The 72089-nt window shown below is 28.3% G+C and overlaps 1 protein-coding gene and 1 long non-coding RNA gene across 5 annotated transcripts; one reads left to right on the top strand and one right to left on the bottom strand.

Moving 5' to 3' along the window:
• Positions 1-23196: 23196 nt before the first annotated feature.
• On the bottom strand, positions 23197-25613 carry LOC121128269 (ephrin-B2a). 2 transcript variants are annotated; one of them, XM_040723846.2, is made up of 2 exons: positions 25473-25613; positions 23197-25060 (listed from the first exon to the last, which is right to left on the bottom strand). In XM_040723846.2, the coding sequence occupies exon 2, from the start codon at positions 24999-25001 to the stop codon at positions 24171-24173; it is 831 nt and encodes a 276-aa protein (XP_040579780.1). In that variant the 5' UTR covers positions 25002-25060; positions 25473-25613; the 3' UTR covers positions 23197-24170. The 2 variants fall into 2 exon arrangements, with proteins under 2 accessions (XP_040579780.1, XP_040579781.1); XM_040723847.2 differs by having other exon boundaries at positions 25426-25565.
• On the top strand, positions 25318-47230 carry LOC121128270 (uncharacterized). Of its 3 annotated transcripts, XR_005868121.2 has the most exons (5): positions 25318-25411; positions 25484-26044; positions 39269-39670; positions 46155-46462; positions 46523-47230. It is a non-coding gene; the product is annotated as an uncharacterized lncRNA (long non-coding RNA). The 3 variants fall into 3 exon arrangements; XR_011783238.1 differs by having other exon boundaries at positions 46155-47230; XR_011783239.1 differs by having other exon boundaries at positions 25319-25415; positions 46155-47230.
• The last annotated feature ends 24859 nt before the right edge of the window (positions 47231-72089 follow it).

The following is a 72089-nucleotide window of genomic DNA, read 5'->3' as shown; positions in this document are numbered from 1 at the left end:
AGAAATCATTGTCACAATAATTAATTGTGAACAAAATTAAGTATCATAATACGAATAATGGCTCTTAACTGTAGTTAACATTCTCTTCAGCACAATTCATCCTAGAATTTTTTTATTTTTACAAAGTTTTTTATTGTCTGAAATATTAGACAATGTGATTTATATAAAGTTGTAGTTAAAAGAAATTTATCATCTTTATTGGATTTTTTTTTCCCTTGGTATTTTTCTTATTTTTGCAATCAAAATAGTAAATACATGACGGGTGGGAAACGACAATTTCCATTATTTCATCCCCATTTTCGACTTTTGGTTTACAAAGAGTGGTGATCCTTTAAAATCCAAAATACTGGAACAGAATTGACGAAACCAAAATAGTGAAAATTGTTTGTCACAGTATCAGAACCATGAACACTATTCACATTTTCAGCCTCCGGGCTTGTATTTCACCTTTGAAATATTGCGTATTTTCTTTTTGTTGTTGTCCATCTTTAGCACACGCTCAAAAAATTACAAAACTGTTTAAGTAGTTTTGCTAGTACAAAATCTTATCTTTTAAAAACTATCTAGCGTAAGCCAGTCGCAATTATACAGGGCCACATCCACCCTACGAAACCCACCTATTGGAGAAATAATTTATTTATTTTTACTAAACCTATGTATTATTATTTAAAAAATAATAAGACATTTTTGGTGCGTTTAATTTTTTTTCAAGATTGTTAAAATTATTAGGATCAAGCATAATAGTTTTTAAAACGTTTTATTCAAAATTGTAAGACCACTACACTTTTGAATATTTACTAAATATTATATATGAGCTACTTTTCTGATAATCTAAGATAAATAATTTTTTTTTTTGCCTAAGAATTCTTCTTACTCTTTTCTTAACTGTAATGGAATATTTTTCTTATATTATATTATTATTTTTAATAAAATTATATGTATATTGAATACATATTACAAAATCTAAAATATTAGCTAGTAAGCAAGTTTTCGTACTATTAAATTAATACCGTAATTTATTTATTTTTAATATTACAAAAATATTAATTTCTTCATGGGACTAATATAGATTAAAGAAAAATAATTTGCCCATATTGTAACTCTGTATCTCTCATAAAATATTCGGACAATGAACTTTTTCACTTATCAGCATCTTTACATTTGTTAGAAAAAAAAATTCATGGTATCTTTTTCAACTGTACGAATAAAACATTGTCCCTCGTTCAGTGTTTTTCCATAAATATTTTATGAGAAGGTAAGTATTTGTTATGGTACTATAAATGACCCAATGCCTGCAAAAGTTTAGACTTTTACAATTGAGAGTATAGAATATTTCCTTAACAGAAGTATATTTTCCCTTAAATTGCATATTATTGTGTGTTATAAATTAATATATTTATTTTTATCCATATTTAAAGCTCAATTGCTCATGAGTCAGTATATCAAATGAGTAAATAAGGGATGTAGAATAACTATGAACCCTATATTTATTATTCTTCTGGGGTTTTTCTATCAAATTTGATATAACAGAGGTGAAGTTTATTTTCCAAAATTATTTTGGTTGTTTTTTTATGTAAAAAAGACAAAACCAAGATCCATTTTTCTCATTTTATTATTATTTGATATATTTATGTGTTCTGTACAAGTTACAATTTCTACGTAGAAAAAAGTTTTGTTAAATTAAAATATCCCACATCTTAATGAACAACTATTAATTGATTCTATTAATTCATTTTGATCTACCCATCAAAATTAAGCATATATTTATGGAAAATAGCTTCATAATATGACAAAAAAATGTATCAACTCTTTTCTTTTTTTCATAAAAAAGAGTCTAAAATTACAAAATTTATTCAATTATTGCCTCATTCACAAACACAAGTAATATAATTAATTCTGAGAATGGATCTTTTACAATTTTTTAAATACAAATTACAACTTATACACAACATATACATTGTGGAATATTTTTTTAGGGGCAGACAATTTCATTTTGTTAATTATAACCAAGAGATTAGTCTTAAGTTACCGTCCCAAAAACCTGTAACCTCAAACCTAAAAAATACTTCTTCATAATAGTGGAAGCACTCTCTAATAGTAGAATAAAATCTGTAATAACCGTGCATACGACGGAGGGCCATCTCTTATTGTCAAAAGAAGATTGAAATACTAGACCTAAAATAAATAGTAGAAGGTATTACACCCTTAAACAATATTTAAAAACAACTTAACATATTCCTTTCAAAAATGGTTGAGATACCAATGTGTCACATCCTCTTTTTCTTTTTTTTTTTACAAATAAGTGGAAACAAAATGTTAAGTCTAGACTGTACTTCTTTTTTCAAGAGTAATATCGAGACCTCATTTCATTTGTATTACTTTTGCTCGAAAGTTGTCCTGTTTTTAAAACTGAGATTGTATTCTTTGTGAAAGGTACAGCGAGGAATTTCAGAACCTTGAAATGGCTATCAACAACGTCATCGACATACAAAAAAAAAAAAACCCTCAAAATGGAATTTATATTCTCAAAATCCAATGGTGTTAAAAATAAACTATTCTATCAAGGCTGGAAGAGTATGTAGTCCATTCAATGGATATCCTAGATCAAGTTTCTGACCAATCGGAAATTACAAGTGCATGAATAGGTATTGACTTGATCTTTAAATGTCTTTAAAGTATTTTAATTATTATATTTCTTATTTTTTATACATTTCAGAATTTCAAATTTGAGATGCTGCTAAAATTAATATTTTGTCAATCTCAAACATAAGTTTAAGATTGCAATTTGTACAACTTATTCATAAAAAGTTACAACTTGTACACAACATATACATCCGAGAATATTTGTTTCATATATAAATCTGTATCTACAGATTTGGCCATTCTCTATTGACCATTTAACTTTAAAGTGATTTGTCAAAAGCTTTACAACACCTATTTGTGTACTTCTTAAACTTTCTAATATTTGTTATAGGTAGAGAGCGAGTTCTAAAACCTGACAAATATTAATTCATATATGACAACAATAAGCAAGATTCTTACTGATAAAAACGGGTCAATAAATTATCATCCAAAGTCGTTATGATTAAGGTATAAACATTTTAAGACGGATGCACATCTTCAAGAAGAGGAAAAAAATACAATAGGTACCTTGCAAAGGGAGCAAAGGAAATACCATAATACTCACATACCTCCATCATCTTCAAGCCTTTAATGAAAATAGAATATCACAACATTCAACCATGTTTTAAAGTTCTAAGTTTTCTCTGAAACGAAAACTCATTGAACTTATGCGAAAAACATTTTTTTAAAACAATAAATTATGACGCCGAACTAATAATATTAATCATTTGGAAAATACTTTTTTTCTACATGTGTTTAAATCCAAATCTGTTAGTGTTTTTTAGTCAACGCCCCTGGACCATATAATGTATACTATGAAGAACCAACTTATACTTATAACTTTTATTCGGGGATGGAGCAAGGTTAAATAGTTTTAATGACTCATTAATACTTTGGTTACTAGGAACAAAGGATTATTTTCGTTAGGATGTACTTACAAAAAGTTGTTATTCCTATATACCTTTGTAAATTACGAAGAATATGAAATGATCATTCAAAAATTATGAATACGTCATGTTTTTGTCAACTTGAGCAGTTTGTGATAGATATAAAATCATTAAATCTAATTAATGAAGATAGATCTCTTTGTTCTAAATTATGTATAATTACTATTTGTAACTGAACAATTGGTTACATTACGAATATAGTTTAGAAATAAAAGATCCTTTTTATAAATTTGTCGTGTAACACCATCTTCACAAAATATCATAAATAATTTTTCACTAAATATATCCACTTTTTGTAAAAATATCGAAGACATATACTCAAACAATCATTATCTATGATATTCAGCAATTGATTATATACAACTTTTTTATTACATAAAGAAAAATGAATCTCTCAAATAAATTTATGATAAGTTTTCATAGAGAACTAACTATACAATTGATATTAAGAGAAATCATTTTTATTTTCATTCAGGGTTTGAAGATTATTTTATGTTTGAAAAAATACATGGGTATAGACAATGTGCATTATTTAACTGTAGTTTGTTGTTTTTTTTCTAGAAAAATCAAAGATAAAATACGGTATGTTTAATGATTAATTATTATTAAAAAACGAAAACTATACGACACACCTTATCAACTTAGAATATCACATTCCTTTACAAAGCCCTGAAGCAGAATGTCTACGCAATTATACATACCTTTATTCATTTTTTGACTTATTAGCATGACTAAAAAAACTTTAATGTTCATTGTATTGAAACAAATAGTTTTTAAACATTTAATCTCATATTTTAATATAATTTTATTTAATAATTGGAGGGCCGAACTGATAAATCTGGCCAACATTTGCCTTCATAATAAGAGTATTATGGTCAAGATTTACGACCTTTATCTATCAACATAAGTACAGGCTTTAATGTATAAAGAAGCTAGGACAGATCGTATATAAGCTAGTTGCACAAGGCTTATAAACAAAAAAGTATGGTAAACGCTTTGTAATTTCTATGGGTATTTATGTGAAATATTATTAATTATCCAAAAAAAATAATAAACATTCAAAAGACAAAGTGTCCACTGCGGCCACACATGCCTCAACACAAGTTTGGAAGCCTTTGCAGCTCTGACAATTTTGGCGGAATCAACAGAAGCCGATTAACGGAAAATGGAAGCCCTAAATCAATGAGGTTATCGTTGTGGGTCCACCAGGCCTTGTTCTCGATATCGTCCCAAAAATAATAATCTTGTTGATTGTGAAGACATTCTTATCAAAATTATCTTGATAGTCGACGATTTTTATGCTTGATATCAACATATTTGAACTTTCCTTGTGTGGCTTCATATAGACCTTAAACCAAGTTCAATAATGTGACGAAATTTTGTCATCGCTGTAACTCCTAACTCTTCTACCATTAGATGCATTAGAGATGCTGGAAAGTATTTTCCCCATTCCTTTAGGATTTTGTTGAGATAATTCAGTTTAGTTGATCCTCCTGATTGCTTTTGTCTTTTGACTAGATCATTCCAATATTTTGCAGCCTCCAAATCTGCTGTGATTCTCGAAATTGACTGTTCAGAAATGCTGACCATCGTTTTTATTTCAGAAGAACGAATTTGGGTGGGATAATTCTTATACTAGTTGCCTTTAGTGTTATCTCTTTTACATTTCTACATTTGTAAGTCAAATGACCTTAAAATAACCCTAATTGATGCGTTGTTGAATTCAACATCGAATTTCAATTGTATAAAGGCCCCTCTTTAGAGATAATGTTTGTGTAAAGAACCCGGGCTTTTTGCTTATAAACCCTGTATATTATACTTGTACCATTATTTATAGGCGTAAATTTGTTATTTTATTAATTTAATCAAACATTTACCAATCAATATATGTGTGCTTATATAGATATATAGACACCTATATTGATGTATTATAAGAGTTTATGAATTATTTATTAGTTTGAGATTTTCTGACGTATTGATATGTTTACTCTAATCATTAATACATACATATTTTCAAAACACGAAGGCGTTATGATAATTTACACCTTGATGTTTTTTTAACTTGGGAATTTAATTTGAAGTTATTCAGATGTAAGCTCAAATCATTAGACTGTACATAATTTAATTTGATGGTTGTACTTTTTTTTTGTTAATTGAGCACAAGTCGTTAAAAATATATCAATGCCAAAAATGCTGTTCTATTGGAAGTTTATATTTTACATGTTCATTGTTGTTATTGCAATTTTGTTAGAAGCCGGTCTTTAATATGAACTTGATATAAATATACCTAATGGTAGATATGAAGAACATTTTTTAGACATTTTTAAACCTATTTCACATAAACTAAAAAATTTGGATCAATCAAAAGTTCATATTGCTTATATATTAAGTAAAATTTAAAGGTCGGACAATTTGTAGTTTTAATGGCCCATATAATCCTAATTGGTTTTAGCATCAGCCACATTATTTTATAATTTATCATTTCATGGGATTCAATTAAACTTGTTTTGTTTCACTTTCTAAAAAACACAATAGACTGATATCTACGCATTTTAGGAAATTGTTACAGAAAGGGAATTAATGTAACGTTAATTGATTGAAAATAAACCTAATAATATATCAAAAAAGCCCTTTATTTTTTTGGGGGAAATATGAAATGGTCAAATCTCATTTTTGAATATATCTCACCTCATATGAAGGAAACAGTGTTAGAAATAATAAAATGGCAAAAACCTGCTGCCGAAAACAATAGATTGACACAACTATCAGACACGACAATTAAAAGAAAGATATATTTTGTAGGCGAAATATTTAATAAAGAAATTGTTTTTTAGCAAAATGAGATTTTGGAAAGAGTGATAATTTTGAGAAGAATAGCTTAAAAAAAGACAAACACGACACAGTGACTTTTTTTATAATTTTTGGAGCATGGGTAAGAAAAAATAACTTTGGGTTCGATGATTTTGTTCAAGTTGAAGTGAAGGACTGTAGAACCTTTAATTAGAACATTTACAATTTTGGATAAAACACAAAATAGTTGCCGACATCATGTCTCTGGGTATTTTGTATGTAAATACTAAAGAAGAAATAGTTACTTTTTTTTAAGGTATTAAGGGAAATGGCTTATAACTTATAAAATTCCTATTACAATTATTTAAAAAAACTTTATTTTCTTTTTAACTTTGTACATCTTTTTTAAGTATTACAAGAACTAAAATGTACATCAATGTTCACATTAAGAATAAATTCTTGGAATCAAAAAGCTTATGTTGAGGTGATTGATAGGTTTTTTTTTTGGAAGTCATAATTTATTCACACATGCTCACAATAGTGAACGAAGTATAATAACACTTAGCTTCATAATATAATCTAAGTAAAAATTATAGCGTAAATTTAATTTTTGTTTTTGGGACATCAAAAATCTGGTGGATAATAATCAACAACACCTCAACAGCAATAGGCAAACATGGTTCATATGATAAATAAACAACAAAATGATTGTTAAAAGGCCTTCTACTGAGATAGGGAAATATAAAATCATTACTTTTCAACCTGCGATATCCTTACAGTGTCTGTTTTACTTAGTAAAAGTGGCCCCTAAAGGCTCACCATGTCTTATCAAAGAAGATATATTTCAAACATATACCATGATGATGGGGAGTTTTTGAAGAAAAAGCAGCAGCAGATATCAAAATAACCCTCAAATCCATCCCATCAATCACTTAATCCTCCGTAATACGTGAACTATGAAAGCTTTACAGTTTCCAAAAGCCTCTTTGACTTGCATTTCAAAGAGGTAGAAGGCGTTTAATTTTCAATATGCAAAAATATAATTGATTACTGAAGTGTATTTAGTTACACAAGAGTTTTACAAAAATATTTTAGAACCGTCGTAAGGAAAAACAGATGTTAGAAAATATTATTTGACATATTATTATTATTTCCATAAGTATATAACTTATAGAGTAGGAAGTTTTATTGGCAATGCTATATTTAAAAAAATTAATACAAATCTGCAATTCTGATTATGGAAAAATCAAAGACTTTTTGGAAACCTTTAGAAATAACTATCAACTCTTACCTACTATATAATAACAAAAAGTAACTGTTTAACCCATTGCATAATGTATTTATTAGTTTTGTTTAATCCATCTATTAAATAGTAGGGGGAGGTTCTACGCTATTTTCTTGTTACTTACTGGTTCATTTGTCGGTGTTTCACACATGATTAACTAATATTAATATAAAATATAAATCGAAGTACTTAGTTGTTTTGGGGTCTTTAAAATACTCCAATTATAGTACTTTTGCGTTTAGTTATGTTTAAATATACTTTAAGTAAAGAGGGAACACACAATAGAGTTGTTTACTAAACACTTTTAGATAGATGGAGTACATTTTATTTTCATTATCATTTTATCATTGCCTCCTCTTTCCTCAGACTCTCCTCATTTTTGTATATTATACAGTTTTGGCGAGAAAAATGTGGACTCTTGAGCACCCTGACCTTTCTGACCTCTGGTTGGGTCTTCGTGTATGAGGATAATCCCAAGTCTCCCTTTCCGGTCCTCCTGGTGGTCCTAACAGCCAGGAAAAGTAGTTGGCGAGACCATTATTCGATATGGTTGGGTCCTTCTTGATATACTTCTCCATGCTGGAAAGGAACCCTGGATCCTTCTTTAAATTGTCCCCTCCACTTCTTGCTTTCCTGGAAAAACATATTCCATTATTATTAATCTTGGCCTCCTTGAAAAGTACGCTTCTGGGGCAATTTACTATTTCCAAATTCCTTGCCACCTCAACTTCAGCATCTAGGAGATCTGGGATGCTCTGTCTGCTAGATTTTGCTCATTCTTGATGACGTGACGATGACACCAACTATTTTAGTTGGTTTATGCACAGAAAATGACTGAACCAGAACGTCAAAAATATAATCACTAAATCTACTAATATTAACAACAAAATTAACATTAATTATTCATCCACATTTTGCTGCTTAACCCTGGTCATTGATAAATTGATTTAATGAATTTTGCACAATAAAAATATAAAACAACTTTAAGAATATTAAAATTATAAACTACATATATTACCGTATATATTAAATTTATACAATACCATTTCTTTGCATAAATTCTAATATTGCGAGTTGTCCTGAATCAGAACACACGTAATTCACTTAATTTTGATTACAATGATTTTTGTGTCAAAAAGTGTTTTCTACATGAAAATATTTGTAAACAAACCTAAATGAAATGATAGTTTATTTACTACGATGGGATCATAAGTATCAATGTGTCGAGTCTCAAAATCTCCTGAAGTGAGAAAAATTGTCCTCTCGGAGGAGTAACTAAAATAAAGAAACTTGCTAGAAAACAAGAACATTATTCGTTATCCAGCAGGTAGCTGCTATTAAAAAGCTCAATAATCATGTTACTCAAATTTGGAGACATTATTATGTTAGTTTTGATATATTCCAATGTACACATTTGTGTATAATACAATGCCTTCTCGTCGATTAAAATTACATAATTATTTTTTATAGATTGAATTTTTGAAAAATACAGTTTGGATATTAAAAAAGGTAGCAACTAGTCAACCAAAATATATATCATGTTTATCAATTTATCCATACAAAGGCAAAACAAAGAACTCTACAGTAAAAAAAAATATCCATTAATGTTTGATTATGAGTTAATTTGTCATCATTTTTTATTTGTCTTTTTGATAAATGAAACGTGAAATTTTATTTATAATTGGCCCTGCCTATTTTTTTAATTTGTATCTGTTTCCACTAATATTAACACAAATCAAGTTAAAACTTTGTTTCAATAATATACATTTAACACACTTACTACTACCTACCTTTTTTTGATTGTAAATTGATTAAGCTATTTTGCATTCAATTATGATTTGCTGGTATGCGACAGGAAATGTCTGTTATATAATATTTTTTTATTTTTTTTTGTAAATCAATAGAATATAAGAAATGTACCATCTCTCTCCGCCCTAAAAGCATAGTAACTCATTTGTTATGAAGTTATTGTGTTTGACAAACCTTGTTTAAAAAGAGCACTTGATGCGTGACATTGAATGTCATAATGACTTTAAACTATGATATGAATGTTATTATCAAAAAATGATAATCTATGGTAAAAAAATGGTTTGTTAGACCATTTTATATAGATTATATAATAATTATACTACATTCTATATACATATAAAAATGTGCATATTGCACATTATTTATGACAATTGCCTTTGAAGTATCGAAGCTTTTTTACGGCACTTTTTTGCTCGAGTGTTAACAAAGGCAGCCTCCATCTTGCACACATTTTTATCATATCCAAATTGTCAGCTATTATGCAATGTTCCGAACTTTTTAAAATCCTTACAATATTTTTTACCTCGTAGACTTTCAGTCCAAGATTTTTCTGTGCCGTTTTATGGATTTTCTTTATATTTTATGGAGCTTTCAGAAATTTTGTGTTTGTCCTTATTTCAGAATGAAGACGACAGTGACGTCTAATTGTCGTTCCCGTCGTTGAGTTTCTTTCCTGTCCAGTCTAATCCTACATATTGGTCAAAAAAACTTATCAAGCTTGGTCCTTGATGACAATAATCAACTTCATTGATTCTTTTTTGAATAATGCTGACAGTCGTAGGGATTGAAAGTATTAAGAACCAATAGGACTAATCCTAATGCTGGAATAGATCGAATAAATTAGACGTGACACAACACTAACTTTGACCTAATTTGGTCGATACTTGTCTTGGCAACTCGAACAGCCTCGTTTAAACTCAGCTAGACAAAATTTTAATTTTGTAAACAAAAAGCAGACTAACCACAAGTAAAACCCTGTTACAATTTTTTTTTTTAGCTTGGAGAAGGCTATTCAAATAAAAGTTTTGCATCAAATTACGATGACAGATTTTCTCCATTTTTATATATTTAATGACAATGCTTACAACACATGGCTACCAGACAAAGACGAAACAACTTGGATTCTTCAAACTTGAAACATGTGAATGGTTTATTTTCTATTAAATTGATTTTTTTAAAACAACTACCAGCATCTCTGACTTTGGACGAGTACTTCTGGAACTGCCCTTGTAGAAAACAAGTGTTTTACAATGGATCGTATCGTTAGTTAGATGCATATTCTACATAAATGGTTGTATTTGTGCCAATAAGCCTAATTAATAAATATATCCTAATAAAGTAATGTCTTTGATTATGTTTGAAGAAAAAATAACCTAAAATATACAATCAAATTACGCGAGATTAGATAAATATCTTTTTCTTAAGAGATTACCTTTGTAATGAATATGACTATTTTTTCCTTGGCAAATTCTAAAGAGATGATATAATTTATTCAGACGACTTTACAAAGCCTTTTACAATTATGAACATGCCTACATACTTATTGTTAGATAGGTATTGAATATCTCCGTACACTCTTACAGGCTTTGCTTTATTATGATCAACAATCTCCCATATATCATTTACTCTTCACAAAATATCCTATACATATACATATAAAAATGGATGAATTGAGTAAGAAAATATACTTTATTGTGTGTATATACACTACTTTTCCTTCACATACTTATTCAAAATATGCAAATGACTTTACTTAGTCTCTTTTTAAGAAATATGAAACTTTTAAAATATATTAAAGAGGCTCTTACATAATAAACGAGGCATAGAACTCAACGAGTCTTGTACATTTATACCTTTACAACATATGTACATAGTTGTGTTCACATGCATTCATATACATAGTTTAGAGTGTACCACAATGACGAAATTTCGGCATTTGGGTTCTGCAAGATATTTTGTATTGGATTCATTTAAATAAAAAAATATCGAGTTTTGATTTGAAAATTTGTTAAGTATTTGATATTGATTTTTTGATGTTATTCTCTTAAAATTAACAATTTGAAACGAAATATAGTTGATTAACGTCATCAAATCCGACCTTTATCAGTTTTATGACTGATACTATACTGAACTGGACCCACCCAAGAATGAATTGAAGTGGACTTCAGTTTTAAATAAGGACTGACACAATACTACACAATATATAATTATACATCTTTTGATCTTTTACTAAATACATAATAACTATCAATTTTTAAACTAATCATTATTTATTTTGAGCATTTAAAGTTTTATCAACAAAGGTTATTGTAGGTATAAATCAAAATAAAAGAACAATGCAAAAATAAATTCATATATTTAAAAAAATATTCGACATTTTTTTGGCATTACTTATTTTTGAGCTATTACTTCACAATCATCATTATCTTAAAGTGCTTAGAGAACATTATGATAAGCAAAGTCCCATATGTGTATATCATATACAAAGTAGTTTTTTAAAGATATTAGAATCAATTGTAAATTAACAAAGGCAAAATAACAATAATAATAACGAAAAATTCATAATTACATTGTTTGCGAATATTATAAACGTTGCTTATATCATGAAGACATTAAATTTATTTGCAGTATTTTTATAAACTCTTCACGATTTTCATACTTATAACTAATTGATAATTAATCTTTAACAAAAATATGAGGAACACAGCCAAAAAGATCTTAATGAGGTATCATCATCAACACAATGCGGTATCAACGCATTTTGAAGAAAAATAAATGAGCCTATTGAATAAGTGAGTAATTATCTATTATGAAACTTTTAAGGGGATAATGTTATATTATTTTACTTTTTTTTCTGTTTTTACTTATTGAGTTAAATAGTTCTTGTATTTTCTAGTGACATCATGCTATTTATGTGTATTCCGGTGTCTAAAACTTGCTCACGAATTATGAAAAGTAACACTAACAATTTGTTAAGAAGTTATAAGGGCATGTCAATTTTGTTGTTCAGAGTAGAATTGAAGATAGAAAACGAAGTAGTTCTTTCTGATGTATATGCTGGATACTGAGTTATACTTGTTTTTATTTCCTTCCTTTTATAGTTACTTGCAGTTTATCTACTGAAATGGCATGACTACTTACCCACTTTCTTACAAACATTCTTCAAATGGTTAGGACTACCATGTCAATTTTCGATTTCCCTTTTTTTAGATATCCAAAGTGCTTAAAATTTACAATCCTAGTTGTTAGTTAAAAAAAATATGTTGACAAAAAAATGTTCTGCAGTTTCTCATTGGCTAAAATAAGGGAAAAATATGAAGTCGACCGATAAATTTTATTCTAAAGATATATACAAAATGTTCGATGTAAACGAAGATTTTGACTGCAAGTTTAGTTTGAGTTATTTCATGCAAATTAAAGGAGACCGCTGTGTTTCCGTAACTAAAAAAAAAAAAAATATTACCGAGGTCAGAGTCAATAATAACTTCTCTTTATTTTTAATAACTAAGAAAAAAAATATAGAATTTTTGAGGAAAAATGTATTAAACGAATTTATGGTTTATGAGCTTTTTTTTCAATTATTGCAACGTTTGGATATAATCATCATAAAATAATAGATAACAATAAATTTTATGAGGAAATATTACGTATGTGTAATATATATATACATATATAGGTGGATATTTATGTATATCTTAAAAAGAGACTTACAAAAAAAAATATGACGAAGAGACTAAAAATAATAAATTTTCATAGATTATAGAGGTATTGATTACGAAATGTCACAGTTTGAGACAAAATATGTTAGTGGCTGTGTAAGAGACTATATAGTTTTGACAATTGTTGCTTTGAACATACTTTACAAATAGATTAAGAATTGTTGGTGACTATTCAATGAAAACTACAAGCTTAATTTTATATTCGGATAACTATTAATTTGTTGTTCATAATATAATTATATTAAAACAAACAACAAACAACTAAGAATTATAAATTTTTATAAAGAGAACTATAATTTGGTGGGTCTTCCTGAAGAATACCCCTGTTTTAAAAAAATATTCGAATTTGATTTTTTATTTAATCATTTTACATGTAAGCGCTAAGGTAACTGCAACCATACAAAATATAAAATTACCAAATCCTTTTTGGTACAGTGTTTTCATTATGCACTCATGAGACAAAGTATTAAAAGTTTTGGCAAAAATCACTGCTATCACTATTAAGTCACTAGTAGACAAAACAAGAGTCTTTAGTGTAAGAGTGATACTATCTATAATGTTGTTTTTAAAAAAACCATATCGTGATCCAAATATTTTTTTGCTTAAATCTTTATTTATATAATTAGTGACTACGAATGTACAAGCAATTTAGCAAAACAAGAGGTCTTAAAATTTTAAGGTGTCCTTTTTTTTCTGTTTCGGAAGCAAGATGATGTGTCCCTTTGAAGCTAAGTCATGGAAAAAACCAAACACTAAGAACATGTTCATAAAACAAGAGTAAAATAGGAGCAAGATAGTAGATACATTTTTTATAAAATACAAAAGGTACTACCCGATGGACCAGGAGATATTTTATTTCATTTTCATTTTTATTACTAGCATATATAAATTATTTTATTTAAAGGTGACACTTAACCATGCTGTTATCTTCACTTGATAGTGAAAGACCTTTATCAGACCTTTTCTACATTTCTGAAATTGCATCTCACACATTTTGAAGTATGCTTCCAGTCAATACCACTATACATATTGAAATAAAAAGACCACATCTCCATGCAAACTAATTCAGGATCATTCAATGCCATACCATTTTTATTATGATTGATAAATTATTTGAAAGGTTATTTTTCTTTTCAAAACGCAAATATTGTAATCTTAATTTCGATAAATCCCCTCCTATGACTATTTGATTCTAAAATTATAAAAATTATACAACAATACTAGTTAAAAAATACATAAATTTGTACTAAATTCGGGGATGAATGTTTCATATAGGTTTTTCATTTATTTATTATCAAATAGATCCTAATATTTCAGCAGGCATCCATTCTTTGAATCCAAATCTAAAAATTATTCTTTTAAATTTTTTTGGATGGAATTACATAAATGTTCCTAGAAAAGCAAATACCCATAATGTTTATGGTCTTTAAAGACACTTCCTAGTTCAGTTAGAGTAATTGTAAAAATGTTTACTTAAACTTATTTAGTACAACTTCATCTGTTCAATTAAAGGAACATTTAAAAAAAATATATTTGTTCAAAAAGTTTAATAATTTTTGATACATTTTATATCACTGAAAATTCTTTCGACTTTCGTTTATGGCAAGACAGTAGTATAATCTATCATAGGATAAAAATTAGATCACTCAATGAAAAAAATATATCTTAATTTATCTCTGTACAATTTTTTGAAGTCGATACTCTCAAATTCGAAAAATACATAAAAATTAGAGTATTAATTTTTAATTTATTGAGATACCAGTACTAAAAGATTAAAAAAATCCTGGACTTGAGGTAAAAAGATTTTACCATTAGTCGTTTACAACAGCCCTTAAAAAGTTTTTCTTTTACAAACATGTGCATTACAATCTTTGTGCTAATTTGTAAATAAAAAAATCACTAGCTTATAAATTGTTTTCTTATAAAATCTTTAGATGAAGAAAGTGTTAATAACAGATATATGCTAGAATAAAATATTATATCTTGCAATATTAGATTATTTTGTTTTCCTACAAATGACCAATGAGCCCACACACCAAATTTCTATTATAAAAGAATCATTATAGTTTTAGCCAATGTAAATTAAAAAAATATTAAATAAACTTATTTATATGTAGTTGAAATTAAAGTCATTTTGTGATTATATTTGATAGATATTATTATATTATGAAATACCCACGGTAAAAAAATTAAATAAATATTGAAACACACTCATGTTTAAACAAAGGCTCATACAGGCTCATACTTTTGTATTAATATAGGTATGATATAAAAATATTTGTTTACTAATTTAAAAATCATATGATAACATCCAAGAAATGAGTTAAATTACACTGTTACATCAAAATATATCCAAGAAAGAAGACATTATATAATTATTTATATTTCTGGTATTGTATTATTTGAACATATTCATAACCATGTGTGAAGTTCATCACTTGGCTGTTGATTAAGAATAGCCCTATAAAACAGAGAAAGAAATATAGGTATACCATGAAGTTTACAATGCTGTATTTCTTCATAATAATAAATATGTACTTATATCCATTAAGACGAACTATTTATTCAGATTTTCAATAGTATGTGTTTACGGCTTTAAGTTTCATGGTATTTATATAACTCTTAATGCCTAAATTTTTTCATATTTCAGACAAATTAAAATACCCTCATTAAAGCCAAATAGGTACACTACAGTGTGGAACCTTAATACATAATTGGAGCGTCCAGGTTGACTATTTAAAATGTTAAAGCAAAGTTGGAAGAGGATTGGGAACTTTAAAGAAGGATAGCAGAAAAACTCATTGTTAATGCAAATACCCTAAAAACACTATTGGAAGAAGTTAAAGTAGTCACTTTGTAGTTTAGATCATAATCCTTTTGGTTATTCATTACTCCATGCTGATAAAAAAGTCATGTAGAGACTGTCATGGAAGTGTAAAGTTCGATCATGGATTCTACAAGAAAAGGAAAGAAACAAGAGTAAATATTTTTCTGCGTGCTATACATTAGTTGTCATAACATCCGCTTTTTCTTTTCTATAAATTGATATAATTACTCCCTTCAATTTACGATTAACGGATAAGCTATTAAATGTTTTAAAGCTCTGTGTATTAAACTGTAGATGTTAATTTGTGTCAGAATGATACATCTTTGTATTGTCAGAAAGTAAAATAGGTGATCTGAGTTACAAAAAAGTTGATGCTAAATTATGTTCACATAAGTTTCCATCAAATCTCAAGAAGTGATAAATGGATGTCTGCCATCAAAAAAGTTAGATCTGATTAGACATATCCTTAAAATACTAAGAATCCTCTAACGGTGACATATTTTAAATATGTAATAGAGATAGGTGGCCTCTTTGCACCATCTTAAATGTTATTTATATGGGAAATTTCAAGAAAGATATTTGAAAAAAAAATTATCTTCATTAAATTAGTTATGTTTTTAGAATGCAATCAGTCTTTATTTGTTGTTGTTACTACTCAGTTAATGGAGAAGGAAGAGATAATAAATATTGTATCTAAGAAAAATGCAAATTTCGTGATAATTTCTGCAACAAACGAGTTAAAACTTCTAGGAAAATTATCTCTGTTTTCATGAGAGGTTTGGTTACAAAAACAAGGATCATGTCGAAGATAGTAATAAGGGGAATAAGTTTTAACATAAAAATTGTACTAATGATCAAAAAGCATATTAAAATTGAGGGGTACATGATAAATATTTATTAATATGTTAAAAATAAGTATAATATTATTCATTTATTAAAACAAAATTATAATTATGTGGTTTTCCAGTCACAAATCTTTTTCAACCTTATTATGTACTCGAAAAGTTCTTAGCATATCCAAATTTAGAAAAAAAAATAGTCTTATATAGTTAGTAGACGTAGCAATGTTCATTTTGGGAACTGATATTATTTTTTTATTTTTGCTTGTTCTACTTCTGTTAAGGATAGCCCATGTTATCATATATATATTCTAGAAATAGATATGTAAGTTGTCACTACAGGTGTGCGCGTCTAAAACTGAACACTCTTTTAAATTTTACCCTATGCACATATTCGTAATTTTATTGAGTTAATCCCGGTTTATACTTCGAGGCAAGGGTCTTGACTAGTTATAAACAAAATTCCAGGAAAATCTAAATAGCAACAGTGAAAAAACAGCCGATAATATGGATAGACGTCGAGTTGCAATTTTGGAACTTTCCGTGCCGGGAAAACTCCCACTGAAATTGCCAAGGTTCTGAACTCCAGCCGCACTACCGTTTACAGCGTGGTAGTCAAATCCATCTAAGTCAAATCCACGAAGGTTGGACGAAATGGTTTCTGCCGTGAAAAAGCCTGTCAAGGGCAAGAGAGGCAAGGTCACCGTCAGCGGCCTCTCCAGGGAGTTTAACGTCAACAGAAGGACCATGGACCGGTTATTTAAGAAAGATCTTGGCCTTAAGGTCTACAAGAGAACCTCTCGTCAAGCCCTCAAGCTGTAGACAAAGAAAAACCCCTAAAATTTAAAGCAAGGTTCAGTTTTAGACGCACACACCTGTATAATAGTCTTCAATTTTTTGTTTTCTTCAAAATGCTATCATAAATCTGTCCCATTTCCCGATTTTAACCTTCATAGTGGGAAAGAAAAACTGATACATTATGTGAAATTTATATAGAGAGTTCAAAAGTTCATTTTGAATAAAATTGTATGTATATCTAAATTTATGCAACAAAATAAATTTATGGATTCCTACAATCGAGATATGGTTTAATATAAAGATGAAAAAAAAATACACATAAATTATCAAAAAGTTTTTGCTTTTTGCAATATACTTCATTAGACTAAAGTTTCATAAATTATTCAAAGATAGTAATACCTAAGTAATCTACATTTTGGCTGTTATACTTATATTTCCTACAATGTATAACTAATATTAAATTTAATACTTTAGTATTAGTGGTTTTTTATGTCACATTTTGGTTTTTTTACTAATATATCATTTTACTAAAATAATAACCAATTAATAATGTACAATTTTCAAATTATGTTATTTTTTTACTTTTATTAAAAAAAAAGTCTTATTTTAATGAGAAAATAATATCTATATTTTTTTACTGTCCTTATGATTGTTGTGACAAATTTTACAAACCATTTCTCAATTATTTAGAATTGGGACAATTCAAGTTAAAATCTTTTACACAAGTTTTGATAGATAATTCTTTTTGTAAAAGTCGATTTTAGTAAAGTCAAGGTTGTTTTTTTTCAAGTTAGAGGAATATATCAAAAACTACTTTTAATTATAAAAAGCGAGCGTTTACTGACAAAGCAGTATGCATAATCTACCGAAAGTGATGCAATGTTGAAGATATAATTGTTGATAAAGTTTTTTTAACAAGTTTGAGAAATTTCTTATTAAATTCTTTAGGAAACTACATATATTTCATAAAGTATAAAATATGAAAGAAAAAAAACCATGTTCTATAGAAACAAGAATTTTTATCATCTTTAAAGTTGGGTTTTAAATGATGCCTCCACGTCACCTGATTTGTAAGTTTGTCCAATAACAAAGAATTGAACGGTCTATAATTTTTATGGTTGGTTTATTTGAACAATGAGAAACATCAATGTGTGGTGAACCCTAATGGAAACATTTATCACTATTAATTTTGACACGCTAATTCTCATAAACTACAAATTTAGGTGAATAATTATTTTTGCAAGGGATACCGTATTCGTGTTTAAAAATGTAGCCCCCCACCCCCCACAGATAATATTTCCTCTATATGGCTCCGTAACAACAACTATGACAAAATCACGAAATATTCGGGCACATTGCCCAACTCCCTCTCAACTGTAGCTTTGAGATCTATGATGTGATGAAGGATTCACATTTGCTATTTCTAAAATCCCACCAAGCTTGCTTCGATTAGTTTCTGTGTGGCAAAGGGGAATCTTGTTGACAAACATAATTGCATTCTGGGTAGTTCTTGTCCATCCAGGGGTTCATCATCTTCTGCATGTCGGTCATATAGGAATAATGGTTGATTTCAAACCAATGATGATTCATGAAACTCATGAGTGTGTAATTGGTTGTCCCACCAATACCTGACTTTTTGTCAAAGTATATAGTATTTTCAATTGTTTTGGCAATATCATCAATTGAAAGTTGTATGTCGAAAAGATGTGACATGAGTAGCCGATTGGACTCCATTTGGAAATGAGGCGTAGATAGAAAAATTGTTGAGGGATTAAATTTATCAATTTCGAACTACTTAACACGCTGATTCAACAAAAAAGATGCGCTACAATAAAAACTATAAGGATACAAGTAATCAAGATGATATTTCTGTTTTTCTTCCTGAACCTGTATATGGACAAAAAAAGGATGAAAAAAAATGCAAAGATTAACCCTGAGAGCACCACCTCCGCTGTCAAGCATGGGGTTGGGGTGGAATCATTGTCTTCCAGCACGACAATGAATCAAAACATACGACCATGGCAACAAAGGAGTGTTGCAAAAAGAAGTTTAATTAGATCATTGAGCGCCCTAGCAAGTCGCTGGACATCAATCCTATGGAAAATCTATAATTTTTACTTATTTCTACAAGATTATTTGACCTCGTAGTTACAAAAATATCATTAAATGTTACATAAAGAAAGAATCTCTTGATTATTATGTTTTATTATTTCCTTTCAAGACCTCACAAATGATTCTTATGAATCATTATACAGAAAGGGATGGAATTTACAGCTTATAAATATATATACTCAAGTGTATTTATTTATTTATCCCATATAAGAAATATTCAATCTATTTATTAAATTACCATCAATACAAATACATACATATATTAAGTTGGAATAATCAGGTCACTACAAACAAAAAAAGAGTGAATAGTTCAACGTATCAGGACGGAGATCTAACATTTTCAAAAGGATTCCATTATTTATCGATATTTTTTAATATTTATATAGTATCTACAACCAATCTTTTGAATAAATAAAATACATACATGGTGAGACAAGTATTTTCTTAGATATTTAATATTTTTCAAATGAAGGCATCTCTTACACACAATTTTTACATTAAAGTCCTTGTTCGATAAAAAAGCAAAAAAAAAAACAATGATACTTCCTCAACCATTATTTTATCCGATACAAAATAATTACTGTTGTAAATAAATGATTTAAATAAATGAATTTGCATATTTCATATTGCCGCTGCTCCACCTTTTTTAATTACAATTGCTCTTATTCATGTTTCCATATTTTTCGGATTATAATTTGAAAAAAGAAAACGAATTATCAACGATTCAAGTACATTTTGTTGGAATAAATGTTATTTTATTTAGATGTATATATATATTTATACGTAATTACATGAACCTTTTATAGTAGTTTGATAACAAGAGGACTGTTAATATTTTATTACAGAATGGATATTAAACGGGATTAAAATCAATTTTACTTGCATCACAAATTACATTACAAACCGGGGATAACAATTTGTTGTTTATTTATATTTTTTACAAGTTATAACCTGTAAAAAGTTCCAGCCAAAAATTGATATTACTAATTTTACATGAAGGATGTACAGTACTTGAAATGAATGTATTTCATTAATTGAATATTCCATATATACTCCTTCAATTAATTGAGTAACTTTTGACTATTTTAATGAAAGTGTACTTTTAATTGATTAAAATAAAATAATACTATCAATGAATAGCTTGTAATTAGAACAACCAATGATGTAATTAGTTCATGTATTTTTAAAAAGATTCAGTCGAAACTTTCACGATGTGATTATACAAGTTGCAACTCGTAGTGACATTGCAACTTGTAGCCAACATATAAATATATACAAGATTTGAAACTTTTTCAAACGTTAGATTTTTTTTCCCATCATAAAATATTCTTTATAGAAATAACTGTTCCAATATTTTGGTATATACCACAGTTTGGAACAAACACTTTTCACTATTTTTTTTGGGATCGCGTCAGATATTTTTGTAGATCAAACATTACTACTATACCGATACAAACCAAATTTGAAGATAATTTGTTTAAACTATTAGAGTCTCAAAAAGATGTGGGATTTCCATACCAAAATACAAAACTAATATTTGTATTGTTATTCACACAAATGGATAAATATTCAAACTAGTCTAATGGGAGCTTGATGTAATGGATTTAAATAATAACTAATAAACTGTTGCATCCAAAAAAGCAAAATTAAAATCAAATGTAAATATACACCCATTTACAAAGTAATAAAAAATAAAACAAATTTTGTAAATTTAATATTACCACTCATTAAATCGGTTGAATAAAGTTGTACTTTGACAATTGAACATATATTGTTTGATTCTGATTATTAATAACAAGAAGGATCCAAGACAATAAGATATAGCGTACGATTATTTTGTTTTATATATCAACAGTATGTATTTCAAATTGGATAATATTTGATTCATGAAACGGTGTTAAAAACTCTGATGGTATTCTGATAGATATAATTTTATTACTCCATAACTAAATCTCTACATCCCCTTTTTCCCTTTAATTGTCTACCTAGAAATTAAAAGGAATCTGTCTGCATATAATGTTATTGCCAGTAATAAATATTTTGTATAAGGGGGATGTACAGTAGTGGTATACAACCTTTCAGTAAGGTAATAATAACAAGTGTATAAGTTAGTAGCCAAACAAGCGTACCTATATAATATATATATGTAAATAGATAAAAACTTTTTGACAGATAATATTTAACATTTTCATATTGTATCTATCTATATAATCTTACATCAATGCCTGTTAATTATGTAAAAATTTGATTGTATTAAATTATGTTTACTAAGTATGTTAACAAAATATACATACCCCATGCATCATATTTAAGTTAACTTTTAAAGAAATGCTCACACCTCGAGTTTTGATAATAATTCAAATAAAAGTAAGGCTGAGTTATTTTTTAATTATCAGTTGCAATTATTTTTTTATTTATTGGTTTTATCTTCAAGGACTTAAAAGCCAGGATAAATGTTGTGTTGGAAATGCTCTTGCGCCAATAGACCCTAACCAGGATTGTTAATTACCTCTATATTAGCCGGAGGGCTAACATACCATTAAAAAAAGATTATAACCTTAAGGAACAGACGCTAGAAAAAAGGGAGCAAGATCAAAAATAGTATTAAGATCCAAGGCAGTGATAAACCTTGTAAAAATTGCTAAAATCCTTTGAAGACGATTTGCGTTAGGGCTAAAAAGATAAAAATGATCCAAATTACGCTCTAAAGGATGATTGAAAACCCAGTCCCCCCCCAAGACTATATCCGTAAGGTTAAAGGGCCATTGAATAAAAGATTGGAGGAGGCTAAATTAAAATGTCGATCTTAGTTGTAATTAATAGAAAATAACCTAGTTTTGCTCTCAACGTCTTCTAAAACTGGGGTTTAATAGAATTTCAAAATTATAATCATCATTCTAAACTTAAATAGTTTTTTTTAATACATATTTTTTGCCATAATAAAAAGACATTTTAGTTTTTTCAATATATGTAAAATGGAGTTGCACTGTTATATCAAATTAAACATAGTTAAATATCAAAATTAATTTATCTGTTTTTGGCAATATCTGAAAGTATATAAATTTCCTTTTCGAGGAACAACCGGGATAGATTTTATGAGAATATCTTCTCAGTTAGGTTATGAAGTTTAGAAATTTTTAATCTAAAAAACCCTATCAAATGTATTTGAAACCAATTGAAAACATATTGCTTTAACTTTTCTAAATAAAAATTATTTGCAATAGTATCCACACATAAGTAAACACGGACAAAAATCAAGATAAAAAATCCTTAATTTATTTTATAACTTATATTTATATTTAATAATAATAATTCAATATTTCATAGATATATTTCGGCCAATCATGGACTTTATATACAATTTTATGGAATACTTTAGGATACTTATAAATATTAACTATACTTTTAATCCTTCATATTATTTATAAGACTATATTGACCTGTCAAATAGTATCTATCATACAGTTTTCTTTATTTGTTACATGGGAATTTTTACTATACTATGATATTTCTCTTAAATATTCATGAAAAAATTACTGGACAGTCAGTTGACTAATAATAAGGTAATTCATACTAATTCATCATAACATGTTTTGGTGTTGAAAGGCCGGAAGTAAAATTGAAATTATAAATGGATGTTAAACTTTTAGAAGCATAATTACTATTTATTCATGTATAATATATGAACTTAGCATAAATAATTTACTATTTTCAATTCATGGAGGTGAAATTTTTTTTAGAATGATTTTAAAACTCCATTACATATTTATATAATTTCACTAATTTTTTTCAATCGATTTATGTTTAAATTAAAATAATTTCTAAATAATTGTTCATTTGAAATCATTTATCGATATGTGTTTACACACTTTAAACTTTGGTAATTTTTAGGAAGATTAATAGAACAATGGACCAGAAATTTAAATCAATATAAATATATGTTTCTTTTAAAATTTGACCATATTTAGTAAACTAATAAACGTTGATGTACATGTTATTATTAGATTGAGTAATGAATGAGTTTTGGTTTTTAGAATGGATTTGTGAAAAATTTGATGTAGTCAATATTTTTGGAAGATATTTAAATGATTTAGCAATGATGAAAGCAGGACGTTTACGTACAAACCAATAATTATAATAAATATGATGATATATATTTCTATTAGATATAAACGTATGTGAAACATAAAAATAATAATTTTACCCTTTCGGTACAACAACTATATGTAAAATTAAAGGGGAACCAGAAACACAAATGGTATTTCAAAAGAAGAATAAAGTAAATTTGAAACTCTTATTTTTCAAATGGCACTAACAATGAATTTGACTTGAAGTATGTAAAAATGAGATATTTAATTCTGAATGTATTTTGTAAAAAAATATATAAAGTTATTTGAAGATTGTCTTCTTTTTGTCTATTCACTACGTCAGTGTATGGATCAGAAGAGCAAAATGAATGGTAATGATGTAGGGTGATCCAATTTCACTAACTCTTCTAGCATTACTCATAACAGATGCTTCTTGCTTAACTGAGCTTTTCAGTTTTTTATCTTGAAGAAATATCTCAGGTCTAGGCTCATTTTTAATGTCATTTAAAGGATATTCGTAGTAGTAGTTATAGTCTGTTTTCGTGGATGGAGATGGAGATGATGTAATCCTTGGTACATTAATGGAAGGAACTTTAAGTGCATCCTCTGCGGAGGAGGGGAGTGGAGCCAACTTAAAAGTCAACTTCATATTATTTGACAAACATCGCCCACTGACCCGTCTATGAAGATCATTTCGTGATGATGTAGATATAAAGTAATAGGACTGTCCCGGATTAAACTCAAGTCCTCCAGGAGTTGGAGTAAATGATCGAAAGGTAATCGTATAGTAATGGGCCTTATACGGAGAGTTGCAGAGGGCTATTATACGAGGATTAGGATTCCGTATACGACAGGATTCGTACTCTTCCTTAGATACATTATAAATAATAAAAGTCTCTATATCTGCCTCTCTTACTCCTGACCCATACGTAGGACACACAATGTTGGCCTGATCATACTCCCACGGATGATTTCCAACGTTCACATCAATCACATTTTGGTGCAAGTTTTTTCGAAACATGGGATTTGATGTGTTCCAATAGATGTTGAAAAGTTCTTTGGATTGTACAAAATGAATTTCGGAAGGTAGGATTATGAAAATGAGTATGAATAATGTGGATGACAATGCCGTTCGGTGAGGGTGTTTGTGAGGCAGGTGGCCCATGATTTTGATTTCAAACGGTTTGAAATCATTTAAAAGTGTCTTTCATTCTGAAATAGGTTCTGGAAAATGAAGGAAAAATAGATTAATGTATGACATAGTATTGTTACCGCAACATTAGCTGTTTTTGTATAGTTTTATGTGTAGGTCATTTCTTTATTTTATTTTATGTCAAGAAAATAAATTACACATTAATAGAAACGAGGAGGGGGGCGAAAGCAGAAAAAATTTGTCCTCATATAAATTTTGGCATTTTTTCTTTAAAAAAAAAAATAAGAGAAGGAGATAAAAAAACTAATTTGCGGTTATACAGGAGAATAGATCCGTTGTCCATTTGTGTTTATTGAATTGTGTATCTATTCAAATATTTCTAATATATACGTTTATACAAAAACTTTTAAAACTTATTCTAAGTAGGTATGAATACCTTATACAGGCTAATAATACTTAAAGATAATCAAAATGTCTATAAACCTTTGAAATAGGAATTCTTCGATGGAACATAAAATAATATCACTGTCAAGAAAGAAAAAAAACTTCAACTAAGGCACTTTTTTAATAATAACAATCTAAACTTGTCTTCATATATAATAAATCACACGGATAGTCCTTGCGAACAAACTCACTAAGACTTACATACTAAATCATTCCTAAACAATGTATTTTTTTTTCTTCATTAAAGGTACGCGAAAAGGACCTGTGAGCACGCATGAAACGTCGATAGCGCTTAAGCAGATCCCCCTTACTGACTTTACAACTGCGTTAATGTTACACTACACACACATATATATATGTGAAGTACATAGATACATTAAGAAATTATCTTTTGAGCGTCACGATACACCTAGGTATATATGTACTGCAACTCTGTGAAATTGCCTTCCATACTGCCGATATAGTGGGTGAAAATAATAATTGCAAAACGTTCCCTAAGCAATTGTCCCTCTATATCTTTCTCTAAAAATGCATAAATATATATGATTTGGACAAATGAAGATGGAAATGAAATATCACTCAACCTTTTATCATATTTAAGGAAAAGAAAAGTAAGATAAAAATTGTAAAATACTAATAAACTGTCTTTTAGAGACATAAGCATTTATGACATTTTTTTTTCATTAGTGAAAAAAGTTTATTTTGTATTGCGAATTTTATTTCTTTCTTAATTGGCTACACATTGGAATGTCTGTTCAAATTTTATATATAATATTACGTTACTAACTTACTGAGAAAAGACAATTACTACATGTGTATCTAATAGATGGAAACAATAAAATAAAAAAGAGGTATACGATATGAAATGTGAATTGATATCAGACATGTGACAACCATAATATATAGCTGAAAATAGAGAAATACTCATCCTCAAAGACTGTGATATTTTATTTATCAACATTTTATAGATTGTTGAAAGGAACTCGAAGAATTTTGTTAAAATATTAAATTAAACAATGTCAAAGGACATTAGGTGCTACATTAATGCATAGCATATTTTTTTTCCTTTTTATATTTGCAATTGGTTTAACATTTCCGTAAAGAAATATTTTAAGTTTGAAGTCTACTAATTAAAAAGTGGTTACCCTATATTCTTATTTAATATCTGAAAATTATTATATTAATTAGATAATATAATCGTATTTTATATCAATTTGTTAAAATCTTGAATTTAAAGTTAATTACTTTTTTATCTACAATCAAACACTTGTGCCATGGCACTATTAAAGTTTTTTCTGTATCCTAAAAAATACTGATATCATCATTCCTTAAAACCACTCTACAGGCCCCAAAAAGAGTAAACAATCGCAAAATTAATATTCTCATCGATGTGATCCAGCATGACCACTGGCAAATCTTTGGGCAGAAGGCCAACCACTTGATGTTCTGATTATTGCCTAAAAATTAACTTTAAAGGCCTCAAATTTCTGCCTAACTTTGCAAACGAACGCGTCACGGAGTCCCAGATTTATATCACTTGTTATGTTGTCGTTCCCAATCCAAATTCCATGGATGGGTCAATACTTTTTCCCAACATTTGGGGCAAAGAATTTGTCAATTGATTAATTTTTTCAACTGGTGCAGGCTTGAATAAGCTATCCTACAAAAAAAAAACACATTGTTTTAGTGCATGTGTTTGCTCAAGAGAGCACGAAAGTGGTGGAATATATAGGTTCCGCGCCTTAAATATAAGAAATAGAATATAAATGTACATACACCCTACGATATAAAAAAACCTGAAAATTGATATAGAAACACTGACCATTTCAAGACTGTTTGAAAGAAGAAACGTTTAAATATCATGATGTGTAAACTTAAAAACAGCTATGTGAGGAGGACAAAGAAATCAACTCAAATTCTATTATCTAGCAAAGACAGAGAGAGGAATTAATCTAGTGTCCATCCAAAATTTTACTACGAGTCTAACAAGGACTTACTCTTCTCCAACAGACTATCATTATTACTCTCCCTCTTTCATGTGAACACACGCAAAATTACTTTATATGAAGATGTTACTGATATCTTCAAGTATTAAAGAACAATTATAACAGTTTTGTATGTTTCAGACCCAATAAATATAATTATTATGAAATATATAGCTTGAAAGATACTTATAATTAAAGTATGACTTTTATTTTCCTTACCCTTTGAAGCTATTTCAATAGTCTATGGTTTTTTTATTAAACGACGGTATGGGTATTGCAATATACATAAATATACCAATGTATATAGGTACGTGCCTCTTTTGACATAAATATGAAGTTGACGTACTTAAAAAGGGATTCCAAAATTTATATATTTTTATTTGTCTACGTATATGAATGTTACCCCTATGTTGTAATGATTAATTATCAGCTAAAGGGATCTATGCATAATAATAATCGTATAAAAGGATTTGATGCTTTCTAAAAATTAAAATACATTAGAAACTTATCTTCCTTTTCAAAGGTAAAACGATACATTATACTTAAAATATATATACAATGGCTGCAGATGGTACGTGTCTACTTCCTCAGCCTAATATTTCGGCAAATATATGCATCTTGAGAAAATAATTAAGCGTTAATTTTGTAAAATATGTTTACCATGATTGTATATATGGATGAATATAAAATAACATACAGGAAAGGAAATACATATTTATCCCTCTCCCAAATTTTATAAGTTTACTCACAGATAAATATTTTCTATGGGACTGAGGTACGGAGACTGGTTAGACCACCCCATAACCTTAATGTGATTGTTCTTGAGCCACCTTTGTTGCCTTGGTTGTATGTTTTTGGTCATTGTCGGGCTAGAAGAATCGTTACACGGCCCATTTTGAGACACCTTTCCTAAGGGAAAGAAAACGGGACCCAAGTTTTCTTGAAGGATGGACCATGTGTCTATTTTCCCTTCAATGCGGTGATGGCATTGTTTCTCTTTGACAAGAAACATCCAAAAAACATAATGTTTCCACCTCACATGCTTCACAGTGGATATGGTGTTCTTAGAGTTATGCCAGGGGTAAAGGGACTGGCTAAGCCACACTATCACCTTAATATGCTTCTTTTGATCTACTTCATTGTTACTATATTTGTATGCTATTGTTCGTTGTATAATTGGAAGACCCATTATATACTATCAATTTTTAGCGCCCTACCCTGATGGAGGGATGTTTTAGGCCAAGTTTTCCATGAGCTTCGAATTGTTGATGTTTTCGTTTTCACTTATGAGAAAAGCATCCCCAAAACATAATGTTTCAACCCCCATGCTTGAAGATGGTGTTCATTCATATATTTTATATACCTGAATATCGTCACCTCTCCATGTATTAATGTGCTCCTTGAATGTACAAATGATAAACTTAATTTTTCCCTTATATTTATGATCTGAATGCTGATTTTTTTATGTATACTCTTTCTCTTGAGTCCTTTAGGCTAGGTCACTCCATGACCTTAATGTACTTACTTTTGATCTACTTCTTTTTTGCCATAGCTTCATGTTTTGGTCTCTTGTTGTGCTAGAAGACATTGTTTCTATTTCCAGGATTGACAAGGAATATAGTTGGATTATTCTGAGCATTTTTCTTCTTCTAAACATTTTTTATAGAATTTCTCTCGCTTTTTGATTAAAATTATGCACTGTTCCTTTCAATTGTCAAACTACTTAAATCAGCAAGAAACGAAATACTTACATTCTCTTCTGTATCTATTTTTAAATCTTAAAATATTTGTAACTCAAATCTTGTAGTTCTAAAATATAAATATATATATATATCTCTCTCTCACAGCTCGACATATGCAATTGGATCTTATTTCGCAAGAAAAAAATCATTTTATGTTTTATTATAAAGTTGAATTCGTGCAAAATAGAGTTAAGTTATGAGTATATTATATTATATTTATAATGATGATCCGTATTACTAAATATTATGTATTCTCTTGAGACATAAACTAATTGGAATTATTTGAGCAATTAAAAAAAGGACATTTGAACATATTTTTATTTCAATAATAAAATTTATAATTTCATTGAAAGATATGGTATATTTTTTTTATTAGAAAATAAGAATTAAGTTAATAATCCATTAAATTAAATAAAAAAATATTGAACAAGTTAAATTTCTTTTATGAGAATAAAAACTAATTATAATAAAATATACAGAACTTAAATAAGAAGTTTAATTGACTATGGAAAAACAAAATTCTGTATTATTTTATCGCGTAACATAAATCAATAATTACATATATAAACTTAATAAGAAATCTAAAATATATAGTACATTCATGAAATTGTTACATTCTTTGATTTAAACTTCTTTTCGAAACAATACTATTATACAAAATCATTTACTGTTTTAAATTATGAACTTATAGTCATAAAATATAGTTTTATAAGAGTATTTCAATTTGTTCACTGATGCTTATATTATAATTTTCAAACATTTTTACAAAGTTGTATAGTTACTAAATATCAATTTTAATATTAATGTGACAAGACATCTGTGGGACGTTTCATGTTAGTTGAAGTAACTGAGGGTAAAAGCTAAAATAGGGCAAATTCCTGTTCAACTATTCTTGAAAATAGATGTAAATAATGTCATATTTATCGACAGTCTAGGTTATACAATTGGATTTAATTTGCTAAGGTTGTCGATAAGTATTACCAAAATCAAAAATAGACAAAAATAAAAATAATTATCATGAGTATACTTTTGACAATTGGCTCCTACATTATTGTGACTATAAACACTATACACAATTTCGGCGGCAAGGTTTGCATTTTACCCTTCTATCGAAGAAAACCCGTTCAATTTAACGTCTTCTCGTTCCTGGCACTCCAAAAATACTAAGTCAAACAATCACAAAACTGTCTGAAAAATTTATTTTGTACGAAATTTTATCATCCTAACACATTCTAAACCAAACTAATTGCGCTTAAACAATACTAGATGCACATTCCTAAATCCATATAAACATTTGTTGCCCCCATGGTTTACATTTAAGTTTACACTTAAAAAAATGCTCACAGCTCAAGTTGCGATATGAATTTGTAAAAAAGGGAGGTCGTATTATACTTTAATAATCATTTGTAACCATTTTTATTGATAAACATTAGCTATATCTTGAAAAACGACAAAATGAAGCCAAAATTATTATTGTGCTGAAAATGCTTGAACGCCAGAAGACAGCAACCTAGATTCCCAGATCCCCTATGTATTGCATTAAAAATTACTTGAAATCTAAGTAGCAGTCGTCCGTTTGTCTAGGCAATGTGGAAAATGAACAGTAAAAACAAATGACATGATTATACATTTCAAAAACTGTCTTGCTTGAAATTCAGTGAGCACGATTCGTGGGTTAACCAAGAGAATAAATGTGAGTGAGCTTATCAAAGTTGATTAGGTATCAAGATTAAGAGCAAGGTCGGAGAAGCATTTTATTAAGATGATCACCAAGGAAAATGTGTTGTCTAGATCCAAGCTTCTTTTGAAAGTGTCCATAAACATGTGGCACTCCAGTTCCCAATTTCAATTTCTAAAGTGTTCATTATGTTCACGAGCAATACAATCCTCAACACGCTGGCAAACAAAATGGTTGCTCCTGTCGATGAGGTCCATGTCCATGGCAAACCACGCTGTCATAGTGGCAACTCGGAGCAAATGCAAATTTGGATGAGAGGTGCGACATACATTCTTATCTAAGACACTCAAAACTGCCAAGTCTATGGGGTCGAGGTCAGTGAATATATCAATCAAGTCAAAGGTAGAAGAAGCAGCCTGCAACAAGCCTTACATTTCTGAGAGATCTTTAGAGTCCCACAACAAGGGAGCATGGGCCGACATCTCAGAATTCTATATCTGTAAACTTTTTCCTGGCTTCATTAGAATAGGTAGCCATTTCAAATACAAAATGTCGATTGCAGCTATTATTCAAAATTATAAAAATAATTGTGTTCCCACTGCCTTCATGAACTATTTTTTAACAAGGTTTGAAAATCAATCTTTAGTGTTTACTTAAATATGATAAATACTACGCTATATGGAAATTATTTGTTCTCTTAAGAATAATATTTTGATATTGAGAATCATTTTTTTGGGAAGTTTTTAATTTACAACCAATAGATAAACATACTATCCTATAAATAACTAGTATCATTAAAAAAATAATCCAGTTCCATTGCGAAAAATATACCTATTTGGGCATTGATAAAATTTTTAGTCATCGTTTATTTTAGAACCAAAAGTTACTCCATGAATAATTTGTAGATATTAAAGAAGGCCAATCCCTATTTATGTATTTATACAACAATTTTAAAAAGAACGAATGGTTTTGACAATATAACATACATAAATATTTTTTTTCTTTCACAAACTTATATCAAACATGAATGTAAAATATATGTCTTTTTTTCATTTTTAGTCGTTATTTATAGCTTACCAAGTTATGTGTATGTATTTGGTAAGATTTATCATGGGACTGGTGTGGAGAAAATTGAAATTTTATATTTATGTGAAAAAACAATAAATATATTAATCTGATATAAATAAATAAAACATTTTCCGACATTTTTTTTCGCGTGAAAAAAAATTTATTAATTTATGTGTTAAAGTAGACAATATTTATAGTGATAAAAGATTCGCTTGTTATGGATTGTGAAGAGCCTAATTTATGTATTAGATGTTAATAACACTAAGATGAAATTGAAATAATATGTCTATTTTTGTAATTTTCATTTGATAAAAATAAACCCTGAAAGAAAACGTAAAAAAGAACATTCTTTTTTGTTTAGTCAGCATTAATTTATTCTGGTTCTCAAGTAAAACAATATATCAACAGTAAAAGTATCAAAAAACAATAATTTTTTTAAAATAAGATAAATTATTCACAAACAATTAAATGTTAAAAAAAACTAAAACAAACCAAAAAAACTTAGTTTATTAAAATTTCTAAACAATTTCTTGTTATATTGAATGTCAAAAGATAATAAAAATACTTTGTTGTCTTTTACCACATTTCTTAAAAATCTTAAATGAAATAAGAAAAAAGATCTGGTAGTAAACGAGAGAATAATAATTATTAAAATAAGAAGAAAAAGAAGGATAGATTCATACGACTAAAAAAGTAGGATGGAGACAAAAAGAGAACAATTTTACATTGTCTATGGATATGTATTAGACGACCAAGAAACATAATATTATCTTTCTAACTTAACGAGTAGTAGCGTAATAGGTCCCCCGTATACTTTCACTTTAGATTAGAAGAATCCTCAACTTTATATCGAAGACAGAGAAAGAAAATAACTATGTATCTCGCAGCAATTCAACTCATGAAAGCTCTAAGTACTTCATTTCGGATAGGTTCGCCTTCTGTCAGCTTCTCTACCATCCTACTTCTAGAGCTCGAAAGAACTAACTCTATGGTACGAGTTTTGTTTTAGGAGCACTCAACATATTTTAATTAAGTCTTATACAAGCATAGGAGTTACGAAGTTATCACTTATTCCTGCTATGTTGAACAAAATAATTTTTTCCAGTTTATTAAGCGAATAAATGTTTGAAAAATTATAAATAAGTGTGTTAAACAATTTTCCGAGTCCTTGTGGGGAGCCTTGAATATTATATATCCTGAAGATATTGGAAATTTCGAGTAAATCACTTTCGGTATTTTACTTTAGAAATTGAAACTTTGATTCTGTTCTTCCACGATATGGGCAGTTCCAAAAAAATTAAGAACTATGCACTGATTTTGAAAGCAGCTTCCTCTATATAATTTAATGCAAAAAACGTTCTCAAATACAAAGGAATGGGCATCATCTGCAGCTTTATTAAGTGGATGCAAGTGATTGTCCACAGTTGAACATTGAATCGTTACTCAAATCATGAAAGGAGATAATATTCCTTGTTAAGGCTACCCATTCTATTTTTATTTTGGTTTCAAGATGTTTTTACTCAGTCTCTAGATGTCGTGAAAGATCATTTATAGTTTGTTGATATATTTTGGGAGTTAACTTGAGAGCAGAGATAATCCTCCTCTCACAAGTTTATTGTTTGGTTAAGGGTAAATAGATCCCATGAAATAACTTATCATGCAATGGCTCCTCTTCTTCAATTGCCTTCTCAGCGAGCCAGAGTAGAGCTGTTGCCTTATACAGTATGTTAGGAACAATTACGAAATAATAGACGTCAATCCTCTTTTGAAGATTGAAACTTATCCATTGGTAAATAGAACTACACAAATACTTTTTAGGCATGTCCGGTTTAAATAAGAGGCACCTTTTGTATTCCATATAAATCCCGAGTTTCCCAAATCGTCCTTAATTGAACATATGTAAATTGGAATATCCGTACATGGGCTCCTTTTAACAATAGGAAGAACAAAGGTTTTGTTTTGTATAGTTGATTTTCAAAACGGACCTAATTTCCTAATTCTTCAAGTAGTTAAAAACCATTTCAATTCCTTATAATTGACCCTCAGACTTAGCCTCTAAAATCAATGAGACATTGTGTGCATTCATTTCAAATATATGTCTCGAAGTCCCAAAATACATTCCAAACCCCTTGACTTATTTAATTATCAAATCTCTTAGTGCCATAACACAATCCGGGTCTGAAGGACGTCCTTCATGGCAACTTTTTTTCGAAGTAGTTGGGACTCTTTCTCCATCCCCCATCGAGATAGTTGATGTGCCATTGAAGAGAAGACCTCTTATGGGACTAAATTATTATTTTGAAAGAAATTTTTTAACTGCTTTCAAAATATGATTTTGAACGACAGTTGTGAAGCTCACAACTATAGAAAAAGTTCCATTTTTCTTTACAATTTCAATAGCAGATTTTTTTGAAATGATACTGCTCTCTTCTGTTTCCTTTAAATAAATTTTAGTTCTGTGAATTTATCAATAAATGTAAGGAAATAAGCTATTTTATTTAGATTAAAAGATTAGTTGAAAAGACTAGTAAAAGTTAATTTAAGTTCTTTTATTAAAATTTTATCCGTTGCTACCTAACGTTCTAGCGTTTCTTTGGATGATGTAATTGAATATTAGTTTCAATTATTTTATGATATGATCCCAGATGAGGGTGATAGAGTGTATTAGTTGATTTGTTGCAGATAAAAGAAAAACAAGTGCTGAGACTTCTTCCCACTTCTCCATGATACAATATACTTTGGTTAAAAAAATCCTAAGTCAAGTTCCTTAATAAGTTTTGCCAATGTTTGAAGATTAGTGTTCCAAAAAATTGATTTATATAAGTATATCTATTTACATTAAGATAACCAATAATTATCCAGATAGGATAAAAATCATTTTTGCGAGTAGTTAATAATTGCATGAAAGAAGTATTTCAAATTCGGTCCGTATGGCTTGCAAAAAAGAAACCACCACTTACTTTCGAAATAAATATTTTATGGCAGGTAACCTCCCCCCCCCACCCTTGATAATTAGTTTACTAACTTGGGGTTATTAAAAATCTCTGAAAACAACAAAAGTATTCCCCTATGTTTCACATCATATTTACTTACACGAATTTTGGGAGTCAAATAAAAACCCACCAGTTTAGAAGAAATTGCGTGTATTATACATAACAATAGCTTTTTCACCTTAGTTTTTGTATTTGAAAAAAATCCAAGAATTCATAAGGAAAAACAAAGCATTGGATTTAAAGTAACATAGTTAATTATTTTCACTAAACCTCGATTAAAAATTACTCAAAATACGACTATATACATAATAAGGAATCATCAAGATAAACATAGAATTGCAAATAAACAGATATAATGTTTAAGGAGCATACTTAAAATTATTGGTGATAAAATATTGAATGAAAATAATAAGAGGGATATCGAGGTTAATAGAAATAAAAGGTTAGACCGTCATGTAATTGGGCTTACTAGAATTTTCAATTAGATGTACCATATTGACTGCTGGCAAGACGCACAGATTTTCACCAAACAAGCAACCAATCATAGTCTATGACGTTATTTTTACTAGAATTTTCAATTTGATGTATCGTACCGACTGCTGGGCAAGAACAATTGATTTTAACAAAACATGCAGTCACTCATACACAATGACGTCAATATTAAAAAGTGTGGTGAAAGTCAATCATTAGTCGTATACGCGTTGTGGTATAACCTTGTATTTCTATTAACCTTGAGGGATATTTATTCATTTCGGTATGTGTAATATCCCAGTTCAATAAAGGGGGTTAATTTTGCTTTGTAATTATTGATGGAAAAAATACGTAAACTAAGTTATCTAATTTTTTTTACCTTTATTTACTAGCAAGAAACTATTATCAACTAATTTGACTTCAAACAACACAATTAAAGAGTAAGAGTAAAAATAAGGCAGAGTAAATTTTCATGTTTGAGATAAACCTGTGATCTATATCGATACTAGTAATATATTTGTTTTTAGTGATGCTCAGGTCGACTTGTAAGACGCGGGTTGGGGCATGCCTTCAAACAAAAATCAGCTCATTCCTCAATTAGTGGCTTAGTGGTTTTGTTGTTGTTGAGTTTTTTAAGTTTTATATTATATATAAATAAACAAGTGTCTTTGTTCCATGTTCTTAAGTATCACACAATAGCTAAAATCTAAATCAAATCCTCCCTTTATCACGCTTAAATGACAAATGTTGAATCTTTCACACAGGTAATCTTGAATCTTCTACCATTTCTTTGACAAGTTGTAATATAAATTGTGTTGAGATTAAAGGTTAAAAACATTATGTCACACTAAAAAAAGTTAGAAAATAATTACTAAATGGTTGTGTAACAATTTATGTGCGAGTCATATTTAAATAATAATATACACTTAAAACGCTATGGAGCATGCAAGCTCAAAAAAGCCAACTGTGTATCAATATAAATTGTTTCGAAATATAATAAGGAAATCTTCTTGAAATTTTCATTTTTAATTATAGGTATTGTTTTAAATTTATAAGTATTTGTTAAAAATCCTTTATTTTCAATATAGTTAAAACTGATATTACTTTTTTGTAATGTTATTTAGCAAATTACTGTTTATTCCGAATTTGATAAGTTGAGGGATTTGTTCAAGCACAGTTTCTGGTTTCAAGATTATTTTAATAAAACCCAGAAGTTTTACGCAAAAACATTAAAAAGTTAGTTAAATTATTATTACACTCTGGTATATACATAAAACAATTATCCTATTCGTTCTTATTGTTGTATATTGATAAGTTATTTTACAAAAGTAAATAAAATAACTTAAATCAAATGGTGATATAAAGTAAGATATGTATATGATCATTTTATGTAAAGGTGATCATTCCTCAAATATATATGCAAATCGCTAATCTGCTAATTAATAGTCTACAAAAAAATTGAACAATCAGTAGATTAGTGATAAGTGGAATACAAAAATTGTAAGAACACTAATCCCATCATTACTTATTACTAACTCAGAGATTTACTGGTTTTTGAAGATTTAATATTTGAGTATATAGTTTCAATAATGTTGGGAGTTTGTTCGTAATGGGATCGTTAAAATCCAACTTTCAAATAAATGGATTTATAAACACATTACCCCATTAATCTCTCCCTGCTAGCGCTACTTGTACGAGGTGATGTGAGCAAGAAAACTCAAGCTCTAACGCTCTTAGGTTGGGAGACGGCCTACTCGACAATAACAATGTGCCACCGATTTAACAGACCTTTTCATTAAAAGAATTTAATTAGTGTATAGCAATAGTGGACGCATAAACCTTTCAAAATAAGTGAAATGAGCAATATTGGAACGAACAAGAAAATTAGCGGATTTGCGTTGAGCGCAATCACATAAAATTAGGGTGTTCTTACCTCTGCTTTTTACGTATATACAATACCTTTATCACAAAATTATAAAGAAAAAAATTATTTAGAAATATCTAAAGATATTTCAAGATAAAGAAAAATTTCTAGGTCAAAAAGGGTATATGAGATTATAGGGTAAAAATTAAAACCATTATCATGTAAACAAGCCTAAATTCAACAGAATTATGATATCGCTCTTATACTATTCATAATAAGACCTCATTTTGTAGTCTTTATTTAGTTCAACGTACATATACTATAAATTAAATCCAATTATGTATTGTAGGATATTTTTGACATGCAAACAAAAAATTACCCATTTTTATTATTTTTCTTATATATGCAAAACAACCTTTGAAAAATATGTTATCTTTATTTCAAGTATATGCAAATTATTTAAAAAATACCTGTTCCGACTACCCTTTTCGGCATCTTTTTTTTAAATTTTATTATGTATATATATATACAATGATTTGAATAAAAAATAAACATATGGCTTAGAAATGTTAAAAATGGTTGTGAAGTTTAAATAATTTTATATCAATGTGGGTGAATATGTGGAATGTTTGTAACTGATAATAAATAATTTTTGTTTTATTATTATATGAGGATGCTAGTGTTGTTCGGTACTATAGTAATAGTAAAAGTTGATTCAATCTAGGCCCAAGCCCGAAAAGCCGTGTCCCAAACCTTCCAGCTCGACATTTATTTATATTATAAAATAATTCCTTACTAATAACCAATGATAAGTCGATTTGATTCCTTATGAAAAACAAGTAGACAATGACGTTATTGATTATTCGTAAGTGTTCCACTTACATAAATTCTATGAAGAAATATTAAAGGTTAAGCGGTTAAGTTAAAGTACAATCTATCTCAAAAACTTTAATTTTCTCCTGTACTAAACCAACTATACTAATTCTGCAAATTCTATGAAAATGGTTGAAGATAAAAATATGTGTAAACCCTCATCATTATCAAAACGTGACTTTTCAGTTGTATATAGTTTTTTGAGAAAATTCGAACTTTAAGGATCAATCACAAAGGGAAATGTAAAATATTCATTTGTTAACAGCTAAAATGATCAATGTCTATTATTGTAAGATCGAAAAGTCACAAACACATTCAAATATGTTTATCAATATGTAAAACTCAAAATTAGTGCATTTAGATGTTATTAGTAATTAGTTATTATGCTAATGTTTTTAATATAGGTCTTGGTCCCACCTTCTCTTTGCGCTCTACATAATTCCAATTCATTGTTATGTTCCCTCAACACAACTTAAACAAAAATATCCTGGATTGAATATTGACCACATCGTTACCTTTATTGTATCCCAACTTTTCTTCCAATAAGAAACATAAGTAAGATACGAAAGCAGTTGGTAGTTAGCCAAATAATCACACCTACTTCTGTTTATCTCTTAAGTACTCTGAGACTAAATAATCATACTATTTATCACCACTTTTTAATATTACTTACATTTATATTCATATTTTTTATAATATTAAATTCCTACATAGTATTTTATTCGATTATGTAATATTTCTATGTTGTATTTTATTAAAAGCATGCATATATATGATAGTCCAAATTTGTTCATAGAAATAATAAGATGGCCAATATATATAGATGATGTGAGGTCAAAAAGAAATTGTATTCATGTCCTTTTGGAAACGGAGCAAAAGTGTATTATAAGCCGAGTTGATATTTTGATAAATAAAAAAAGCCCGAAGACGAGGTGGGAGCGAGATATATGGTTTATGACTTAAGACTTTTGTTAATAATAGCTGGACTGAATCCAATTTTGGAGAATATAAAGAATTACTGCTATAAAGAGGAGTAAACCCTTAATATTTATAAAATTATTAATGCAGAAAATATAATATGTATTTAAATTCATTTATATTTATTTTATTAACCATTTCAAAACAATGTACTCTCAAGATTGATGAAAATTCTTCTTTTAGAGGGAAATGCTAAGACGACGACGGCCAATGAAATAATGAATGCAAAAGAAGAAAGAGCACTTCCAACAACACTTTTTCCTTTTCAAAATTTTATAGGAATTTTTTCATAACAAAATTAATCAACTCTGTTTATTACAGACCCGTGAAGATAAATATGGATTAAGTTTATGGCCGTCAAGAACAACAAAAGTTATATCTCTATGTAGCTTTTTTTATCTGCATAGATTAAGCTGGGTGTCTTTATAAATTTCTGAGAAAAAATTACAAAAAAATCCTGTGAATGAGGATGGAGTACCAAAAGAGGTCCGCTGTGATCGAACTCCATTGCGCGGGACACTCTGCTCCTGAGATCATCAGACTCCTGGTGTACCCAAAAAGAACCATTTTCACCATCATTAAAAGGTATATAAAATACGAGGTTGTCCAGCAGGTCCGAGCACAGTCCCAAGAATAACAGAAATAGAATCTTTATATTCCTGGCATGGCTATAGAGGTCCATCAAAGCTGATCTATGCAAATCTATGCCCATTTTTGTCAAAACCCGCTTCATGCACTGCATTATCATCTCCATGGCCATAAATGATAACTTAAAGTACAAGAGCTACCCCCTTAGGGCGAGACACCTGTCAACATCTTCAATTAAGGCCACCAATAAGGCTATGTACAAGAAAGATCCTTTCTTCCTTGAAGAATACTGGAGGAAATTTGCGATTCATATCAAATGATAAGATATTCATTGTTGACAAGAAAATAAAAACCCAGAGTGACAGATAAATCTGTGTAGAGCCTTCTAAAGTCATCATGGCGTTCGAGATGTAGAACCCAGCCACTTTGATAACCATAGTTGTCATTAACTATGAGACTCAAGTCACGCAACCCTGTTTAAACTTGGTCTAAATTTATCTGGAAGCAACGTTCTTATTACTCTGTTTAATTATAAAAAGAATAAATTAGGAATGAGCTTTGAAGTATCAAGAGAGACTCAGGAATTGAAACCTGACAATATAATATTTAGGGTATTTTTCTGGTATTAAAGGGAACCCATGTAACCACAACGACATTTTTTTATTGATTTTTATTAGTCAACAAAGCACAAAAAGTGTCACAATACCAATACTAATTTTGGTATCGACCACGTTACAATAAGATTGTAACCGTGACAATACTAGTACTTATATAACTACAATTTTCGTCATTGCTTTAAGTAAGAATATTAAAAGATACTTTAAAATGTGATAAACTATGTATATATCATAATTACATTCCAACTTATTTTTAGAAGATCACGTAGGAGTTCCATTCAAATAAACAATTCTATGTAGCTAAATGGAAAATATTTTTATATTTTTTTTCTATAAAAAAATGAATGACTCTGAGATAGAACAAATTCATAATTATACACCTCTTGTCTCATCCTACTTTAAACATGTAAATACTATAACAAGTCTATGTATGTATGTTCATAAAATATGGGTTCAAGACAGCAAATTATATATCTTTTATATGTAAGCAACTAAATCTTTTATTAAGTTATTATGATTATATTAATTGTAAGAAGCTAAATATGGAAATATAGTTATTCCATTCAATTAAATCATTCTATTTATTCTATTATAAATAGTTTTTCACATTTAAATAAAAAAATAAAATGAAAAAAATAATGTAAATATTATTAGACACTATTCTTTAATTTCCTTATTCAAAATTACAGAAAAAATGTTTTATTACACATATGATGAACACATAGGCTTCCTTTGTCATCGTAATTGAATCCCCAAATATAATCTATTAAGTTGCAGGTGATACTTACATAAGTATAAAAATGAAATGACACTGCATAGTGTATATGTTTCAATTTCTTGTTACCAATATATTTGTTTATAAAATGAGTGTCATTTTGAAATTAAGATAAATATGACGCTTATATCATTTTTCTTTGATTTAATATTGACACTTCAAAATATTATATTCCTTTTTGGAATATAGAAAATTTAACCAATGATAATTTTAAGATCAGTATATATCAGATGTGATGTGTAATTTAAAGATGCGCTTTTTTTTTTTGGGGGGAGGTATGGGGTCTGAATTTTTTATGGATTTTTTAAATCGTTGTCGGACGCCACGACGCTGATGACCATAACCTGAATATTTGGTCCTGAAGGTTACCTCCATCTGAGCTTTTGATTCTGTCAAGAAGGGATCATTTCTCCTGTTCAGAGCAGCGTCCACGGTGGAGATCTTCTTGTCGGAGATCCGCACTACCTCTTACCTTTTGTTACTCAGACATTTTTGATTGAACAAAAAATAAAACGAACATCAAATTGTAGCTTTTGTCAGTTCTTTCGAATGGCGCCAAGTGCAAAATTATTACACTTTTAGAAGTGAGACTATACGATCTCGAAGAGAGTTCTAATTTTTGTGTCCTCACCCTGTATTGTGGCTGATTAAACTACAAATAAAAAAATTTATATGTGATGAAAAAAAAAATAGAATTGAGCAATATGTCATATTTTAATAACACAAGCGGAACCAGCAAGATTTTACGTCTAAAAAATAAACTTTGTACAGCCGTTAACATTTTTTTCTTGTTTAACTTTTGAACTTTTTATTTTGCACGCAAATAAATTATCAATTATGCATAAATTTCAAGACGTGAATTATTGTAGAAATGACTCAAGTTTGAACGGAGCTTAGTTGCAAACAAAACTAACAATGCTAGGGCTTTACAATTTCAAAAAGATAAATATAAATCATATATTACAAAAATTTGACATCCATTATATATCTACATGTTAAAACAAAACACACAAAATGTTAAATAACGTCGAATTTTAAACGTTTGACTTTTGCTTTTGAATAAAAATATCATCAAAAATAAGAATGTTTAAAGGCAACTCAAATTGGAGTATAATAATGACAATAAATACACCTTGAATTGAAAAAAAGATAAATATAAAAATCAAAAGAGCGATAAAAAGAAAATAATGTAAAATTTATTCGAATAATTCAAAGAAAGTACAGTTTTACAACAACCCTAAATCGAATTTAATCTTTAAAATGTTTCAAAAGAATACTAAAAGTTTCCACTGATAAAATTTATTTTATGAAAATTTCAATCAGTTATATAAAATTTGGGGTTCAGAAGGAGTATTATTACTAAAAAAATTATAGAAATTCGATATCTGAATGAATTAAAATCACCATTGCTGTATAATATAACGTGTACAATTATTATATATATAGCTCAAAATATTCAAGGATGATCGTGTTATAAATCATGAACCTTGTTTTAAATTTATTTTCAAATTATAAAACATGGCAAAGGTGAATGTACATATATCATAGCACTACACGTACAAAAATTATAGTAAAATAACAGAGAATAAGAGATGGCATTGAGTCCATACTTAGATTCATGTTCGTTTATGTAGACCGCAATTATATGCTTAAGATAATTACTAGTGTAAGAATAATCATATTTTATTAGGATGTCAGATGATTTTTCATAATAAAAAGGTGTGTTTTTTATACCTTTCATGAGTCATTGCAATTGTCCTTTTACTAAACTTGAAATTTGCATAATGCATTAATGATGTACATTTCATCTTTCATTATTGATTTTTAATGCCTACGCAGATAATAATAATACCATGCCTAAGAAATCGTTTATTTATTTTTCTTTTCCTGAATATGGAGAACGAGTTTTAAATCTCTATATATTTATTAGTTTATTAATATGTTAGAATAATTAATCTACAAAACATTGGTTAATATCCTATTGATCAATTATAAAATATATAGAAAAACAATAGTAACAGGTGGGCTGAAATCTTATGAAGCTAACACTATAAAACACATTCATTTGCTGAAATTCCATACATTATTCAATGTATGTATTTATCATCGACGTAAATACAACTATTATAGTCATAATAAAATTATCCAATTCTATTTATTTAGTACAATTTCTCTTTATTCTCAAAAAAGGTCTCAGTTTTGGCAGTTACAACTTTATAACCTCTAAATTTATTTCCGGCGAGCAATTCTTTAGGTCTGCAAACAGGTAAAAGTCACTCGGTACAGATTTGGAGAATACGGTAAATGAGGGAAGTAATTTGTAGCATACTTCATATAATTTAGCCATTTTTTCAGTAATTTGGGACATGGTGAATTGATTTGATGAAACAACACTATTTCCTCTGTAAATGAGCAGGGTTTTTTTTCGTGATTTCATCCTTTTAATACAAAAACATTGCTTTGGAATAATTGCTCTTAATAGGTGGCTCTCATCGAGGTAATCAATGCAATTAATTTCTACAAAATTTATAACATAATTTTTGCCAAGTCTTGGATAAAGCCATGTCCATCCTAGAATACTTATGCCATAACCTTGGCAGTCGATTGTTTTATCTTTCCACGATTTTTATTCGATTCATTGTGTAGTTTACTCGGTTGACTGTTCATGGGACTCAGAAGTATAGTAACGGAGCTACTTTTCATCTATCGTCGGATATCATCTAAAATATTCGTATTCATTGCGGTCGAATGGTATTCTTTTATCTATTGTGAGATCACGTGGCGTCCACTTTGCATACATATTTTTCGTGTATGATATTTCCAATGCGTTTCTTTGATATCTGAAAAGTTCAGCATTGTTGATCACTCCACTTTTACGATAGTTATAAATTATTTTGGGATTTTTTGATTGTTTCGTCGGTAACTCTCTCTTTTAGGGACCACTGCATGCATCTTTTCGACGCTCATTTTACATCATTTAAATTAAACAAGCCATATTTCAAAGGTTGATTTCGCTGGTGCAGAGTTTTAAGAACTATATTCAAGCCTTTGATCCAACAGTATTTCTTCCTTTTGTCAAAAACCCATTTCTAATTAACATAAAAAATTCGTTTTTACCAATAACAAAAGTTGATTTTCTCAAAATGCAATATGTCTCAAACTCATTTTTCTGAAAGATAAAAAAATTTACACCAATCAATTGAAAATTGATACTAACTAAAAAACATATGAACTAATTATAGTGGATCATGTATGTGTTAACGAATGAACTTTTCAGCGGGTCCAATAAAAGTCATCACTGTTTTGTTTTTTATCAAAATTTAACTGTTCATAGTTTACTACTTGAAAAATTTTTCGTGTTAATAATCTTTTTTTCTTATGTTATTATCATACATATTTAAATTATTGTGTTAAAATTACAATTTTGTACTAGTTGCATCTTGTTTCAGAAAATTGCTCAAAATACGACCAAAAAATAGGATGATTGATTGTTTGTACTTGAAATGAGGTAAATAATTGATAATTTTTTTGTTTAAAATTACTTTTTGATGATTATTATTAAGTATATTCTAAAGATTCAATGCCAACTGTTACAATTCTCATTGATACTCTTACACCATAACCAAGAAATTTAAAAATTAAATTAAATTGATAACATCAATTAATAGTTAGTTAGCAAAATGAAAACTGTTGTAATTAAATAAGATATTTTAAAGACGAAGAAATTGCAAGATGTACAACTTGATTATACAAGTAAGACCTTGTCTAATAAAATTGACATCCCAAGTTGAACAAAACATATATATTAAGTACATATCTGAGAACTGTTTATAATATTCTCAATAAAATTACGGCAAATATACCATTTCATATATACAATGATCGATAGCTCTTTTTAGATTAAATATTGACTATTTTCAAGATAATTTTAAAAATAATAAGAAATATATTTATATATATAATAGAATATTGCTATTTCTTACAGCAATTTATCCAATAAATTGATTTTTTTCGAACGAGAAAACTTAACATTTTTCATAAACGCAATTTAAGTAATACTGTATTATATTCTCGGTTTGATTTAACGGATAATTTTATATATTTACACATATATTATAGACACAGTACAAATCAAATTGTGGACTCCCCCCCTCTCAAAAAGAAAAGGCAGATTTCACAACCGATCACCTCATAATTTGATAAAATTTAGTATCTACGTAGATTTTTACTTGCAAACTTCAAGTCATTTTGTATAATCAAATAATTTGGGCGCAATGTACATGTAGACTCATTTATTTTTTTTCAACTTTAGAAAAGAAACAGTGGTGAATATAAAGTTCCTAAGAGTCTATTATATTGTAAATATTACATTTTATAATTACTTTTTTATTGTAAAATGAAATTAATATAATTATAGATTAGACTATTTTTAATTCAAAAATGTATCTTCTAAATATAAATTTTATCTTATCGATATTTAAAAATGTTGCATATGACATTCAAAGCTCAAAATAAACCCAATTTGAATGATATATATTTTTATTCACGCTCTCAAACCCAAGCTCAAATGTCATACAACGAGTATATGGACATTCCCCCCACAACACCATAATATACAACCAAATTCTGACTAAATTTTTTCGCGAATATCTTAATTTTCATAAATACGGTGAATATTAAATTGAACCATATGTTCGGAAAATTGGAGTATTTGAAATTAGGTTTACAACACAGTTTTTTCTAAAATTATGTAAAAAACAAAAATAGCCTTTGAGTCTGCAGGTAAATACTAAGCTTGGTAAAATTAAGAGCTGTTGACGTGAAATTTTTGCTCCATATGATTTTGATGCTAGATTTAGGACCAAGTATATAAACTTATTTTTGTAGGTATTTAAGTAACTTACAAGTACTTTAAATGTATTGGAATACAAGTCCAAGTACTATAGAGAATATTATAGATATAGTCAAAAAAGTCCACTATTTTTTCCATAGATGGCTTAAGTTATGTGTATCTCGTGTTGGATAAGTGTTATCTGTTTACACAAGTAGGTGTTACAGAAATAAAATTTCTTTTTTATTACATTTTCAGACAATGTTGTGATTGTTTGAGCTTGCATCAAAGATTGACACTAGCAAACAGAAAATACACCATATTGTATGGTCCTGATATTGTAACAAGCCAATCACGTACTATTTTGGTTTTTTCGTTTCCGTTCATATAATTTTGATATTAAAGATGCACCACACTTTGAAAGGCAACTGTCAAAAATGAAGATTGGACAAATGGACAAAATAAATTCAACTAAATTTTAGAATTCCATATTTTTATATTATCCGATTGAAGCCACTATTCATCTTTCAACAAATCCGTAGCAATTGTATATTTTATAATCGACGGTAATATAATTTATTGTTCTTAAACCATATTTAAAAGAAATAAAGATAAATTTTTTTCAGAATATTCTGTCAAAAGTTCTTACGTATTTGAATTTTTATAGGTACTAATTTTAAATCCAAATATTTGTTTTACTTTTATGCGGCATTATGGGGAAAAAATAGTTCACTCCACATTTAAGGGACATCTGTTAATTCTTCTAATTAAATTAATGCAATATTTTTTACATTTCTTTAAAATTAAATTTGCGTTCATTTTTAGTTAATTTGTATTTCGAATTTTTTTAAAATGATTTTTGTATTAATTAAATAAATTGCAATTCCTACCCATATGAGATGATACTGCATATGAGCAGTGCTTTTAAAATTCTTTGTTCATACAAACCCTATAAATCTATTTTATTTTGATATACGTTGACCTTAATTCCTTCATTATATTTTCTTATCTAGGAACAATAGACGTATTTTTTCTTCTTAATTGTCGATTATCTAGATATTATATACATATTAGACATACACACATAAAAATATGCATACCTTTTCGTAAACTGGTTTTTTGCTCTCCTAAAAAATTAATTATAACCAAGAACATCCTTGAAAAAGTCAATCTCATTTTAATAAATTTTTTATATCTATTTGTGCAAACCTATAATAAATTTGTTAAGTTTGAAAAAATTTATATGCAAATGTATTGTTATTTCTTTCAACTCTTTTTTTTTAATATAATGTGTTTTTGAAATGAGTAAAGTTTTTTTTTCTTCAAAAAATGTATTCAACTGAGATCAAATTTGATTTTTTTTTATTCATATAAATTTTATGAGATTATTACTTTTATTTCAAGATCTTATTTTCAACTTTTTTCGTATAAGTAAATCAGTTTATATTGATATATATGTATTTTGTTTAAGAAAATTGTACAAGTAAAATTTTTTTTGTCAGAAAGTGTATTATTATTTCATTACAAAAAATGTCATTCAAATAAAAAATTGTTAATTGATACTATCATTTTATTTTTCTAAATAAAAATTACATGGTTATTATGTATCTATATTTGAGAAATAGATATAAAAATAGCCCAAAATGTACAGGGTTGGGCAGCAAAACGTGAACTGATAATTTTTTTAAATTTTTTCATTAATATAAGAAGGTTTTATATTATTTTTTGCAACTCTGGTTCAGCCTTCCTTTGTACATTAAGAAACTTAAATAAACATCTCGTCATCATGAGTGAACAAAAAGCCAAAAGACAGATAATCTCATATCTCCTAGATGGTGAAGTTCAGGTGACGAGGAATTTAGACGCTGTGAGGTGTCCCAGGATCCTGGGTTTCGAGGTGGCTCAGATGAAGAATAATGGAAAAGAACTTTCCGGTAAAGCAGGAAGAGGAGGCACAACTAAAAGAGGGATTTGGAGTTTCTGTCAAGCTTGGAGAAGATGATCAAGAAGGACCCAACCATATTGGTGAATTCCCTCGCCAACGACTTTTACTGGCTGTTAGGAGCATCAGGAGGGCCGTGAAGGACGACTGATATTGTCTTCATACAGATTTACTCCATGCCATCTTCTTAAAGAGGTCAGAAAGGCCATAAGGGCTCGAGAGTCCACGTTTTTCTGACCAACCTTGTATGATAGGTAAAAACAAGACTCTAAGGAAAGAGGAGGTAAGACAATTAATATAATAATGAAAATAAAATGTACCCCTTACATCTAAAAATAATTAGAATTGGGAGTTTAGTAGAGCACAAAGATAATAAAATAATATAATGTTTCTCTACAAAAATCCTATCCTTAGAATGATGTGATTCAAAAGATGAACATAGTTTACAAGACAACTCGAATGTTTGTTACCTTTTTACTTAGAGTATCTTTCAATGTTACTGTATACAAAAGTACATAATTGGAGTATCTTAAAACCCCACAAACAACTAAGTACTTCGATTAATATCTTACATTAATATTAATTGATAACTTGTGAAACAACGACCAATGAACTGGCAAGTCGCATGAAAATACTGAAGAATCTTCCTTAACTAATTTAATTGATAGTTTTAGCAAAAAAAAAAAAAAACTAAATACATTATGTATTGGGTTAAACAATTACATTTTGTCATTATATAATTAGGTAAGAGTTGATTGTTATTTGTAAAGATTTCCAAAAAGTTTATGATTTTTCCATAATCCAACACTAGGAACTCAAGCACCCTTCTAACAGAGATGACGAATCCCAGGAGGTTCAAAACAACATTTTTTGTACAACCCACTACGCCATTAATATATCGAGCATCCTCGAATTATTTAATAATTGTATTATCTTTATCCCAAGTACTGCAAAACCTTCATTTAATAATTCATATGATTTTGTAGTTGCAACTGATACAAAATGGCAACTTGTGTACAAATATTTATTGAAATAGATTAACAACCTATTGGAATATTGGTATTTATTTTTATAGTTTCATGAATTTACATTGACATTTGGATTTGATTACCTGGATGATAGATATAAAATCAGGGTCATTGATCGATAATAAGTGTTATAAAATGCACAAATGCTTCAAATGATCTTTTGCTACATTATATACACTTTTTTTACATTTTATACATATCTCACAAGTGGTTAATGGTGTCGTATCTATCTTAAACTTTTTATGAAGTAACGGACTATTCAATTTTGAGAATGCATTAATAGATAATAAACCAATTATTTAATTAAGATCCATTTTAGAAAATTTAGGATGCTCTGAGACTTTTAATTCATTGAATTATGCATCAGAACCAGTCCAAAAAAATAAATTCTGCAAAGATCATTGTCATTTACCATTTGGTTTTGCTCCATTTTTTAAAAGGAATTGTAGGGTAGTCAAGTATGCTTGAAATAAGCAAACAGTGTAACGATGACGTCATATGATGTGACATAGTTTTTACTCCTACTAATAGACCAACATATCTTATTGAAACTTTTTAAAGTAGGTTGCTCTTGAATTTGTACCATGAAATTAAAAGAGCTAAGAAGATAATAGTTTGTGTTCATTTTACCTTATTCAAGATTGATTTAACGATGTCTTGTATGTAAATTTCTATGTTAAATATAAAAAGAGTAAACTTTGTCTTGGTTGATAACCGAAGGTGAAAAAAATCTGTCGTTGAAGGCGGGAGTATGTCATGATAGAGAGTAATAATGAAGTTTTACTCGTGAGTTATAAATTGAAGTCCTTGTTAAACTTGTAGCGAAATTGGGGATTGACATACAAGTAATTTTAGTTTAAATGCTCTCGCTATATTTCGAGTGGTATTTGTGTTGTTTTCCTCTCTTTCACGACTCTTTGCTGCCGATCTAATAAAACGTTGCTTTCCTCGCAAAAAAAAAAATCAAATTGTCACGATTATGAACAGAAATAAAATATAATAAACAAGAAAAGATCTTTAAAGAAGAAAATTAGTTTATCAAAATAATCAAAGTTAGGATTTTTTGTACCTCAATCACTCCAAATATTGTATGAAATAATCATATACTTCAAGAAAAACTGAAGAGTTATGTATAGAAAAATATAATCAAATGTAAAATACAGTAAGAATCGAATTTGAAACATCATCTATGTTGTTTATATATATACTTATTACTTCTACAATTTGAATGTTTTGGTCTAATATGGCAGTTTCAACTTTTTTTGACGTCCTTACTATATTTTTTTAATTTAAATCAGTGGCATTTTATGCATGTTTAAAAAAGAAAACGAAAAAACCCCAGGTAAACCCAACAATTTCAATAATATTTTAAAAGCTGCGTAGGTGTCATGCTTACTTTATAGATAAGCTACAATTAGCTGTGACGTTTTTTATGAGCATACAGTAAAAGTTTAAAAAATTGGATATAGTAACGTATTTTCTTTGTTAAGGACTGAACTTTTCAGCCCATGTGTTAAATCAATAATCGGAATTTATTATTAAAAAACAAATATATTGATAATTAGGTATGCATACTTCTAAAGTCATAATAATCTATAAGTACGAATAGTAAAAAAAAAAAAAATAATTAGTCGGTCTTGTAATAATGTCACGAAAATAAGTGCATCATGAGTACATAGTAATAAAAATTAATTATAACTAGGATTGAAATAGAGAAACTTACAAACATTCACACCTATGTAAGTATCGAATTTCACATTAAGTTATTAAAATATCAATTGTCACTAAAAAGTTATACTTATAATTTCACGTCATTTAACATTTTTTTATTTGACTAAAAAAGTTACAATTATGTCATTTTATGTCGCCATTTTTATGACGACTTAAAAATCAATAATTTAAGTAATTAACATACATTTAAATGGATTATTAATTCTACGTCTTTATTTATTGATACCTAATTAGGAGGTCAAATGACATATATGAATACAATTTCTGATTCAATTCCTTAGATAGTATTGAGGTGGAGCTAAATGCCGATTTGCAATTTATTCTGTGGTCAGATCGATTCATTCAATAAAAAATACAAAAATGTGGTTTTTGTCAAGACCTTGCTCTCAAGTGAAAAATGTTTTTTTTTTATTCTTTATTCTAATAATTTTCTGTAATTAAGACATTCAATATCTATGTGGACTACAATTTAATTAAAATTAAAAATAATGTTACTTATTCTATGTTATAGTTAATTTCAATTCAATATATGTATATACATAACATATACAATTATTTCTTATTTACACTCGCATATTTAATTATAATAAGTTAAACCAAGAAGAACTAATTAGTAATAATAAGAAGGTTTTTATATAAATTGACATGGAAAAATACTAAAAGAATACTTAATTTTTTTTTTTTTCCAAAGAGGTTGTATAAGAAAATATTAATAATATTTTTTCTAATATCTTTTATGTTTCATGTTTTGTTTTTTTTCGGAAAAAAAGTTTGTTCCTTTTCGTTTGAAAGTTGCAAAACTATGTTTAATTATAAATAACATAATCAATTACACAAGTATTGTTATTTTTTTTATATTAGAACTTAATTTGGTAATAAAAAATTTGAATTTTCGATGTATTTTTGTTGCTTTTTTCTTTTTTATTGTAAGTTAAGACTATTTGTTAGGAAGGAAAATATGAATACAAATTAGAGAATAATTTTTTTTCTTGCAAAATTTAAATTATACAGGGTTTGACCTTTATGTTTTTAAAAACCAATCAGATTTTTTTTAAAGGTAGTTTTTCCCAAACTTATCCTCCAATTTTAATAAAAACCAATGTTAAATTAGATTTATATAATAAAAAAGTAATTTGATCGTACTTGGCGGCAATATCATCCTCGAAACGACATCACAAACAGGAATAGGTATTAATGACAATTTCCTTATTCATATTTTGGAATTGTTCCAGAATCTGGGACACTGTGTCAGATTTTGGGTTACAGGAGGATCTATTGGTGTGTTGCTCAACTGCACTTCATAAAAAGAAGTACATGGGGTTGGGGTCCTGTGGGCTTTGAGGTCAAACACTGTGACCAACAAAGTTAAAAAAAATTGACAAGCAGGCCATTGTAAGAAGTAAACCTCTTCGCATCTTCACTGCACTGTGTCACAAATAATCAGCCATACACTTGCTGATTCGTTTTATGGGACAGTTGAGAACTCTGACGATGGCCTTTATCATTTTCGATCATTGACTTTTTACAAATTCGTAAAGAAATCCGGATCCCTTTAGCAGTTTGATCTCTTCTTGGGATGATTATGCTTTATTCTTAATTTTATAATCACCTCCAGACCCTTCAAGTTCTTTCCTGAATCTCCCAATAAAGTACTTGTCCAAGTTTAAAAAGTTTGAAATCTCAACATTGTCTAGTCCAACGCGGATCGAAATAAAGACACTCTCCCTTTTCTACGATTGTGGAAAAAATATGTCATTGATCTATATACTTTTTTAAACTGATGCCAAACACTTCTGGCTAGCCACCAAAACAAGAAAAAACATTCTATCGAAGCATGAACATCTGTTGCAGTTACTCAAAGTTCTTTTTAAAACAACGGCCGCACGCTGTATATGTGGACTTATATTTTTTAATATGGGATCCTCCATTTCTAAGAAAAAGGGACGTTTTATAACAAATCCTCAATTTTGAGAATTTATTTAGGAAATGAATAATTCAAATTATTTTATCGGGTTGAAAGAAAAATTAACAAATTAAATATGTGCATTCAATGTTAAAAAGTTTTTTTTTCTTTTTTGCTAAGTTATTATCCGGTTTTACGGAATTATAATAGTATCAATTACCCAAAAGTAATTTTTACTTTAAAAAAACTAAATTTTTATAAATGTTGACACTGAACTACCACTCAAAATTTTCTTTTACGTGCAATTATTAATACAGCATCCATTTTTTTGCTAATCATTGTTTATATCACTGTAAAATGATAAAATTAACCGTAATGTATAAAAGGAATACAAAAATGAGTTGAACCTTTATATATTCCATTTATTCAAATACTTATAATCAACTTATTCTTAACGGAGTTTGTACCAATAAATCGATATCATAATTTTCACTAAAAAAATCACTACGCTAAAGATAGTTCTATCAATTTTATTCATTCGTCATAATTATACATTATAAAGTTTAATGATTTTTGATGTCCAAAAGTACTTTTCCAAAAATTGATTTTTAACAAATCTAAACCTTAAATATATAAGCAAATCAAAAATGTATACTTTTTTAATTGAAAAAAGCGTTAATCATAATTATTTTGATTTGAAATATTTTCAATATATGTATTAATTTGAATTTGTCTATATGTATCATGAATAATATTACTCAACCTTTCTTCCAAAAAGAAAAAAATAAACAAAATGAAATATTAACTAGTCTATTCATACAAAGCATGTTGGAATATTGTTCATTTAATAATATTAATTAATTGAAGTTCAACCAATCAATGCATATCACACTAATAAAGAAAAAAATGTACAAAAGTCGAAAATACTGAGTAAATTTGCATCTTAGTGAAATATCCTTTTTTATACAAACACATTTGAAATTTATATTATAATTGAAGTTATAGATAAGCAGCTGTTTTCATATTTTGATGTTTTGACAATATTAATAATGCTAACATTTTTTACGGAGCTCTTGTCATAACTTTTGAACCGAAATCAATAAAAAACTTAATTATGCAATCTTTTACTTAATTTTTGTTGCTATACCAATATGAATTTTGTACCATTATAATATTTTTTATCGTGTTGTAATATTGTAGAAACAATACATGGTATTTTATTCAGTATTTTTTGTTATATGGTGATATTTTTGAAGTCAATATTGTGCTATGTGATAGTTAAAAATTGGCTGGGAGAATATTCAATTAACTAAATAGTATCTCAAGTTGCACTTTAAGAATATCTTATTGTAATGTTGCTTATGTTATAATAATATCTACCAAATCGACAGCGAGTGTGAGATATTGTTCGGAAATATTAGAAAGTATTTTTTTTCTACTTTTATTATGTTTAAACGCATCAAACTTTAGCTCTATATGAAACTAAAACTGTCTTACTTAAATTTATTTGAATATACTGTTTAATATAGAGAATGATGCAGGCAGCGAAAAGAAAGATAATCCCACTCCCTTTCACATGGCAATAGGGGGAAAAAAAGCTTTGTCAAAATTTTAGACATCTGTCTCAAGATTGTTTACAATATGGATAGGAACATCAATATTTAGGCTGTATTCTGACTTGATTGTAGTTAAAAGGATAATATAGAAAGAATGATGTTGACTTCCGTACCAGTTTGAAGGCTATAAAATAGTCTGATCCAAACATATCAATGTTCTGCTGAGCTAAATAAATGAAAGTAAGAGAGGCATCAGACAATCAGACAGACTTTGAATAAAAACATTGGTCTCAAGACCTTCTTCAAAGTATCTCAACGGCTTATAACAGCAATAGAGTGAAATAAAAAAAATTAAAAGATGTTTGAAAAACTGGTTTGAATAAGTGGCCTACATCATCCCCTGACCTCAGCATTTAAGGCTATTTATGATGTGGCATTATCGAGAAGGAAGTCCAAGGCTATTCATCAATCAAATTTGGATAATTTATAAAATATATTAATTCCACATTTAACAAGGTTCCTGAGGGAAGTATGGAGAATGATTTTAATAGTTCTGACTCTCATATACAGGCAGTCATAGATTTCGTTATCACTGCCAGTGAAGCTCATAAAAAATAAAAAAGTCGTAAAAATCTTAATTACTTGACTTATTGTCAAAAATGTTTTTAACTAATCAATTAAAAATATTCAGAATGCTTATTAATCGAAATATAAAAGTTTAGCAATGAGTTTTTATGCACCTTATATAGGTACATATGTCAAATTAAATTTATATTCAAATCATTATATGCTAATCATATCTACAAAGATGTACAGAGTGGCCAGAATTAAACTTAAATTACTATGATTTTAATGAACAACATCTGGAAAACCTTTTTTTATTTGACTGAAAAAAAACAAAAAAACATTAGTGTTATTTTTCTTTTTTATCACCAATTTTTGTTCAAATAGCTTGAAAATAAAATCGCAATAGCAAAATATACAATCATTTCCACACTTTCTCTATTTTAAATTTGTAAATTTCTGGGGATGAGAAAGGCTACTTCATCCTCATCTCTCGACCTCAAACTTAAGGACTATTATTAGTGGATCACTGTGGGGAGAAAGATTAACGGAACAAACCACAACAGCATTGACTCCATCAAGTCAAGGGAGGTCCCGTCCATGAAGGAGATTGCCTAGGCTTGCTCCTCATTTGGGCGATTTTCGAGATTGTCATTGCAGCTCAGGGAAAATACTATGAATACTTTAAATCAGAGCTGTCGGTGCATAAAATGATCGACTCCGTCTACAGTATTCTGAATGTTACCCACTCTTAATCCGACTCCAACACATAACTTATTGATAATATATTTTACAGCCTGTATTTGTAATATTGAGTCATTTGGGTTTTTGAGATCATAAATATAGATTTAATTTATAGCTATATGTAGTTATTTGTAATATGTAGCAAATAATTGAAGTAAATAGAATTGATCAAATCTATGTATAGCTAATACATCCAGAAGTTTCTCAACATAATTTATGCACTAGTAACTGAAGAATAACAATACAAACAACCTCACACTGCAACGTTACTCTTTACTTAGATAAAATTGATTCTTTCCAAGACTAAGCAATGAACTGGCTGGTTAGAGACTCTACCAAAAATAATAATTTATAATTTAGAGATATTCGGGAATTTTTTATTGTATATACTATAGAGAACGTTTGAAATTTGTAAATTAAACTTATAAATGTGTTAACTTTTTATAATTTATAAGCACTCAACACCTATAATTATAACCATGTAGAAAAAAAAATTACGAACACTGTAAGCCTTAGATTATAGATAAGTTTCATTTACTTAAATTATAATAACTTTTTTATCCGGAGTCGAAGTCGGTACAACGTTTCTGACTCTTTACTCCGATTCCAACTTTGACTTCACCATAAAAAGGTACTGACTCCACCTCTACGACTCCTACTCTGCAGCCCTCCTTTCAATGTAATTATTGATCTCTCAATTTACCAATTTTCAATTCAAAAGTGTTATATAAAAACAAGTTATCACTGTAAAAAATTTTTTTTTGTGAACCTTATTTCCGGCTACCTTGAATAAATGTAACAAGACAATAAAAAATTAAATAATGATTAACAAATATAAAACAATTTTCATTTTGATGGAACAAATTTCATATATTTTAATTTTGACTGCAAAAAGAGAAAGATATCTTAATTTTGGATATCATAATATTAGTGTTAATTTTGGTAACTATAACTGTAGCTTAAATAGAGGAATAATTTTAGTTTGCTATTTAATATCGTTGAACAATTTTTCTTCTTTTTTGTTTGAGTGACTATTGTGAAAATATGAAAAAAACCCAAAATAATCATTATTTGAATAGCATATACAACATACATCATTGTTTTTTGAAATGATTTTATGTTTTGAATTTGATATTTTGTTCAAAACTGATGGAATCTTGAGCGAGTCTAAAATTTTTTTTATAGAATGTTCAATCAATATTTTACAAAAAATTAATGCATGACTAACATTTTTTATAGAATGTTCATTAATACCAGAATATTTTACAAAATAACATGAGAATGGTTTTTTTGAAAAATTAATGATGACTAACAAGAATGAAAATTGTAGTTGATAATAAAGTCATCAAATTTATATGAATCTACTTCTAATGCAAAAGTTTGTTCATACCATTAACCTATATAAATTACCCTTAACGACTATTTTGTTGTAAAAAAAAGTCGAAAAACATCCAAAACAAAAAAGGTTGATAATTTGATGGTGAATATGGTGTTCTGGGAGTAATTACAGAGCAAAAGGACTGTATACATATACATATTAATGAAAAATTAAGGAACTACATTACCTTTATATATGCTTCTTCAAAAAGTTTGTGCTCTGACTATTTTGTTGTAAAAAAAAGTCGAAAAACATCCAAAAGCTTTACCAAGATTTGCCCAGGTTGACAATTTGAGATGGGAGTAATTACAGAGCAAAAGGACTGGTTAAGGAACCATTACCCTTCAATGCTCTGAAGGAATGATTTGATCCTTTCCAATGTGGGAATGTTGTCCTTTCCTTTTGGCTAAGAAACAGCCCCAAAACATAATCTTTCTACCCCCGTACTTGACAGTATGGGTTTTTCTTGGAATTATACTCAGGAATGTTTTTCTTCCATACACTTTTTATTTGGTTTATATTTTGTAAATTACTTTTAAGATAAACGTACCATTAAAGTTATCTTTCAGTGTGGTCAAGCATAGAATATTGTCAAGGTATCAAATAAATATATTTTCCACTGTACATAACCCGGGGCATTAAGAAATTACAATAAATAAAGAACTCTTTTGCTAAATTTAAAACAAAAAATAAAGACTGTTAAATTTAAAAAAATTTTTGTAGCTGCATGTGTGCGTTGGAACGTTTCTTTGACCCCATTTTGAAAGGAGATAGAGTATGTTTACCCGGTGTTGTCCGTGACATTAATAAATTAAAATTAATTTGGAAGTTTTTGTCTTTTTTAAAGGAAATTAAAAGGGTTAGAAAAGAAAAAGTATTCAAGTTGAACTCTAGTTCACTTCTCTTTCCTATTATTGTAAAAAATAAATTTTATAATTCTTTTTTTTTCTCTTAACCTTATAACCTCTGTTAAAAAAAGTGTGCATCATTTTTTTGTTTTATTTGAAATAGTCGTTTTCTAGTTAAAACAATCGGTTTTTGAAATATCCTATTAAAACGCCCCCGCTTGGAAGGCCAAAAAATGATTACCAGAACTATTCCCTGAGCTTGAAGAAACAGCATGCAAATTTCAGCAAAATCCATTCATTGATTTAGGTGTGATTCCCGGACAAACACACACAAACATTCACATGTAATACATATGTAAATAGATCCGTACACATATTGAGTTTTATAAAAGGTCAAATCCACTCTTAAGCTATTAATCACATTGTGATTACATATATTTGCACTCAAGTTATCATATTATTACTTTTTTAAATTCATTGGTTGTCATGAATAATAAAAAATACAATCTACTTAAGAAATGTAGGTATATATATAAAGACCCACATCATTTAAGTCTTATGCATGTTATTGCAGATATGCCTACATTTGAGACATCTCATTATTTCTTAATTGCCATTGACAGTATTTGTATAGGTTATTTTTTTTCTCCTACAAAATATTGAAGATTTAAATGGTGCAGTTAAAAAAAAAAATCTTATACATAAAAAGAAGAACCTTAAAAAAAGATGAGAATTTAATTGCATTTTTGCATATCTATAGCTTTATGTCATTTACATAGCTCAAATTGAAACAGTCCGAATTCTACTATAGTATATATTTTTTCTTTTCATACATAGCGACTAGATTATCATATATTAGTACGGTGTTACCTCGTTTACAAAAAAAAATACACTGTATTTTATTTTAAAATGTAGATGTTTCTCCTTTTTCCCGAATAAGTTTCCGGAATCATAATTGGTCGAAATATATTTAGATCCCCTTAAGTTGACAGTAATATCTAACAACAATAGAATAATAACTCTATATTTGGAAAGAATTAGCCAACGACTAATTGATTTTGTATTACTTGTCGGGGAGAGATTGCTACATAAAATAAATGTAACTAGGCCCCTCCAACATAAATATACATTGTTTTATATTGACTTATATACAAAATTGTACAATATGTTTACGATGTACTTTTAATAAAAATATTTACATGTTTATAAGATCAAATCATTGGTTATGAGCGCCAGCGAGGATGATGTAGCTTTCGGATTGATTTCTTTTGTTCATCAATGTATGCATAAACTTTTATGAAGTTTTAGGTATCATGGTGACAGCTGCTCCAGGTATAAAGACGGTTTAATGTACAAAGGAGGAACGGCGTTGCACCGTGACGATGATTTTTGTTCACAATATCATACATATTTTTAATCTGGAGGTTTCCTAGGATCCAGTAAATATCTGGATATCGGGCTCAAGTCCAACAACAAAAGTATCCACCGACCTAGTTTTGACTCAGACTGGTTGCTGAAGTGGCTGAGTGAGCACAGCTATAATTTCAATGGGAAGGAAATATGGACTTCCCAGCACTCTGGATCTTAACTCGATGGACTATTTTCCCCGTGATGCGTTGAATCTAAATAAATCAGAAATCTCATGCGATCAAAGACTCTGTGATTGCCTTTATCAAGATGACAAAGACCAACATGACCTAGAGCAACCTTGTTAAGCCTTCTTATCATTCCGGGCCCAGATCCAGGGGTGATTGATACATGAAGTAGATACATCAAATGAGCTCTTCTTTAACAATTTTATATATATAATTTAAGCCAATTTTCAAGTAAATCTGGCGAAAATGTGACTCAAGTGATAATTTAAAGATTTTTGAAAAATGTGGCCATTTGATCTTAACAGCTTGGATTTAATCTATCATTCGCAGTTTGCTACAGAAAACAGTTGTGTGATTCTTGCAGTCTAATTTAATGGGACATTAGGAGCGGCAATTGTCAATAACAATATTCTTGGAATTATTGGGTATTAGACCAAAATAAGCTTTAGACACTACATTTATCATTATCTGTATTAAGAAACCAATTAATAATATAAATGAAAATATAGTTAATGTACATTTTATAAAATAAACCAACACCCTAATAAATCAAAATTTGATCTGTCCGGCTTTTGTTTTATGAAATACAGTTTTTCATTGGTAGACTCTACAAGCAAAAAGATGTAATCTTAGTTTGTAGTACTGAGAGCCCCAATCAGTGCAGTATTTCAATAGAATGAATTAACCGGATTGTTTGGAGTATTTTAATTTATCAATGTTTATTTATATCTATACTTTAATTTAATTCCATTATGGGTTGTTTTAAGTATATGTACAAATACTTAAAATTTGTTTAAAAAAGATGCCTATTTACTTTAATTTGCATACATTTATGAATACCTACAAACCCATTGTATGTACACATATAAAAAACAAAACTGTGGTACTTTGATCTATATTCGTATATCTTTTTACATGCCTTTTTAAATCATGAATACCTGGAGAAAAAGTACTGGAACCATTATGTGTAAGAGAAGATGGAGTCAATTTGTAACTCTGTTTTTTTATTGCTATCAATTAAATGAGAGCATATCGTTCGCCTCATGTTGTAAATTATTCGCATTATGAATGCAATTTTAAAGATAAGATATAATTCATGTTCTTTCTGAATATATATATCCGGGAACAAATATTTAGATTAGATATATTTGTGAAAAGTATGCATTTTCTTTAGCGTTGAAACGGAAGTTATTAACTTTATAATGTGTTTATTTTTTAAAGCCTTGCTTCAATAAATCAATATTCGAAAGTAAGAAAACTCGGTGGCCTGGGATAATTGTCAATCAATATTTTTTGGGAGACCATACTTTATAAATGGTCAAAATAAAATTTGAGAAAGGTGCACTTTTGTCAGAAATTTAGGAAAAAAAGTTGGATAGAAAACAATGGAATTAAATAACATGAAGCCAGAGAAAAAAGTTTTAAGAAAATAATTAAGTTGTCTCTTAATTTAAGTAATTTTTGGAAGAAAAATCTTAAAATTAACTAAAAATTGTTTTAAAAAATGCTAAAAATAATTAAATGTTAGGAAACCTTCGCCGAAAACAAAAAAATTGACATATCCGTGAGAAAATCAATTAAAAGAACGATCATATTTTTATTCAAAATTCTTCAACAATGCAATTATTTTTTCACAAAATGGAGATAAGTTTGAAAAAAATAGGTTTGAAAAAAAAGACAAACAGGACTCAGGGACTGATTTTATATGTTTTTTGAACATTGTTAAGAGTAAAAATATTATATATTTACTAGTTGAGATAGGATCAGGACAACACTTTTTGAATCAAAACGAAAGAAGAAGAACTGAGATGGGGATAGATTTTTCAATTCAAGATATAGCAAAAGGGCTAAGGAGCTTTCTGTTGGATCATTTAAAATCTTTGGAAAAATATAGAACAGCACCCAAAACCATGTCTCTTGGTAGTTTAAAAAAAATGCCAATGAACAATAAATTTTCTTTTTTTATAGCACAAAAAATTTTTAATTTTAATATGAAAATATACTAAATATTTGGGATCACATAAAGTATGTTATTTTTTTTTTTTTTTTTCTCCAATACTAAAGATTTTAAATATTTTTATATTTGTTTTAATCACGCATAAACTATTTTTAATTCCACAAAAGTAATGAGCATTTTAATTAAATTCTTATTCACTAAAACACCATTATTGATAGATTCATCAAAAGATTTATATTGCAATTTTGATTTCCTTTCGTTTGTTATGTTTAATTTGTATGAGCGAGTTCACCAACACATTGAATATGATAGCTAGTTGAAATAAAATGGTACTTCTCTACAAATAAATATATGAAAGTATATTTTCAAATAACAAAATACAAAGTTTGTTAAGGCCGGCAATATTTTTCTATTTTATACAATCCATCTAATAATATTCAAGTTTGATCTTTAGTATTGCTTAGATTCACCCAATACATTGATTCATTAATCTGATATCTTTATTTTCATTAAAACACACTTCATATTTTTTTTTCAAAAAGTAATTCTAATTTCTTAAAAAAACTATATGGATCTTCCTTTCCTTTTTCTTTGCCCAATCGATAAATAGGTCATTTTTTCTTAAATTATTGTTCTTCATGAAAATAATTCCCAGTTTGAATCCATTTAAACGACTAAATATTGTCAAAATTTACAAATATTTTATCATATTTATTCAAACTTTCAACTAATTAAGTATAAAAAGTAATACCTTGAGATACAAGTACCAAAACTATGATATATTTTGGATACCATGTGGGTTTGAGCAAAAATTGCATTAACATTCCAATTGGTCCAAAGTTGGCAGCGTGACCAAAGATTTTTCAAATTTATTTTTATGGGATAAATTAAAACAAAATAAAACTTGCATGTGAAGGTATTATTCTTCATACTGGTAAAACTGATTTATTTCAGTATCTGTGGGAATGCAGACGCTGTGTATCTTACTTAAGCGAAAAGTTCAGATAATATGCGAGTATAAATATTCAGTACATTGGTTAATTAAGGGGACATATAAAATCAAATTAATTATTTTTATCGATGCACTGTTGAGAGATTCAAATATACAAACAATACCCCAAATATACAAGACAAATATGACACAACCCCTTAATTTATTCCAAAAGATATTTCAGTACAATATTTGACCCCAATACTGGTCATTGATATTTTGAAGTAAAAAATGAATAGGTATAGTTTAAATAAAAACTACCCAATAGGTTTTATCATAATCACTGGATCTTCTGAATCAGGTTTTCTCAAAACAAAATTTAACGATGAATCTTTTTTTCACATTCCCATATTAAAAACTTTAAAAATAGAACATTTTTACATATTTGTGGGACCTCCATTTTATCGAAAACATCTGGGGTTTCAGAACAAAGATTGCAAATTTTTAATCTTTAAATAACTTCTAAATATATTTTAAAAAGAACTTTTCATTTTATGTTATAATTTTAACAAATTTGTAATTTTTACACAGGTTTAATATAATGGTAAAAAAGTTTTTTTTGGGATTGATATAGTATCAAAATAGCTTATTGAGTCACATTGGTGTATGTACAGAATTAGGCAGCAAAGCATTGACGTTTAATTTCCCTAATAATATATGATTTTTTATAGATTATTTGTGTAACATTCTGGTTCATGAGCGAGACAAAAAGCAACGCATCTCAGATCTTATAGATACTGAAATTGAGGTGGCTAGGATTATAGACATTGATAATTGCTTCAGTAGCCTAGTTTGTGCTTTCCTGCCAATCCGTATATACCAAATATAGGGAGATATTAAATTGATGTATCTATTTTAGTAACTGGGGTCCATTAATAATGCAGAATTGATACAATTATTCATATCTACAAATGTAATTTGTTGTATACTACAGCATATAATTATTATTTAATAAGTTTATGTGACCACTTTTGAAGTATATTTGTCTTTCTAGAGTGTGTGGACCCAATAGTATTCCTTTTGGGATTTATCCTCGTTATTTTAAATTGTGAGGTTTTATTACACAACTGAACAACAGTTGAAACAAAAGTAAAAAAGTTTTGTAAAAAAGTTTTTAAGTGTAAAAATGTCCGAGCAATAATAAAAAATACCACGTTTGTGTTCTCCACCATACACTTATCAATCCCTAGAAGTCTTTATAGACCGTTGGTATCTCCTTTGAGACTGCTGATAACATCAATAAGTCCATTACAGTACCATACAGCAAAGAAGAACCAAAAATTATGGAGCAACAATATGGCTAACTTTTGGCCTAGGTTCATGTTTCCTTCCTCCAGCACTGACCTCAACCTCCAGGACTTAAGAGTTTGCGCCGTCTTGAAGAATAGTGTCTATTGCACCTAACACCCAAATTTTTGAATCGCTCCGAGCTACCATCTTGACATTGTGTTACACCGAGGCCTTCATTGTCAAGAGCTACCAATCTGTTTGCTGGCGTGCTGAAGCTGTTATTGCTTTTGAAGGAGAACAATTGGAAATATAAATATAGTTCAGTACTGTACTTAAAGATACAACAAATTGGTTTTGAGTTGTATTTTCTTGATTCCATAAAAATCACGGTTGTCGCAATTAAGTTTTGGGTCTCCACTCTGTAAATTACTAATAGCTGTACCGAATGTGTGTTTCACATGCAGAAAATTATTGTAAGTAAGTCTTATAAACAAAAAGATATAATAATACGATGTACCAATAAAGCTATGCATATAAAATATTTAGCAATGGTGAAATTTTTTTAAACGATTGTCTCTCGTTAGTATCATTTAGGTATATATACATATGAAGTTATACCCACAAATACCTTTACAATTCCAGTCATAAAAACATTCTGCTACATTGACCTTATTATATCTTATACAAAAATTAAATTTTTATCTACAAAGAAAAAAGTCGGTTATAACGAAAAGATATGTACATATACGTACGTTTATACTTTTTGCATTAATATACACATAGGTTAAATATGTGGATACGATTTCAACATATAATTACCATTCAATTTACCTAATTATAGCTCGTGTATCTCAACCATTAAATGACTAATGTATGCCCCTCAAATTTATAAGGAAAATAAATTATGAACCGAATTTTGTATATTCATTTAATGAAAGATAATTATTTGTCAAAAATATATTTTTATAGTGAATTCACATTCTGGGAACTTTTTTGTTTCAATCTTTGAATATTACAAAAAATTATTTATTTTTAGAAAATACAATTTTACACAACTTTTACAGATTTTACATGTTACAAATTGAATTTTCAATTACACCTTTTTTTTGTAAAATTATTTATATCATATATGTAAATATACGTATTTACAGATATGTAAAAAAGATAAAATAATACGATATGAGTTGCTGAAACAATAAGATAACATTAACATGAGTATTCATTTTAGCTTAAAGCTAGACCTCTAACCAAGACCTACACCTAAAAAAAATCAAACATTTCAATAAGACAATCACAAAATAATCATATACTAAATATTTTAAAACATAGCAATCAATTCATTGATCACTTCACTGAAAACTTTCATTCCTCGGAACATTATTTTTAAACTTATCAAGCATCAAGCTGAGTCTGACAGTTTGTCAATAGCATTATCCCAAGAATAACACCCCATCCTTGATATTTAGAATGAAATAATAGTATATCTAGTTGCATACGACACTACTATTGCTCTCTAATTTTCGCATTAAATTAGTTCTCCAAATCAGGTTTGACACTAAAAAGAGTTAAAGAAATTCCTGATGTTTCAACTTTTTTGTTTTTGCTTTTTCTGCTACCCGAAAAAATGGTTGCCTTCATGGTAAAAACTTTTTTTTTCTCCACAATCAGAGAAAAAAAAATCAAGTTAAAAGGAAACCAAAGGAAAAACGACAAAAGCATGCTAAATATTGTTGAATAACTTTCCCAGTCCTTAAAGCTATATTTAATTATAACTTCCGTCATTATATTTATCCACTACAAAATGATGATAACATTTCACTTTGATCTAGTAAAATTACATAGTTATTAATTGTTTACAAGTAGTGTAACTAAGAGTATTTAAAATTTATAATGCAGTTAATAACTAAAATTATTCATAAATTTCAACATTTATAAATAAATAAATAATTATTTTTATTGCACATTTTTTGTTTCTCTTAAGTTTATGGTCTTTAAATTTGTATTTTGTTAACTTACAAATATAAACAATTTCATATTTCCTTTTTTTTAAATATCAAATAAATTTAACTCACAATATAATTTAACATATTTGTCTGATTTATAGCATTCTTCAAAGCACGACAATGAATTGAATAATTTTCTTCTTAAGAGCATGTTTAAACATTCGACAATAACTTTTATTTTTTTATAAAAGGAAGTTCGTATTAAATAACAAAAAAAAACCTAATGAAGTTTTTTCCCTCTGTGTTGATATCGAACAAACATAGTTAACTACAATGTGAAAACGAATCCTTCATAATTGTTTTTCAATCATCAATTTAAAAATTATTAATCACTAATTCGTCATATAATGAATTATTGTTTTTCGGATATCCTGTTGAGAACTTTCATAAAGGTTGAACTTTATATTTGGTAAAAATGTTTACATGTTCTTTATATATATGTATATACATACATACCATTACATGTATCTCCATATAAAAATATAAAATATTTAAATGTACTCTTGAGATAAATAAAACATAATATTCCCATTTATACTAGATTTGATCATTCAAAAAAAATTGCATAGAATATAAATTTTATTCAGAAAACATTTTGGTTAAGTCATGAAACTTTATCGTTCATAGCATTACTATCATATTTTCTTTAAATCAAATTAAATCAATGGTTTTTTTAATTTATCGAGACCACAGGGCTTTCATATTGAAGTTCAAATTTTTTTTTTTTTAAGTTATAAAAATAATTTGGAAAACCTTATAATATGATAATAGGTAAATTAAAAGAAACTCCTCTGTAAACCTTTATAATATAACAGAAGGTATTATAAAAAATAATTTTTTCCCGATAAATGGCTATAGGAAGTGTGTATTTTGCGTTTTATAAGTGAGATCAGTTAACGCTAGATAAACACTAAGAAAGATAAGTTATCATACAAAAAAACACCTGAAGCATTTTGCGAATATTTGACACAGTATTGCTTGAGCTTTTGTCAAAAATGGACAACAGCAAAGAGAAAATAGGTCATATTTGACAGTTGTTTTTCAAAAAATGCAAAAACGCAAGCGAATTGGCTAAAAAAAGTGTTTATGCTCCTGACACTGTAATAAGCTATCACGTGGAACTTTGGTTCGTTGATTCCGTTCAAGTAAATTTGATGTGAAAGATACATCACGCTCAGGAAGGAATTAAAATGTGGATAAACTAATGGAAATCATTGAGTTCAATTGTCATGTAAGCACTGTTCTGATTACCAAAGAGATAAACATGCATGGAAAAAAATTAAGAATACTTTATTTCTTTTTACTTAACCTAATAAAATACGTTATATTTAGAATATTAACACAAAATAGAAAGATTAATTAGAATCAACTACATATGGCTTATTCTCACTGAAATTTGGAATATGTATTTTTTTGTCTGCTGTCTATTTTTCTATTTTTGTTATATATATTTTTGTTCGTTACGTTGATTGGTTTTGTAAAACTTTCCTCAATTATATCATATATATAGAAAAATAAATAAATTGTAGATAAAAATTTATTAATTATCAAGGATTTTTGACCCTTTATTTACATGGAAGGGTTGAAAAACATATCGGATGATTACAAAATATAACTGTTTTATACACAATTGCACAAAACTTAAATTTTTACCAACAAAAGTTTTCTCCATAAAAATTGTGTTTATACCACAACAAGTTACGTGATTTAGTTATAAGTGCTCCTTTTGTAACCTAAAATATTGATCAATATGACAAAGGCTCTTCATCAGTGGTTTTCAAAAAATTTATATTGTGTATGATTTTTCAGAACATCCCAAATTTTGAATAACATCTTTTCAAAAATAGTAAAACTTTATTGGTCATGGACAATCTTATTTTACAATTGATATAACTCTTGTTTTTAGGGCTCTCTGGATAAAAACTCTTTCCTAGAGCCACATTACTCAACGACATTACGCCTTACGGACTTATTCCCGAATGATTACTTTCCCTAACTGATACTTAGCCGAATGAAAACTTTTATGAATGACCGCTTTGGTAAATTGACAGATTGCAGACAAATTAAAAAAAAATAATTCATGCTTATTCATTCTGCATTATTTAATTATTTGCAGGGAATTGAAATAATTAAGTATTAATTATATACATCTGCGTTACATTACTAATACAAATATAAATAATGTATTTTCTTATCAGATTTCAATGTTTTGATTTATTTGGTTAATTTTTTCGTATTGATTTTAGCAAGAACTTGTACTCCTTCTGTTGTAGTGTAAGTTTAGTGCAATCAGAAACCCATTTGGAGAATAAACTGTATTTATATGCCCTTAATATATAGTCAGTGACAATATCTAATTTATGAAAACTTAGTTATTGCCATTCATGTGAAATAATCTGACATTTAATTTTATATATTTGAAATTAAATGGAATTAATCATAGTAACATAATGTTACATCAAATAAAATACTAGGTGCTGTAAAAAGATATTCTGTATTTTTAGTGATATTTTTTTTCTATGAAGATATATCTCCTTGGCAATCAAAACACTGTTAACATGACAGCCTGACCAGACGATTTTGCATAATTTATCCAAACTTCCTCTATGATTGGCTTTCCAGAGCGTAATTCATATTTGACATCAAAATTACCGCATTGAAATCAACGAAGCCTAAACTGCACATGACTGGTTGTGACAATATCAAGACCATAAAAACTTTACAGATTTTCATCCGCCACGTTTGTGTTTTTGCATTTTTTGAAGAAAGAAAAAGCCTATCAAATATTGCGTATTTTCCTTTTCCTTATGTCAATCTTTGACGCTTTTGAGAAGTTGCTTTAGTGAAAACTCCTATCTTTCTTTCGCCATCTACCATACACTGAAAAAAAATCAAGTAAAGTACCTGTACACAATATTTGTTAACCTGTTTTTATAAAAAATAAAAAAATATAAAACTCCTTACTGAAGCATCTGGGACCATGAAAGAAGAGTACGGCCACTGGATAAAGACTGCTCCAGAGCATTGGAAAATTTGAAAACTCTTACTTATATATATTCAACCATCAATAACACTAAAGAGTTTAAAACACACGTCAGGAAGCCTCAGGTGATTACGTAGGTATTTAAATCAAAATGACCCTGAATAATTGTCTTATGATTGATAGTAATCATCACACAAAAAATATTTAGTTTTCCTAAAAAATATGTACATATTATGTTCAGCTGTTAAATTACAAATCAAACTATTTTTTTATCCTTTCTCAGAAGAATTTTAATTTAAATTATATATTTATACATAAGGTTTTTGTTATTTTTGAGAGGATTTTTTGTTCTTCCTTACCTGATGGATGTATGTGTACCCTTGTTGTAGCACATACTATAGGTATATTATGTAGGTACAAAAAAAGAGTATCATGGAGATTAACACAAGAGAAAAATAAGCATGACTCTTTGAAATAAATAAATAACTTGTTAAACATTATTCATGAGACTTCAACTCTTTTTTCTTCACTCCTCTTCAAAAGAAATGACAAGTTTACTTAATTTAGTTATTACAACACATGCCTGAATGGTATATACCATGTAATCCTTTTTTCTCAACATGTTCTTCGTTTTGATGGACACCTTTTGTATTCGTATTTACTTCCTAATAAGCTTCACTGTAGTAATAATTATTATTCTATTCTTCTTATTATCGTTACTGCCTTGGTAAAGTGTGTATATGGCTGTTAGAGCCCTGTCCTTGGTATTCTACCTATTCAAATACAATTAATAATGTCCTTTGATACACTTGTATGAGTGTATAATCAGGAGGTGTTGAAGTAGTTAATGCTCTTGTTATTTTTTTGTAGCTAAGAAGAAATATTTTTTATTTAATGTTTCTTTTGTTCACCCTGAACATTAGAAGAAATGGATTTTGAGCTTTTTTTTGATTTTCGATTAGAACTCAAGTGGAGCAGTTTTCTTATTGTAAGAAAATTGTGTATGGAAAATTGCATTGTCCAATAAGGTCAATCTTTAAATTACACAGCTCGTTCAAATTATGTATTTTATAGTTAAAAATAATGTATCTCATAATTAATTAAAACAAAATACAAGGTTATACCATCATGTAATCAATCGGGTTTGCCGGAGTTTCAATTTGGAGTACCGTACCGACTGTAGGGCAAAACAAACAGATTTTGACTCATATAATATACAAAACTGTACTCTAACAGGGAACAAAGATGATGATAAAGCTCTTCTTTCTAACTATTATACTCTATGAAGTCACTATTAGAAAGTGCAGTGGAAGTCAAACATCAGTCGGAAATTTGTTATGGTATAAACTTGTATTTTTATTAATCTTGAAATAAAATGATGATTAATATTGTAGATCAATATTTATTGACAAAATAACTTACTTTTGTCACCTTCGAACTAGATATGATACCTAAATATAACATTGTAAAAAATGAAAAATTTCATAGGTTAATTTCTACCAAATCCCAACTTTTCCAAAATAGCCATAATCGAAAATCAAAAAAAGTTGAAAAACAAACCACCCTACTTTACAATATATGTTAATTCTTGTTTTCGTTTTTTTATGTATGAAATTATTATACATATGTAAATAAAAGTGTGATGTCTCCTAAGAGGAATTATATAAAAACATATTCATTCATTGGGCGTGTTTTTTTTTAATGAGCATCTTTTCAGCAGTCCTCTTTTTGTCGCAGATTATTTCAGGTACCTTCTTTAGGGTCCAGTATCATTTTGGTGTCATATAGATTTATTTATAAATAACATACTGTTAATTCCAGTCATATATATAAAAAATCATAATATTTTAGACAAACATCCTCACAAACTCTAAAATCGTTTAAAATGTTCTTATTTTGAAATTTTTATAAATTCAAATGGATCGTATTGACATAAATCTATAATTGGAACCAAATATAGAATATATTGTATAGTTTAGGGAAAACTTTTTATTTTCTTCATAAAGAAACCTTTCACGACAAAAAAAAGGGGGGGGGGGATAAATGTTTTTCTCTGCGATTTTTTTTATTGAAACAGATTTTTATTTACCATTAGCAACTTTTCAGGGGTCAGAATGCGTGATAGCTCAATTTCGGAACCCCTAGTGTACTGTATCAAACATCCAGCCCAAAAATGGTCATCGGCATCATGGCTTCCAATGTTAAGGATATGCCTCCGTTTTTCTTCAAGTCCAAATAAAAACTAGGCCAGGAAGCTTACAATAAAGTACTCAAAAACATCATCTTGCCATGGCTGAAAAACCAACTATCTGGAGGGTAACTACGCCTGGATTCAGAACTGTGAACTTTTCACGTGTACCTCAAGTGCAAAACGTTATGTGCTACTAATATGGCTGGATTTTAGTCTACAAACTGAGGACCCTTCCTTATCAGATTTGAACCCATTGTCTTTTGTTATGTGGAGCACTTTGGAGAGGGAAACCAAAAAAATTTCAAATTTTTAAAGATAATTTTTTTAATAGACAATTTGGAATGTATTTCTAAAGCAGCCTCTCGAGTCTCCAGTTGTCACTGCAAAATAGTTATGTCATTAGAGGTAGGTAAAGGAAAGTTTATTTTATTTTATGGGGGATACTTTTTTGACAATTTTGAAAGGATGTGTCTCTTTAAAATACATTTTTTTAGATGTAATTTTTTTTTTCGAAAATTGTAGTATTTCTACAAAAAAAAACACAAAAAAAAATCCCCCAGTCCTCAGAACCAATCGTTATATCATATCAATAACTTTGGAAGTTAGGGCCTATTTAGGAGTGTTTAACAATTAATCTGTAAAAGATTAGAATAAAATAATCTGGAATATAGATAGCAATAATGCTTTTCTTGTCGCAATCATGGCACAGATGGTTTTGGGCGTAAGCTTGACTAAAGCCATCTTTGGGGCATATCTTGGTATCCAAATAATCTAGACCTAGAAAAAACAAACATGATTTTTTTTTTAAATTTCAAATCTGGGTTATCGAATTTCTACAATATTAAATTAATTATATTGATATAATTATATAATGAAACTACACACAAATGTGAGTTTCATGTTATATACCAATATAAGTATAAGCTGTTAGAAATATAATAAGACGTCATAATTTTAATTATAGTACCTCCAAATTTTAATCAATACATCGTGGAAAATTAATTATTATTCATAACGCTAATATATATTCGTAATTTTTTTTTGTGCTTCACATCTTATTAACGAATATGTAAATACTTTGATCCTAAGCATACACATATTAGTTAACTAGTGGTAGAACCCAGTATTATCTAGAATAATTAGATGTCGGCTAATGGATTATTTTTTCTTAGTTATATAGAAGAATAATTCCCAAGACATTATTAATGTTACTATCCGTTTTTCATAAGCCCTTTCACACGTAACTTCTCAATATAATAACTTTTATATCAATTCATATGACGTGTTCTCTTCTATATAATAATAATAAGAGTTTAAAAAAAATTAAAATATTAGTTCGGCTGATGATTACTTTAGTTTTAAGAGCTTTCACAAATAAAAACAAACAAAGTTCATTTTTAAATATCAGTGTTAGTATTTTATTCAGATCTTAACATATACTGAAAATGAATATGAATTATGATATACACAAGAGACCAACGACAAAAATAAACAGAAACTTAATAACTGTTCTACACAAACTCCTACAATATCTCATTTGTACGACTAC

This window comes from Lepeophtheirus salmonis, chromosome 13 (genome assembly GCF_016086655.4).
Source record: "Lepeophtheirus salmonis chromosome 13, UVic_Lsal_1.4, whole genome shotgun sequence".
NCBI classification, from domain to species: Eukaryota; Metazoa; Arthropoda; class Copepoda; order Siphonostomatoida; family Caligidae; genus Lepeophtheirus; species Lepeophtheirus salmonis.
This window is presented reverse-complemented; position numbering and strand designations above follow the sequence as displayed.

What these genes read in the sequence shown, in the direction of transcription:
- LOC121128269 (XM_040723846.2), bottom strand. Translation starts at nt 25,001, where the DNA reads ATGGGCCACCTGCCTCACAAACACCCTCACCGAACGGCATTGTCATCC.